The sequence below is a fragment of the Erinaceus europaeus genome, chromosome 17, assembly GCF_950295315.1.
Source record: "Erinaceus europaeus chromosome 17, mEriEur2.1, whole genome shotgun sequence".
In the NCBI taxonomy this organism is placed as follows: domain Eukaryota; kingdom Metazoa; phylum Chordata; class Mammalia; order Eulipotyphla; family Erinaceidae; genus Erinaceus; species Erinaceus europaeus.
Window position 1 is genome coordinate 6,771,042 of NC_080178.1, and position 72,089 is coordinate 6,843,130.

General features: G+C 38.7%; 2 protein-coding genes and 1 non-coding gene across 3 annotated transcripts; all 3 read left to right on the forward strand.

Annotated features, from left to right (window-relative positions):
• Positions 1 to 17,274: 17,274 nt before the first annotated feature.
• LOC103110391 (putative olfactory receptor 5AK3) lies at positions 17,275 to 18,204 on the forward strand. Its single transcript, XM_007519563.3, has one exon. The coding sequence runs from the start codon at positions 17,275 to 17,277 to the stop codon at positions 18,202 to 18,204; it is 930 nt and encodes a 309-aa protein (XP_007519625.3).
• Positions 18,205 to 22,050: 3,846 nt separating this feature from the next.
• On the forward strand, positions 22,051 to 22,157 carry LOC132534122 (U6 spliceosomal RNA). The gene has a single exon (XR_009545800.1). It is a non-coding gene; the product is annotated as a U6 spliceosomal RNA (small nuclear RNA).
• Positions 22,158 to 34,318: 12,161 nt separating this feature from the next.
• LOC103110288 (putative olfactory receptor 5AK3) lies at positions 34,319 to 35,248 on the forward strand. Its single transcript, XM_007519460.1, has one exon. The coding sequence runs from the start codon at positions 34,319 to 34,321 to the stop codon at positions 35,246 to 35,248; it is 930 nt and encodes a 309-aa protein (XP_007519522.1).
• Positions 35,249 to 72,089: the final 36,841 nt, after the last annotated feature.

A 72,089-nucleotide genomic window follows, 5' to 3' on the forward strand; every position in this document is an offset into this window, starting at 1 on the left:
GATAAAATCTATTACACTACCCACTGAACTTACCACCCAACACCCCTGTATATAGATGCTCCTTGTTTACAAATGTTCACCTATTTTTTATTTTTTATATTGATTTATTTATTCCCTTTTATTGTCCTTTGTTGTTTTTATTGTTCTAGTTATTATTGATGTAGTTGTTGTTGAATAGGACAGAGAGAAATGGAGAGAGGAGGGGAATACAGAGAGGGGGAGAGAAAGATAGACACCTGCAGACCTGCTTCACCGCCTGTGAAGCGACTACCCTGCAGGTGGGGAGCCAGGGGCTCTAACTGGAATCCTTACTCTGGTCCTTGCACTTTGTGCCACATGCATTTAACCTGATGTTCAACCGCTGAACTCCTGAATGTTCAGCTATTATCCTGGTTACTCCATGAGGACACTGACCCTGAAGATGGTGGTCATTTGATCATCAGCCCCAGTCCACTGTTTGGCACTGACCAGTAATAGAAACATGTTACTCAGTCATTCACAAATCTGTAAAGTTACATTGGTTTCCAACTACTGGAGGAAAAAAAAAATCTTGAGAAAGGAGGTGACACACCTGGTTAAGTGCACACATAACAGTGTACAAGGACCCAGGTTCAAATCCTTGTTACCCACCTGCAGGGGAAAAGTTTAATGAGTGGTGAAGCAGAGCTGCAGGTGTCTCTCTGTCTTTCTCCCTACCTCTCCTCTCAGCTTTTCTTTGACTCTATCCAATAATAAATAAAAAGTTTTTTTAAAAAAGAAAAAAATCTAAAGTATCAAACCAGGATGTTTATGCTTGGCTTATTATATTACATGGATCCACAAAGAGTCTTTGAAATGAAGAGCGGTGTCATTGGAATTGGATTCTAAAAAGACTCTTCTTAAAGCCACACAAAAGATCCTGGGAGGGAAAGAAGGACAAAAGATAGAAGTGTAAACATACTCTTCAGAAAGTTCACCAAGACAAGAAAAAAAAGTAGAGAGTTAGACTTGATTAATAGATAATCTATTTTTTCTAAATAAATGTGTATTTATTGAATTATTGGCTAGCATACCCACAACACTTTTCTGGCATATGTAGTACTGAGGGTCATCCTCAGGAGCTCACTGTATACAGGTCCTGTGCTCCACCAATGAGCCACCTCCCTACCCTCTGACAGCAATCTCAGAGATGCCTTTACTGCAAAGAATTGGGTATAGGGCCAGGCGGTGGGGCACCAGCTTATGTGCATACATGACACTGCAAAGACCAAGGTTCAAACCCCTGGTACCCTCCTATAGGAAGAAAGCTTCACAAATGGTGGAGCAAGACTGCAAATGTCTCTCTGTCTCTCTCCCTCTCTCCTTCCTCCTCTTTTTTAAAACAATTTTTTAATATTTATTTATTTATTTTTCCTTTTGTTCCCCTTGATTTTTTAGTTATTGTAGTTATTATTGTTATTGATGCCATCGTTGTTGGATAGGACAGAGAAAAATGGACAGAGGAGGGGAAGACAGAAATGGGAGAGAAAGACACCTGCATACTTGCTTCTCTACCTGTGAAGTGACTCCCCTGCAGATGGGGAGCCGGGGGTGGAACCAGGATCCTTACCCCAATTCTTGAAATTTGCTCCACATGTGCTTAACCTGCTGCACTACCGCTCAACCCCCAAAAATTTCTTTTTAATTGTTTTTCATTTATTATTGGACAAAGACAGCCAGAAATAGAGAAGGGAGTGGTAGGTATAGAGAGCAAGAGACAGAGACACTCCTGCTGCCCTGCTACACCACTCTCAAAGCTTCCTCCCTTGCAGGTGGCGACCAGAAGCTTGAACCATGTCCTTGCATATTGTAATGTGCGCACTTAACCAGGTGTGCCACTGCATGGCCAATACCTAGTTTTTTGTTATTTAAAGAGAGAGAGACAGAGAGAGAAGTAGAGCATTACTCTGGCACATGGGATGCTGGCATCTGAACTCAGGATCTGATATTTGAAAGTTCAATATATTATCCACTGCACTACTTTCCAGATCCCAGAACAAGGGAGTGGGGATCAGGGGCAGAAATTCTGTGCCTTAATTGGATCAAATAGAAGGTGATCAAAATAAACTATATGTGTCACACATATATCTGGAAGGTCGTAGGTAGCTAGAACATCATCTTTAACAATGCTGATGATGTTGAGCACTGAGAACAGTTATAGAGGCTGCAGTAGTAACCTAACAGCTGACCAGGGCCAGGCCTGATTCCAACACTTTAGTAGGCGTTGGTTTTTCTTTGTTTGTTTTTGCCTCCAGGGTTATTGCTGGGGCTTGCTGCTTGAAATACTACAAATGAACTGCTCCTAGAGGTAATTCCCCCCCCCCTTACTTTTTCCCTTGTTGTTATAGATGTTGTTGTTGTTGTTGGACATGACAGAGAGAAATCAATCAAGAGAGGAGGGGGGAGACAAAGATAGATACCTGCAGACCTGCTTCATCACTTATGAAGCGACCCCCTGAAGCATCATATTTAATTTTTTCCAATCAGAATTAAGGGTGGAGACTATTGTGTACATGATGACTACAAAGCTTTTTGGAATTTTTTTTTCCCCTTTTGGCAATCTTTTTTTTTTTCCCTTTCAGTCTGTTGAGAGTGAAACCGAAAGAAAGACAAACAGAGCGGAGAGACACTGGCAGTATGGCTCCACTACTCAAGAAGCTTCTGTGTCTGAAGAGAAGAACTTTAATCCTGAGCCTTGAGCATGGTTATGTGTGCATTCAATGTCCCCTTAATACATTAGTTTTGTTTGTTTATTTTACTTTTTGGGGATCAGGGGAGATAGTGAAGTATAGTATACTTGTTAAGACATAGACACAATTTCTTATTGTTTTCCATTATATTTATTTATTTATTGGCTAGAGACACAGTCAGAAATTGAGAGGGAAGGGGAAGATATACAGAGAGAGACAGAGAGACATCTTCAGCTCTGCTTTACCATGAGAGGGAACTTACAACATAATACATAAAATGGTTAAGACAACAAGAAGAAATACTGGAGAAATGAACCAGGACAACAGTCCAGCTAAAAGTCCCCCAGAGGGTGAAGCACAAAATAATGAGTTGAACATCCAAACACTAGCTAAGGAAATAATCACAGGAGTGAGTAAAGGATTTGAAAAAATTATAATCAGAAATACAGGAAGAACAAATGAGACTATGAAAGAAAATACTAATTATCTCATGGTTATTAGAGAGCTGAAAGCTGAAATCACTGAGCTAAGAATGCAACTAGCTGAAGAAGCTAAAACAGTATCATAACAGGGAAATAAAATAGATTAACTCCAGAAAACAGTAGAAGGCAGAGAGAAATAGAATCAATGAGGCTGAAGACAAAATTAGCAAGATCAAGGACAAACTAGAGAAAACTAAAAAAGAAGTAAGAGATCTCAAAAAGAGATTAATAGATGCTGAAAACAACAACAGAGTCCTATGGGATGACTTCAAAATAAACAACATACACATTATTGGAATACCAGAGGAAGAAATAGAAGAAGAGGAAGAAAGCATTCTCCAGGCCATAATAGCTGAAAACTTCTCTAGTCTAGACAACATCAAAGACATAAAGATTCAAGAAGCCCAGAGGGTCCCAAACAGAATTAACCCAGACCTAAAGACACCAAGACATATCAAACTTAGAATGGAAAGGAATAAGGATAAAGAAAGGATCCTGAAGGCTGCAAGAGAAAAATAAACAGTCACCTACAAAGGAAAACCCATAAGATTAGCAGCAGACTTCTCCACACAAACACTACAGGCCAGAAGAGAATGGCAAGATGTCTATCGAGTGCTCAATGAGAAAGGCTTTCAACCAAGAATACTATATCCTGCTAGACTTTCATTCAGACTAGATGGAGGCATCAAAACCTTCTCAGACAAGCAACAGTTGAAGGAATCAACTATCACCAAGCCTTCCCTTAAAGAAGTTCTGAAATGTCTTCTATAAACAGTCAGACAATCATAAATATGACATATATCAGAACACTCTAAAACTCTACAAGAATGGCGTTAAAATATCTTCAATCTTTGATATCAATAAATGTCAATGGCCTGAATTCACCTATTAAAAGACACAGAGTAGGAAGATGGATCAGAAAATACAACCCAACAATGTGTTGTCTACAGGAAACCCACCTAACTCAACAAGACAAACACAGACTTAAAGTGAAAGGATTGAAAACTATCATACAAGCCAATGGCTCACAAAAAAGGGCAGGAACAGCTATTCTCATATCTGACATGATAGACTTTAAAATAGATAAGATTAAAAAAGATAGGAATGGACACTACTTAATGCTCAGAGGATTAGTCAATCAAGAGGGCTTAACAATTATTAACATCTATGCACCCAATGAGAAGCCATCTAAATACATCAAACTTCTACTGAAGTAGCTACAGCAATATATTAACAGCAACACAATAATAGTAGGGGACTTCAACACCCCACTCTCTCAACTTGACAGATCATACAGGCAGAAAATCAGTAAAGACATAAGGGAGTTAAATGAAGAGATAGATAAACTAGAACTATTGGACATTGTCAGAGTCATTCATCCCAAGAAACTGGAATACACATTTTGCTCAAATCCACATGGGTCATTCTCAAGGACAGACCATATGTTAGGCCACAAACACAGCATCAGAAAATTCAAGAGCATTGAAATCATCCCAAGCATCTTCTCAGCCCACAGTGGAATTAAACTAACACTTAACAATCAACAAAAGATTAATAACAGTCCCAAAATGTGGAAGCTCAATAGTACACTTCTTAACAACTTATGGGTCAAAGAGGAAGTAAAGGAAGCAATCAAAATGTATGAAAATGAAGACACAAGCTATCAAAATATTTGGGACACAGCTAAGGCAGTACTAAGAGGGAAGTTCATAGCTATACAAGCACACATCAGGAAACAAGAAAAAGCACAAATAAACAGCCTGATTGCACATCTTAAAGACCTAGAAGAAGAAGAACAAAGGAACCCTAAAGCAACCATAAGGATGGAAATCACTAAAGTTAGGGCAGAAATAAATAACATTGAGAATAAGAAAACCATACAAAAGATCAATGAAAGTAAATGTTGGTTCTTCAAAAGAGTGAACAAAATCGACAAACCTTTAGCCAGACTCACATGACAAAAAAGGGAGAAGACCCAAATAAATTGGATACTAAATGAAACAGTAGTTATCACAACAGACACCACAGAAATTCAACATATTATGTGAGGCTTCTATGAACAACTATACACCACCAAGCTAAAGAACCTGGAAGAAATGGACGATTTCCTAGATACCTACCAACTTCCAAAACTAAGTAAAGAGGAAGTAGATAACATGAACAGGCCCATCACAGCTAATAAAATTGAAACAGTTATCAAAAATCTCCCCAAAAATAAAAGTCCTGGACCTAATGGTTTTACAAATGAATTCTACAAAACCTTCAAAGAAGAACTAATACCTCTACTTTTAAAAGTCTTCCAGAAGATTGAAGACACTGGAATACTCCCTGCCAGCTTCTATAAAGCCAACATCCCTCTGATACCAAAAGCAGACAGGGACACAACCAAAAAAGAAAACTACAGACCAATATCTCTGATGAACATAGATGCTAAAATATTGAACAAAATTCTAGCCAACCGGATATAACAGTATATCAAAAAGATTGTTCATCATGACCAAGTGGGGTTTATCCCAGGCATGCAAAGTTTATTTAATATACATAAATCAATCATTGTGGTCCACCACATCAATAAAATCAAGACCAAAAACCACATGGTCATATCAATAGATGCAGAGAAAGCCATTGACAAAATACAACATCCCTTTATGATCAAAACACTACAAAAAATGGAAATAGATGGAAAATTCCTGAAGATAGTGGAGTATATATTTAGCAAACCTACAGCCAACAACATACTCAATGGTGAAAAATTGGAAGCATTTCCACTCAGATCAGGTACTAGACAGGGCTGCCCACTATCACCATTACTATTCAACATAGTGTTGGAAGCTCTTGCCATAGCAATCAGGCAGGAACAAGGAATTAAAGGGATACAGATTAGAAGAGAAGGAATCAAACTCTCCTTATTTGTAGATGACATGATAGTATACATGGAAAAACCTAAGGAATCTAGCAAGAAGCTTTTGGAAATCATCAGGCAATACAGTAAGGTGCCAGGCTATAAAATTAACATTCAAAACTCAGTAGCATTCCTCTATGCAAACACTAAGTTAGAAGAAGCTGAAATCCAGAAATCAATTCCTTTTACTATAGCAACAAAAACAATAAAATATATAGGAGTAAAGCTAATCAAAGAAGTGAAAGACTTATATACTGAAAATTATGAGTCACTACTCAAAGAAATTGAAAAAGACACAAAGAAGTGGAAATATATTCCATGTTCATGGGTTGGAAGAATTAACATCATCAAAATGAATATACTACCCAGAGCCATCTACAGATTTAATGCTATCCCCATCAAGATCCCAAGCACATTTTTTAGGAGAATAGAAAAAATGCTACAAATGTTTATCTGGAACCAGAAAAGACCTAGAATTGCCAAATCAATCTAGAGAAAAAAGAACAGAACCGGAGGTATCACACTCCCAGATTTCAAACTGTATTATAGGGCCATTGTCATCAAAACTGCTTGGTACTGGAACATGAATAGACACACACTGACCAGTGGAATAGAATTGAGAGCCCAGAAGTGAGGCCCCACACCTATGGACATCCAATCTTTGACAAAGGTGCCCAGACTATTAAATGGGGAAAGCAGAGTCTCTTCAACAAATGGTGTTGGAAAAAAATTGGTTGAAACATGCAGAAGAATGAAATTGAACCACTGTATTTCACCAAATACAAAAGTAAATTCCAAGTGGATCAAGGACTTGGATGTTAGACCAGAAACTATCAGATACTTAGAGGAAAATATTGGCAGAACTTTTTTCCGCATAAATTTTAAAGACATTTTCAATGAAACAAATTCAATTACAAGGAAGACTAAGGCAAGTATAAACCTATGGGACTACATCAAATTAAAAAGCTTCTTCACAGCAAAAGAAACCACTACCCAAACCAAGAGACCCCTCACAGAATGGGAGAAGATATTTACATGCCATACATCAGATAAGAGTTTAATAACCAACATATATAAAGAGCTTGCCAAACTCAACAACAAGACAACAAATAACCCCATCCAAAATTGGGGGGAGGACTTGGACAGAATATTCACCACAGAAGAGATCCAAAAGGCCGAGAAACACATGAAAAAATGCTCCAAGTCTCTGACTGTCAGAGAAATGCAAATAAAGACAACAATGAGATACCACTTCACTCCTGTGAGAATGTCATACATCACAAAATGTAACAGCAGCAAATGCTGGGGAGGCTGTGGGGTCAAAGGAACCCTCCTGCACTGCTGGTGGGAATGTCCATTGGTCCAACCTCTGTGGAGAACAGTCTAGAGAATTCTCAGAAGGCTAGAAATGGACCTACTCTATGATCCTGCAATTTCTTTCCTGGGGATATATCCTAAGGAACCCAAAACATCCATCCAAAAAGATCTGTGTACACATATGTTCTTGGCAGCACAATTTGTAATAGCCAAAACCTGGAAGCAACCCAGGTGTCCAACAACAGATGAGTGGCTGAGCAAGTTGTGGTATATATACACAATGGAATACTACTCAGCTATTAAGAACAATGACTTCACCGTTTTCAGCCAATCTTGGATGGACCTTGAAAAATTCATGTTAAGTGAAATAAGTCAAAAACAGAAAGATGAATATGGGATGATCTCACTCTCAGGCAGAAGTTGAAAAACAAGATCAGAAAAGAAAACACAAGTAGAACTTGAACTGGAATTGGCGTGTTGCACCAAAGTAAAAGACTCTGGGGTGGGTGGGTGGGGAGAATACAGGTCCATGAAGGATGATAGAGGACCTAGTGGGGGTTGTATTGTTATATGGGAAACTGGGGAATGTTATGCATGCACAAACGATTGTATTTACTGTTGAATGTAAAATATTAATTCCCCAATAAGAAATTTAAAAAAACAAGGGCAACAAAAGGGAAAATAAATAAATAAATATTTTTTTAAAATAGAAGGAAAAAAAGAAAATGCATGTCAGAAAGTCTAAATAGACAAATTGAAAATAGGTATAAAATGGAAAATAACATATACACTGCTTTCATTTTGAGGATATTCAAAAGGAAATAAGCTCTTAAATAAATTTGAAAAGCAACTCAATCCCTGAAACTTGTACTATGGAGTAAAAAAAAAAAATTGTTCTGGACTCTGAACTGCAAAGAATTCTTAAAGGTTAACACTAAACAAGAAAAAAAACCTTTCTTTCTGAATTATATAAATTAATAGCAGTCTTATCTTCCATGGTCAGAGGATTACAAGTCCTTAGCTATATTTTAGGCTACTTAGATCCAGGGATAGCTGAAAAAGAAAAAAAAACCATAAACCCTAACTAATTTTTATTTAATCAGTGCATTTAGCTGGCATTTCTCTATATGCTTACAATTTCAACTATTTCTGAGACCTTGACAAATAATAACTAGGACCAGTGAGTGGACCAAATGCTACTTCTAACAAAAGTTTTGGTGAGAAATTGATACAAACAGACATACTGTTCCCCCAAGAAAAGAGAGCAAGAAAGATGTAGAACAGCTTAATGGAGGAATTAAAATGTAGGCCAGAATAGAATGGTTGACTTGGGAAGAGTATCTAGAGATTAAACCATATGAAGACTAAGTAAAAATGTCCATGAAGTGCAAGTCCAAAATTCAGCCATCAAGAGGAAATACCCTTAAAAATTAAAAGCACTCAAGAGCAAAATTACATTAATTTTTTAAAAGAATGAATTATTGATACACACAACTTAAGTGAATCTCAAGATTTATTTTTTCATCACGATGAGTTTAAAAAAAAAACCCAAAGGTTATATTCTCTATAATTTAATTCAATTTATAAAAAATATTTGAAGTGACCATACTATAGAGAAGACATGAACTAATAGAGACATGGAAGAAAGAAGGCTGGGAGTGATTATAGAAGAGCAACCCAAGATTTTCTTTTTGGACTGGAAACTGATTGTTGGGGAGAACAGAAAACAGCACTGGTCATAAAATTGTGTATAAGTCAACACCAATGTCCAAATAAGTAAAGGTAAAGTTGGGAAAGTGCTAATAAGATCAATGAGTTGAGGGGTTGGGAAGATAGCAATAATGGTTATGCACAAAGACAGAGACTTTCATGGCTAAGGAACCAAAGGTCACAGGTTCAACCCCAAGCACCATCACTAACCAAAACTGAGTAGTAATCTGGTAAAAAAAAAATTAAATTACAATTTAAAAACAATGAATAATAACAAACTAAAATATATATAAATAGGTTGTGTGCAAACTATAAAATTCAAACAGAGGTTGTGAAAGACATTGTTATTGAAGCAGGTTGTTTTCATTTGCTATAGAAAAAAATATGAATTTAGTGGCTTTTTAAAAACACTGATTTTATTTTTATTTTTTTAATTATTTATTTAAGAAAGGAGATATTAACAAAATCATAGGATAGGGGGTACAACTCCACACAATTCCCACCACCCAATCTCCATATCCCATCCCATCCCCAATAGTTTTCCCATTCTCTATCCCTCTGGGAGCATGGACCCAGGGTCGTTGTGGGTTGCAGAAGGTGGGAGGTCTGGCTTCTGTAATTGCTTCCCCGCTGAACATGGGCGTTGACTGGTCAATCCATACTCCCAGTCTGCCTCTCTCTTTCCCTAGAAGGGTGGTCTCTGGGGAAGCGGAGGTCCAGGATGCATTGGTGGGGTCTTCAGTCCAGGGAAGCCTGGCCAGCATCCTGATGGCATCTGGAACCTGGTGGCTGAAAAGAGAGTTAACATACAAATCCAACCAAATTGTTGAAGAATCATGGACCCAAAGGCTGGAATAGTGGAGAGGAAGTGTTGGGGGCATAAACTAGGGCAAATATATACCTGAAAGCGGTAGTACACTAGAGTTTGCAGTGAGTACTCCCCCCAAAAAACACTGATTTTAAAATCATGTTTGAAGTGGGTCTGGCTTGTGGACTGAAAACAGCACCTCAGTTCCCAGGAATCTTTGATGAACTATGTAGGATGCCCTCACTGTCCCTCTGGATAAGTTAAGATATATATTCAATTCACTTCCATCATGGTTTGAGGGTTATCCAACGTTACTCTTGAGATATTCCTGAGGCAGACAGTCATTAGCTAGCACAAGACTGTCTACCTCACATGCACTAGAGTCTAGTAGCTGGGTACATGTGCGTATCATAGGGATTTCTTCTACTTACATTCTAGAAGTAAAATGCTAAACAAAAGTTTGTTAAGTTGGGGGGATGGGTATTTGTTGTGGCCCCCAACAAGAGTTAGGGACAATTAGTATATGACTGATGTCTGCCTGAGGTGGAGCAGACTGACAAGGGGATGTATTCAAGGATGGACTTGGAGCAGCTTGCTCTCTTGATTAGATTACCTTCCCCATGGACTCATCATTTGCCATGGCTCTGGATTGATCCTGGTCTTTTCAGGTAGTGATTTTGGGTAGCTTAGTTTGCGGACTTTGGTCTCTTACCTATTTTTCTAGCTAGACTTCTCCCCTCACATTCTCAGTGACTTTACTGAATAAACCTCTCTTTTGCTTAACCTTACATGGAACTGCTTATTTTGCAGTACCTAGATATTTGCCTTTTACCCGTTTCACCCAAATAAAATCACTAATTGTTTAAACCCTTTCTCAGCGCCACAGCCCAAAGCCCCTTTTAAGTTTTAAGTTTTGAGTTAAAACAGGGATTAGATAAGAAAAGAAAATGTAGGTGAAGAGTATAGTATACATTTTGTTGTCAGCCTTCTCTCCTGAAACCAGCATGTGGGAAAGAGTTAGAAAATGATAGAAGTGCTCATCTTCATTTCCAAATTAGTCTATGAAGAAAACCCCCAATTTTTTTTTCAAATCATTTTACTGAGGATTAATGGTTCGGAGTATTTATTAACACATGAAGACTTTTTCTCACCTCCCAGTGATAGGTGTTGGCAAACACTCTGATTCCCAACATGGGTCTTTCTCCACCACTGTCCACCAGGATAGCAACATCCTCTCTACCTTCTCCTCCTACCCCAGAGTGTTTTGATTTGATGCAATATACTACACCCAACCCAAGTTTAGTTTTATGAGTCCTAATTTTTAAGTATTTATTTATTTATTATTGAGTAGAAACAGAGAGAAATTGAGAGGGGGAGGGAAATTGAAATTGATAGAGGGAGAGAGACAGAGAGACACTAGCAGCCCTGCTTCACCACTTATGAAGCTTCATTCCTGCAAGTGGGGACCAGGGGCTTGAGCCCAGATCTTTTTACACTGTAGTGTGTGCACTTAACCAGGTGTACCACCACCTGGCCTCCTAATTCCTTATTTTTTTTTTTTAGTGATTTAATAATGATTGACAGGATGTGGGATAAGAGTGGTACAATTCCATTTAATTCCCACCACCAGAGTTCCATATCCCATCCCCTCCATTGGAAAATTCCCTGTTCTTTATCCCTCTGGGAGTATGGACCAAAGATCTCTATGGCATGCTGAGGTGGGAGGTCTGGCTTCTGTAACTGACAGATTGATCCATATATCCTGCCTGTTTCTGTCTTTCCTTAGGTAGGGTTCTGGGGAGGTGGGTTTTTCGGGTAAAACTTTGTTAGGTACTTCCTAACAAAGTTACAGAACCTAGATATAGACCAGGGTCCATCAGATGGGTACATTACACATATATCCATAAGTTACGAGGAAAATATCTACATTAAAGTTAAAGTGTGCAATGGTCCGCAGTGACTCAGTAAGTATAGCAAGCAAGTAGAAAGATCTAAAAAAGACACCATAAAGTATTTAATCAGATATTGTCTACTTATACCTAGCTACCCTCCTCACCTACTTCCTATTTCACTTCCTTCAATCCCTCTATGTCTAACTCTGTCAGATAAAGTAAGGAATACAAAAGCTGGATAAGGGCAAGAGACTAATTTCCTAATTTTTTAAGACAAAGTAAAATGGGATTCATTTTCCTACAAGTCAAGCACATTCTTAAGTGAAAGACTGGTTATGAAGGAAGTTATGTTAAGTAGCAATTAACCAGTCTTTTGACAGTCACTCTCTTTGATGTTCATGCATGCTAATCAAAGGTTGAATCTAGTGTTCTCTCAGAACTCAAGATTCTGCCCTGACAACCTTATTATCAAACACTACTCTAGAATTCTTGTTCCAAAGATTGCTATCTGTACTACTAAGACAGCACAAAGTACAAAAATGGAGTGTTTTTAATATTTATTTATTCCCTTTTGTTGTCCTTGGTTTTTTATTGTTGTAGTTATTATTGTTGTTATTCGTGTCATTTTTATTGGATAGGAGAGAAATGGAAAGAGGAGGGGAAGACAGAGGGGGAGAGAAAATAAATTCCTGAAGACCTGCTTCACCGTTTGTGAAGTAACTCCCCTGCAGGTGGGGAGCTGGGGCCTTGAACTGGGATCCTTGCACCAATCGTTGCACTTTGTGCCACGTGTGCTTAACCTGCTACGTTACTGCCTGACGCCCAAAAAATAGAGTCTTATCTAGGGTTGGTATTTTTAAATATTTTATTTATTTTAATTATAGAGATAAACAGAGAAGGATACACACACAGAGAAAGAACTATTCAGCTCTGGGATTATGATTGAAACTGAGACTTTAGAGCCTCGGACATAAATGTCTTTTGCACAACCATTATGCTATCTCCCCAGCCTTGGAGCTGATTTTTAGAATACATCCATATTTAGAGAGAAGAGATTAGGAGTATTTTTTCTTTAAATCAATAAACAAGCATCAAAACAATTGAATATATTATAAAATATGCCATGTTAAAGGATCAGGCTTTGAGACTTCGGTCCCCACCTAAAAAGGAGAAACTTCACAAGCAGTGAAGCAGTGCTGAAGATGTCCCTATCTATCTATCTGTCTGTCTATCTATCTATCTATCTATCTATCTATCTATCTATCTATCTATCTCACCTATCTTAATTTCTATCTGTCCTATCAAAATAAAATATGTTCAACTAGTAGCCATTATATTTCTCACATTTGGACCATATCCAATTAAATTGGGTGAACCTTTAGATTTATTTCTTTTTTTTAAGATAACCATGTTTTTTTGTTTGTTTGTTTATGATCCTGATTGCAGCTCTATTATCTAGACCAACTCTCACTCTGGTCCCAGAAGTCATTCACAGGCACCAAGTGTGTCAACCTTTTGTCCCTGTCCCTATCCCCAAAGGCATGACTCCTCTTTGTCTCCTGCCCACTATAGGTCAAGGTCTCTCTCTGGTCCATCTGCCCCATCTTCAACATAGAGTTTCTTAGACATAAGAAAAAATACTGCCTTATTCATAACAGGAAAGAATTTTTAAAATATTTATACTATAGCAAGGTAACTCAAAAAAGTTTCTAATAAAAGTAACACAAAAATAAAGCTTATCCTCTCAGGAAAGCTTAACTGTTTTATTTTTAATTGGGCAATAACTACAGAACATCGTTATTTCTAATTTCATTTCAACCCTTGGAACCTAACATCTCAAGGGAGCAAGTACTAACCCCCTAGGTTGCAGCTATAAACTCTCTAATTAGGGGAAATCTCATAAAGACACCTTGGTGGGCAATCAGCCTGCACCAGTTGTAGAAAGAGAATCTAGAGAAAACTTGGGTGTAAGTCAAACAAAGCAGATTTCACCTCTTTCTTTCTTCCTTTATACCTCTCTTTCTTTCCTTCTTTCTCTCTCTCTTTCTTTCTTCTTTTTTCTTCAAAATCAGTCATTTAGTTTCCTAGTGTATGAGGAAAATGATGCAACAGAAGTGTCAAAGCCAAGGATCTAGTATGTTTCACCCCAAGACCAGGAGGTGTCTTCAAGGTGTTTTCAAGATCTGTCATTGCTGGTCACATAACAGAAGTGGAGTACAGAAACTCAACTGGGTTGATGCTGTACAGGAAGAAATGGAAGGACCCAACTGATTGAGAGATAGAGTGATTATATGATTGAGTGACTGAGTGTATTATCTGCATAGATTATCATGACCATTTCTGAGTAGTTACTCAATGCCTCCTCCTTACTAGAAATATTATACAAATCACTTCACTTTGATATCACATCCTTTTTTTTCTTCTTATTGGGAGGGTTATTGCTTTACAGTGCCAACATTGACAAATGGGTATCATTTCATTTCTCACCAGGACCCCAAAGTTCTCTTCTGCTCCTCCCTCCCCTACTTTCCCAGAGTCCTTTGCTATACAATACACCATGCCCAGTTCACATTTCACTTTGTGTTCTCTCTTCCTGTCCTTATTCATAAGTGAGATCACTCATTATTTGTTCTTCTGTTTTTGGCTTATCTCACTAAACAAGATGGCATCACATCTTTACAAAGCAAACCATACTTCTTTCACTTTCTCTTCCTTATTATAAAAAGCAGCATAGTCTATTTAAAAAGAAAAGGATGACGATTATAATTTTCAAGATCTGTCTTTCTTATAGTCCCTGCTTCCAGACATAATCACTTAATATTTGCATGAATCCTTCTTAAGTTTTTTTCATTCACACATAAAGAAAATGGAAAAAAGAGTGGAAGACTTAGTTTCCAAAGGGCCCACACTTTATGCCCTATGTGCAACTTGCTTTGATGTATTGTCATTTGGCAACATGACATGAATTGAACACTGTACCTTTTTTTGTATTATATTAAATATTTGTTGACTAGAGACAGCCAGAAATCCAGAGAGAAATGGGGTGATAGAGAAAGAGAAAAACAGAGAGAGACCTGCAACACTGCTTCACCATTTGCAAAGCTTTCCCCCTGCAAGCGGGAACAGGGGGCTTGAACCCTGATACTTGTGCATTGCAACATGTGCACTCAACCAGGTGCACCAGTACCTGGCCCAAACCTGTCCCTTAAGATCTATGGTATTTGATACTTTCTGGACTATGTGTTGTCTCATAACTATGAAACTACCCATGTTTATTCAGCCTTACATCTAAATTTTGGTTACTATATACAGTGTTACAGTGAGCATCGCCGTCTGCTAAGTAACTACTTGATCTCATTTTAGGGAATGGAACTGAAACCAGATGGAATGGCATTCCTTATTTGCACATTGTGATGGGGAGCAGTAACCATTCGTGCCCACGTCTGCCTGTTTGCTTTCCACTGCACAGTGCTGGAATTAAGGAAATTTCAAAATCACTGGGACTTCAAATAGGTTCAACATATCAAAATATTCAGGTATGTGCACATCCCTGACACTGATTTTCAATAACTATTTTTTTAAAAAGTCCCCATACTTTTATATATTTTGCTTGAACACAAAATGAATAGATTAATAAATTAATTGCCTTTCCCTATAGATACCAGTTTAAACAGACCCATAGCTAATTAATTATATCTTCCTCTCTGACAAGTTATTTTATCCACTAGATGGAAGACTCCTTGAAACAGATGCATTTTACTTGCTTTATAGCAAATTACCTTGAGGAGGCAACTTATAGAAATGTATAACCCTTAACTAACCCTTAACTCTTGCAAATATTAAGCTGAAGAGAATTGCTTCATATTGTGTCACTGCAGGATTCCCTAATTCTATTTCAAAATATTTGAAAGAACTAGATTCTCACATCAACCAAAGTCTTAGTCCACTATGTCAACCACTAGAAGCACATACTTTTTAAAAACAATTTATTTAGTTATTTAATAACTATTAATAAGATCATAAGATAACAGGGGTACAATTCCATACATTTTTCCATCACCAGTGTTCCGTGTCCCATCCCCTCCATTGAAAGCTCTCTTATCCCTTATTCCTCTCAAGGAGTATAGACCAACATGCATTTTGCAGAAGGTGGGAGTCCTGGCTTCTGTAATTGTTTCTCCACTTGACATGGATGGTGACAGGTTGATCCATAACCCCCAGCCTGTTTCTATCTTTTCCTATTAGATTAGGGCTCTGGAGAGGTAAGGTTCCAGGAAGCATTGGTGAGGTCGTCTATTAATGGGCTACTTTTATTGACTTATATGCTATAGCTTTTAATCAATCAAGCTTCCACAGACTTTTGGTCTATGTATGATCTCTTCATTGACCAATTGGTCTTTTTCTCTCCTATCACACTAGTACCACACTGTCTTTTTTTTTTTATTAATGCTTTCTAAGAATATCTGTTCAGGTCAAACAAGTCCCCACCTTGCTTTCCTTTAAAATTATTCACCGTAGCTATTTTCATCACTTTCTTTTCCTTTAAATTATAAATTTGTGAAGGTGTCCAGATAGTTCTCTCAAAAATTCTATCAAAATTCTATCAAAATTTTAAATCAACATAATGGTAAAATTTAATGTTTGTAATATTGAACTCTTTCCCATGATAATAGTGTAAACCAATTTTAAAAACTACTGAGCCATCTAAAATATAAAAACAATTTTAAAAAGCTATTGAACCACAAGTGACTGGAAATTTTGTAAACAAAAATATCATGTTACCATATGTATTCTGATAAAAAAAATTCATAGCTGGGGGCCAGTTAGTGGTGCACAATTACCTTGCACAAGGACCCAGGTTTGAGAGCCCTGCTCCCCACTTGTAGGTAGAAAGCTGGTGTCTTTCTCTCCTCCTTTCTATTTCCTCTTCCTCTCTCAATTTCTATCTGTCCTATTGTGAACCCATGATGGAAGAGAATAGTTACTAAGGAAGATGAAAGAATAAAATTTAAATATGGGAATAAGCTTGAACAATATCACATAGCATTTCAAGAATATGTCAAGATTTTACATAAGACAATTGATTAGTGTTTAGGCAAACTGGGCTACTAATTAAAATAAAAGGAACATCAGAGATAGTATGATCAAGTTAAAGTACATTTTCATTATAGGTGTTTAGTTCATGCCTTTAGTTGGTGTTTTCAGAACACAGATCTGAACCAAACTTTCAAAAATATTTTTTTCAAACTAAGTTGAATTATCTAAGTAAGAAAACAATTTTCAGCCTTTAAAACATGTTATTTATGCCATAGAAAATATCCCTTGGCCCAATATGATAGCAAACATATAGCACTTGGAATTCTAGAAGCATTTAAGGGGTCACAATGGTCTTATTTTTTTTTCCATTCTTCTTTCTTTGCAACTTTTCAGCTGCTATATCCAGTCTTTGCTAGCCATGGAATCACGCAATGGCACTCAAGTGACAGAATTCATTCTGCTTGGATTTGCTGGCCAACAAAAATGTTGGCATATCCTCTTCATAATATTTCTAGTCATCTATATGGTCACTCTCGTGGGTAACATTGGCATGATCCTACTCATTAACATTGATTCTTCCCTTAAAACACCTATGTACTTCCTCCTCCAAAATCTGGCATTTGTTGATCTCTGCTATTCCTCTGCTATCACTCCCAAGATGTTGCAAAACTTTGTAGACATAGAACACTCCATCTCATTTATATCATGTGTGGTACAAACACTAGTATATGCTACCTTCGCAACAAGTGACTGTTACATCCTGGCTGTTATGGCAGGAGACCGTTATGTGGCCATCTGTAACCCACTCCACTACCCAATGGTCATGACCCAAAGAGTCTGCATTCAACTCTTAGTTGGCTCCTATATCATGGGCTTGCTAAATGCCTCTGTAAACACAGGTTTTACTTTCTCACTGAACTTCTGCAAATCCAATAAAATAAACCACTTTTTCTGTGATGAACCCCCAATCCTTGCCCTGTCGTGCTCCAGCACTGATTTGAGCATCTTACTATTAACCGTGTTTGTGGGGTTTAACTTGACATTCACTGTGTTGGTGGTCATCTTTTCCTACATATGGATCCTGACTGCCATCCTGAAGATGTCTTCTGCTTCCGGGAGGAAGAAAGCCTTCTCCACCTGTGCCTCCCACCTGACAGCTGTCACCATTTTCTATGGAACCCTCTCCTACATGTATCTCCACCATGGGACCATAGAGTCTCAAGAGCAAGAAAAGATGGCTTCTGTATTTTATGGCATTATTATCCCCATGTTAAACCCACTTATCTATAGTCTGAGGAACCAGGATGTGAAAGTAGCACTAAAGGGGATTAGAAAGAAATATTTCTAGTTTGAACACTGGCTTCTTAATCCATGTAGTTTAAAAGGCATCAATAGTTCTCTCTCAATTCAGAAGAGCAAAGAATGTCACAAACACATACGAGATACAAAAGCATCCATTAATCATATGAATTGCTTCTGGAAGATATTGAAAAAGATACCAAATATTAAATAAGCCACTGATTCTCATGTCTCTTAAAAGAGAACAGCCTGAAAAGTTTATGATGCTGTTGTAAGTATATTTTCATGACTCTTTTTTTAATATTCATCATTAAAAATGAGAAATGAGGAAGACTGTATAGCCAGTATAATTAAGTGCTGCCACTCACCAACTAAAATTGAAAGATTCATCAGTACAAATTCTGGAGAAGTACTATCACTCTTGCTATGAGACTATAACTATTTCATTAATGTTCAGAAAACTTAAAGGGTTATTACTCTAAAGGAAATAAAGAATGAAAATACAGTTGAAAGAATCTCAAACATATTCAGATATTACTGGTAAATATTCTTCCTTCCTACTCAAAATGCCAGCAGGTACTGTATAGAAATTGTTTTGTAGCCAATTGGGCAGTAGCCAGTGGGTTATGAGTACATAGCACTAAGCACAGGGACCTGAGCAAAGATCTCAGCTGGAGTCCCCGGCTCCCCAACCTGCAGAGGGGTTGCTTCACAGGCAGTGAAGCAGGTCTGCAGGTGTCTGTCTTTCCTCCTCTCTTGATTTCTCTCTGTCCTATACAACAACAAGAGCTATAACAACAATAACAGCTACAAGGGCAACAAAATGGGAAAAAAGGCCTCCAGGAGCAGTGGATTGGTAGTGCAGACACTGAGCCCCAGCGATAACCCTGGAAGCAAAAAAAAAAAAAAAAGAAAGAAAGAAAGAAAGAAAGAAAGAAAGAAAGAAAGAAAAAAGAAATTGGTTTGAAACCTATCACTAGGGAAACAAAAACATATGCCACATACCAAAAGATATTTTTTATTTACTTAAATCAAAAAAATCCTATATTCAAAATATGTAAATATCTTAAGACACAACAGTAACATAGCCAAATGTACAAATTTTAATATCATACACTGAAGATATTTTAATGCCATTATTGTTCTCATTTTTCTGTTGCCACCAGGATTATCACTGCTGCTCTGTGACTGTATGACAACTATCCCTGAATTGGAGCACAGTGGCTATTAAAATCTCTTTTGTTCTTTTTCTTCCCTATAGGCTATGGGAGCCTGAGGGCTTTTTAACTATAAGTAGGCTTCTTAGCTTAATCACTCACTCCTGACCAAGAGATAAAGCAGGGTGGGGCAGAGATAATACAGTGGTTATATGGGAGTCTTTTTCTCCCACAACCCAAGGATCCGAAGCTCAGGGTTCAATTCATCTTCTCTGCCAAGCTGGTCAGCACTGCAGGACCCTGTGAGTTTCTAAACAAGCCCCATTTATAATCTGTGGGTTCTGAGGCAATTGTTCACCATGTTCTCATCAGGAGAACAATGTGGAGAGGCTCCCCAAAGGAAGGAAGAAAAGAAGGAAGGAGGGAGTCGGGCGGTAGTGTAGCGGGTTAAGCACAGGTGGCACAAAGTGCAAGGGCCAGCATAAGAATCCCGGTTCAAGCCTCTGGCTCTCCACCTACAGAGGAGAGTGAAGCAGGTCTGCAGGTGTCTTTCTCTCCTCCTCTCTGTCTTCCCCTCCTCTTTCCATTTCTCTCTGTCCTATATAACAACGACAACAACAACAACAATAATAACTACAACAATAAAAAATATTAATCCCTCAATAAAGGAAAAACATTAATACATTAACTGTAGACTGAAATTTTTAGAAATCTGGACTTTATGTACAAAGACTTGCAGTAATTTAGGGAACATTTCTTTAATGGAGAAAAAGGGTTTAATTTATAAACAACTATGGGCTTTATGTTGTTTTAATAGATCCTACTCTCATTCTTCCCTTCTGTATTTTATATATCACTTGCTACTGGAAGTCTGATTGAAGAGCAGATTCAACTGACTGTCAGCAGAGACAGGTATAAGAGCCGTTTCCAGACCAATTCACTGAGAATGGTTAGTCTTTGATGCATGCAGTGATTCCCTGAAAGACACCGTTTGCAAGACTGTCATTATTGGGCCTGACCTGAGGCTCACCCAGTACAAAAAGTCATTTTCCTAAGGACATTTGTTAGAAATGAAATGATTGACCTTCTATAAAAAAAAAAAAATACAGCCACCTAAGGCAGTAGATAGGAGTTGAGGAAAATGGAGAAGCCTAAAAAGGGATACAATTTCTACAGGGAAACTGTATCCTTTATATTCCTAAGAATTAGAAGACTATGATCTTGCTGAAGCTGAATAATGGTGTACTCAGTGGGTCACAAACTTACCCAAGCATTAAGACCAAGGTTCAAGCCCTGGTTCCCCACATGCATGGGGTGGGGGGGCTTCATGAGTGGTAGAGCAGTGATATTCCGTCTTCTCCTTATCTCTCTCTTTATCTCTCACCCTCTCCCCTTTCTTCAACACATACACACAGAAGAGAGAGAAAGAGATTTTGTCACCAGAAGCAGTGGAATTGTGCAGTCACCAAGTTCAGAGTTAACCCTGGCCCTGGTGGTGAAGAAAAAAAAAAAAGACTAGAACTTGCTAAAGGCAGTGTTAACATTCAGCAATAGACCTAAATAAAGTTAACTTTGAGGCTATATTAAAGCAGGAAATGAAGAACAAGACAGAGTTACAAGTTCTCTTTATGGATAACTGAAGGAATACTCTTATAACCAGAGTTCCTCTGCAGAGTTCAGCTCCATGGAGTCTGAAAAGGGGGGATAAATGAGACATTTAGGCAGAGAACCTTCGAACAATTCAGGGAATGAAACCCCCAGCACATTTATTGGAGGATTTTTATATCGCAATTTTTGGCCCGCTTCCCCATATACATGGATCCATCACCCAATTATGTGATCATTTGTCTTTTTGGTATTCATCAGTCTCTTCCTCTAATCTAGTCTGGGAGAAAGTCAGGAGCAGCTAAGGGTGATCTTACAGCACTGAAGTTTCTTTCAGAAAGCTGTTTCACAGCACATAGGACCGTGGAGATTTGCCTCAGAATGCTGTTTTAACATCTAACCTTTTCTCTTCCTAGGTCAGCATGAACTGCTCTCATACATTCCTTGGCAAAAATTAGAAAACTCTTGGGCATTATTATTATTATTGTCATTAATATTATTATTATTAGGCTTGTAAGATTTTAGAGGGTCACAAGTTGGGCTGTAGCACAGAGGATTAAGTGCACATGGCATGAAGTGCAAGAACCTGGGTAAGGATCCCGGTTTGAGCCCCCAGCGTCCCCCCTGCAGGGGAGTCGCTTCACAGGCAGTGAAGCAAGTCTGCTGGTGTCTGTCTCTTCCCCTCTCTGTCTTTCCCCCCTCTGTCTTCCCCTCCTCTCTCCATTTCTCTCTGTCCCATCTAACAACGATGACAATAATAATAACTACAACAACAATAAAAAACAAGGGCAACAAAAGGGAAAATAAATAAATAAAATTTAAAAAAATATTTTGGGGTACAGTTTCATACCTACATAGGTGAGCATAACTCCCACACTCACTAGCAAAGTTTTTGTGCCCCACTTCCTCTTTATTTTAATCACAGAGAGTAAGGAAGTGGGGCACATGAACTTTGCTGGTGAGTGTGGAAGTTATGCTCACCTATGTAGGTATGAAATAATTATGCTTCTAGTGAAATAAGTCAAGATGAAAGACAACTACTGATGGTTTTACTGATGTGTGGAATCTAGAGACCTGATAGACATGAACTTAAAAAAGAAGCACAAAAGCTGTTTCTAAGACTTGTAGGAACTGTGCTCGGTTTGGCAACACATATACTAAAATTGGAACGATACAGAGAAGATTAGCATGGCCCTAGCATAAGGATGACACACAAATTCATGAAGTTTTCCATATTTAAAAATAAATAAATAAATAAATAAATAAATAAATAAATAAATAAATAAATAAATAAATAAATAAAAGGACTTGTGGGAACTATGGTAATTATCATTGGGAGGTGAAAAATAAGATCAGAAGGGAAAACACTAAGCAGAACTTGGACTGGAGTTGGTGTATTGCACTGAAGTAAAAGACTCTGGGGTGTAGGGGAGGGTTCATGTCCTGGAATAGGATGGCAGAAGAGGATCAGGTGAGGATTGTATTGTGCAAAACATGTTATTCATGTACAAACTATTATATTTTACTGTTGACTGTAAACCATTAATCCCCCAATAAAGAAATTATTTTTTAAAGTACTAAGAAACAAAAATATAGACAAATTAGTGAATATATGCCTGCTAAAAATTGCAGGGCTAGCTTCACAGGTGGGAGAGATAGATCCAGGAACCAAGCTCATGGCGATAGCAACACAAATCTTTATTTATGAGGGAGCTCCAGAGTTGGGTGTGAGCACAGCGGGTAAAGCCACGTGGTACCAAACCAAAATGGCCGCCTCCCACTCTGCATGCCAGCCCTTTTTCAGGTCGGGAAGTGGGAGAAAAAAAGAGTGAAACCAGGAACAGAAGTGAGTTTTATGGGATAAAACCAGAAGTGGCAAGTCATGAACGGGAATGGCTAGGAAAGGGGGTGGAGAAAAAGAAAGAGCAGGAAGGTAGAAAGCTTCCATAGCAACTGTTGCAAAGGTTTTAACCAGTGGGATTAATTAATACCCTGCAGGCAGGGCAGGTCTCAGGCAAAACAATGATTATGTAAATAGACCATAGTATCAGCAATGGAGGATGGAGCAGAGTGGGGGGGGCTGGCTTAAGGCTGGACAAAAAATTTCATGAACATACTAAAATTTCTAGCTATCAGAAAAGTACAAATTAAAGGGACTATAGATACCATATATACCAATTAAGATTCCTGGAAACTGAAAAATCTGACAATATCAGATCTGTCTGTCAGGACACAAAGCAACTAGAAGTAGATATTGCAGGTAGGGGTGAGAAATGGTACAACCACTTTGGAAAACAGTAAAACAAAATATTAAAATTGCACTTGCACTGTCATAGGGCCTATTAAATCTATCATACCTGACCCAGAAGAATTGCTCTACAAAAATTGAAAACAAAACTTTCCAAATGATTCATAAAACTTTCATTTGTAGTAGCTAGATGTGGATATGGCAAAAAAAAAATCTATTAGCTGGTAAATAGATTAAAAATGGAAGGATTTAAATTTAATGTAATATAACACCACAATAAAGATAATGAGCAGTGTTCATTCAGATAGAAAGTCATAAATAGACATAGGATGAGAGACTACAGCATCAAATTCCATTGTCATGGCCACCACACATGTGATACCAGGACTTGAATCTGGGCTGCATGCTTGCTAAATACATGCTCTGTCTGGTGAGATATCTCTACAGTCCTTTACATTATTTATCTGCTGATTAAGAAGGAAATTCAGTAATGTAGCTAGACTCAATTACAGCACAGAAATCACTGATTATATCAACTCAACAAATTGACAAAAAAATGTAGTCAAATTCACATTGGAAATACTCCAAAAGGAGGAGGAAGAAGAGGAAAGGAAGGGAAGGAGGAAGTGAAGAAAAGAAGAAATGAGCTTAGCAAAAAAAAAAAAAAAAAAAAGTATGTCAAATACTATAAAGAAATATAGAAAAATCCTATTTTGGCCAATCAAAGCATTTTTATATTCTTTTTGACCATTTGTCATATGTTAAGTCAATAAATGAGTATGTAGAACATTCTATTGAGTGATAATAAGTTGCAGGCTGGTTCTAGACTTCATATGAATAAATGCCAAGTAATGGCAGGCAGAAAACATTAAAAGGAGAAAAGAAATGATGCAGTATAAAATAACTGTGACAGATACAAAGCTTTTGGTATAAAAATCACATTACTATAACATAAAGACAATGGAACATCAAATTAGCAGTTATGAATGTTCAATATGAAACCCAAATATGTAACAGAAAATATTATGTGAGAATGTTTATATTGTACTTATGGACCATAGAGGAATTATTCAATAAACAGTACTGAAATAACGACTGCATGGCAAGGGAGGGAGGTAAAATTGGAAACTTAACTTATGTTCTTCTTACACACAAATTCACTATGACTCAGTAATTGAAATTAGGCATGAAATATTAAGAACCAAAAAAAGGTGAATTTCTAAAACTTTGGAGAGAAGATCCTTGTTAATATGATACAAAGCACAAAATAAAATTGCTGTGTAGTCATAAGTTTCCTGTATAACAAATGTGCAATAAGCAAAGTAAAAAAAAAAACATTATGGAGGGGCCGGGTGGCAGCGTACCTGGTTGAGCACACATATTACAGTGCACAAGGATCCAGGTTTGAGTCCCTGGTCCCCACCTGCAGGAGAAAAGTTTCATGAGTGGTGAAAGAGGGCTACAAGTATCTCTCTGTCTGTCTCTCTCTTTCTCTCTATCTCTCATTCCCTCTCAATTCCTGGCTATCTCTATCCAACAAATAAAGATAGTAGAAAAAATAAAATCACTATGAAAAAACAAATATGTGTAACTTTGATACAGAAAAATTCTTGACATATGTCAATTTTGAGGCAAATTAAAAATATCAACTCTGTCTTGTGGTGGTGCTGGGGATTGAACCTGGGACCTCTTTTATCTCAAGCATGAAAATCTTTCTGCATAATCATCATATTATTTCACAGGCCCAACCAAAATATTTTAAGGACAGTATGTAAAGAGATAAATGATGAAAAATAAAGATTAATGATTCTTAAACATATAAAATGCTGTTCATAGGGGAAATAGGTTAGTAAAATATACTGGGTTTTTTAAAAGATTTTATTTATTCATTCATGAGAAATGATAGGAGAGAGAAAGAACCAGACATCACTCTCATACATGCGCTGCCAGGGACTCAATTGAGGACCTCATGCTTGAGAGTCCAATGCCCTATCCAGTGCGCCACCTCCCAGGCCACAAAATATTCTGTTTTTCATCTATATAACTGTAACACATTTTTAAAAATTATTTGGCTATAGACTTAAGATTTCTCTTTTTACTAAATGTAAGAATTAATTCAACAATAAAAACAGATAATTGGGGGAGTCAGGAGGTAGTGCAACGGGCTAAGTGCACGTGGCATGAAGCTCAAGGACCAGTGGAAAGATCCAGGTTAGAGCCCGCAGCTCCCCACCTGTAGGGGAGTCGCTTCACTAGCGGTGAAGCAGGTCTGCAGGTGTCTATCTTTCTCTCCCCCTCTGTCTTCCCCTCCTCTCTCCATTTCTTTCTGTCCCATCCAACTACAATGCCATCAATAACAACAACAATAACTACAATAAACTAACAAAAGCAACAAAAGGGAATAAATAAATAAAAGAAAAAGAAAAGAGATAATTGGTTGAATATATACTTTTAAAATAGCAAATGATTCCATATAAGTGCTAACATTACTAGCATTTTTCTTTATACGTTCTGAGCACAATAATGACAATATTTAATAGACATTTCTTAGCACTTTGTTTAAGAGAATCTAGAAATATGCTCATTCTAGACTTCCTACATGTGATTAAACCTGACAGAATCTTACACTGAGTGGGCAGTTGTATATCAATCAAAATTTATATATTCATACCCTTTGGCTAGAAAAATGTTCACACTTCAGAAACTAATACAATCATTTGTATTAGTAAAAAATTAGAAACCATCAAACTGCCTAATAATAGGACAGAGCTTTTTAAATATATATTTTTTATTTTATTCTTTTAGTGAGACAAAGATATGTAGATACAGATTATTAGATATAGATATATATTAGATATAGATGCCAGCTTTGCCTTCTAGGGGTAAGAGGGATTGAACCTGGGAATTATGAGCCTCAGACATGATAGTCTTTCATATAACCATCATGCTGTTTCCCTGGTCAGGACAGAGCTTTACTTTTTTCTCTTGGATAATCCTTTTTTTAAAATTTCTTTCTTGGGGGATTAATGGTTTATAGTCAATAGTAAAATACAATAGTTTCTACATGTGTAACATTCCTCAGTTTTCCACATTTCATATTTCCATTCAGTCCCCACTAGGTCATCCTCTGCAGTCATCTTCCAGGACCTAAACCCTACTCCCTACCCCAGAGTCTTTTGCTTTGGTGCAATACACCAAGAACAGAGTTTTATATTAAGTATACTAATCAATGCAATTACTGAATAAGATATAATACATTCTCTTAAAAATCAGTGCCTTCTTTTTCTGTACTGATAGAGATGCAGTGAAGCTTAAACTGCATAAAATATAAAAAATGTATATTAATTTCTATGAGGAGGAAGAAAGAATATACATGGTGTGTTTGCAGATGCAATGAAGATCTGCATTGTTTGTGTGTTTTTTTAATTTATTTTTTTATTAGTTGACTTAGTTAATTGGGTTTTTTTGTTTTTTTTCCTTTTTATTTAAGAAAGGATTAACAAAACCATAGGGTAGGAGGGGTACAATTCCAACACTTCCCATCACCCAATCTCCATATCCCACCCCCTCCCCTGATAGCTTTCCCATTCTCTATCCCTCTGGGAGCATGGACCCAGGGTCATTGTGGGTTGCAGAAGGTAGAAGGTCTGGCTTCTGTAATTGCTTCCCTGCTGAACATGGGCGTTGACTGGTCAGTCCATACTCCCAGTCTGCCTCTCTCTTTCCCTAGTAGGGTGGGTCTCTGGGGAAACGGAGCTCCAGGACACATTGGTGGGGTCTTCAGTCCAGGAAAACCTGGCCGGCATACTGATGACATCTGGAACCTGGTGACTGAAAAGAGAGTTAACATATGATGCCAAACAAATTGTTGAGCAATCATGTACCCAAAGCTTGGAATAGTGGAGAGGAAGTGTTAGGGGGGTACTCACTGCAAACTCTAGTGTACTTCTGCTTTCAGGTATATATTTTGCAGTAGTTTATGGATACATGTGAACATATGCTCTCTCTCACAGAAACTGGTGTATATCTAGGTTTTGGGACTTTGTTAGAAAGTGAACCACCTGAGATGGGATTAGAGTATACTATGAAAGGAAAGGTCTCACCCAAGTAATGAAGCTGAAGGGTTGTCATTCCACACGTGATGTCTCTGGACACAGTCTGAAGTGAAACATGTTGAGGTGGCAATTGTTGTGTTGGTTAGGTTGTGATCAGCAGATGCAATATTATTTGATATGGATTGGGAGAGGCATACGGGAAAGTGGGTCCTATCCAATGGTTCCAGGACTGAGGGAAGTAGAGGCTCTATAGTGGAGATGTGAGGTTCCTGCTGTCTTAGGGTTCAAAAAGACAATTGATAGTTAATGTTATCATCACATTATTTGGTAATTGGGTTAACTTTGAAAAGTCCTTTTGTTAGGGTTTGCTGTATAGTACCCAGTAACTTGTATATATCTGTGCTATTGGTTGCTTCTGATCTACTTGGTCTAGGCTTTTGAGAGAGTCTGCATATCAATTACACAGCCTATATATTGAAAAGATTCAGTTTGTGTTTTGAAAAACTTCAAGACATACAATTAATTTTCCCCCTCTCATATTAATTAATTAGTGATTTATATGACTACATTTTACTAGGAGTGTACATAAACACCATTCCCACCACCAAAAGACTGTGACCCATCCCTCCCACCCACTCCCACCCCCCACTGGCCCAGGAAGCTGCATGTCTACCCCTCACCACAGGGTTTTTACTTTGGTGCCCTACTTATAGTTTGGTCAGGTCCTGCTTTTAGTTTCCCTTTCAGATCTTCTTAGTCAACTTCTGTTGATGAGTGGGATCATGCAATACTCATCTTTATCTTTCTGACTTAGCTCACTTAACATAATTCCTTCTAGCTCTGTCCAAGATGGGTCAGAGAAGGTGGGTTCATTGTTCTTGATAGCTGCATAGTATTCCATTGTGTATATATACCACAGCTTTCTCAGCCACTCATCTGTTGTTGGGCACCTGGGTTGCTTCCAGGTTTTAGCTATTATGAATTGTGCTGCTATGAACATAGGAGTACACTCCTCTTTTTGGTTGGGTGTTATGGAGTCCTTGGGGTATAAGCCCAGGAGAGGAATTACTGGATCATACGGAAGGTCCATGTCTAGCCTTCTGAGAGTTTTCCAGACTGCTCTCCACAGAGGCTGTACCAATTTACATTCCCACCAGCAATGTAAAAGGGTTCCTCTGTCCCCACAACCTCTCCAGCATTTGTTGCTTCTGTTTTTTTAATTTATTATTTTTAATTTTTTTCCCTTTTTGTTGCCCATGTTATTATTGTTTCCATCGTTGTTGGATAGGACCCAGAGAAATGGAGAGAGGAGGGGAAGACAGAGAGGGGGAGAGAAAGACAGACACCTGCAGACCTGCTTTACCACCTGTGAAGTGATTCCCCTGCAGGTGGGGAGCCAGGGGCTTGAACCAGGATCCTGATGCCTGTGTGATCCTTGTGTTTTGTGTCATGTGCACTTAGCCCGCTGTGCCACCATCTGGCTCCTGAAGATCCGTATTCTTTTCCACCAAGGTTATCACTGAGATTTCGTGCCTGCACTACAAATTCACAGCTCACAGCTGCAATTTTTATTTTCCTTTTTTATTTCTTTTTTGGATACAGACAGATACTGAGAATGAAGGGAAAGGGAGAGAGGGAGAGACAGAGAGATGCCAGGCTAGCGTAGAAGAGAGGAGCAGAAACACAAATCTTTATTCATTTGGATGCTCCAGAGTTGGGTGTGATCACAGAGGGTTTAGGCCACGTGGAGCTAGCAAAGTGGCAACTGTTGTGCCCAGAAGTTCGAGTCCTGATCTCACACAAGGAAGACCAGAATCACATGCAATAGCAAGAGCCTTTATTAGCAAGCTTAAGCTTGGGCCACCGATACCCTTCTACACAAAGGGAGAGTCTGCTGCCGATGACCCCACAACATTTTTGCTATCGGCTTTTTATAGTACACAGAACAAGAGCAGTTGGTTTCAGTTTAACAGCTTTAACGGCTGTAACAAGGAACTGTTGGCTTCAATGTAAAAGTCTCTAACAAGTAACAGTTGGTTTCAGTGTAACAGTCTCTAAGAAGTAACCATTTCTAATCTCCACATTCTAATCTCCACAGCTGCCTCCTGCTATGCACAACAGTCCTTCTCCAGGTCGGGATGCGGAAGAGAAAGAGAGAGAGAGTGGAAACAGAAGTGACTTTTATAGGAGAATTCCGGAGTGGCAAGTCGGAACAGAATTGGCTAGGAAAGGGGGTGGAGAAAACAAGGCACTCTGGGAAGGTATAGACAGCTTCCATAGCAATGGTTGTTAGGATTTTAGCTGATGGGAACGGGCGATACCCTGAGGGTGTAATGTGGTGGCAGAGGAGTCATTTTTAAAACAAGGCAAAGGAATGATAAGTAAATAATAATACTCACATGGAAATATGGTGGTTTGTGGGTCCTGCCTAACTCAACCACATCTGTACAATATCCCAACAGAGATAAGTACCTGAAGGACTGCTTCACCACTCTTAAAGTGTCCTCCACAAGTAGGGACCAGGGAGTTGAACTCATGTCCTCACAGTTGGTGATGTGTGTACTTTAAAGTCTGCTCTACTGCTTGGCCCTTAATACACATCTGATTTTTATAGGAATACAGAACTTTTGACCATGATGGTCTTCAGGTAGAGAACTACACATTAAATACCAAATAATAGGAGGAAACTTGTTTACTCTTTGTACTTTTATTTATGAAACACTGACAAAACCATAAGATAAGGGGGGGTACAATTCCACACAATTCCCACCACCAGAACTCCATATCCCACCCCCTCCCCTGATAGCTTTCCTATTCTTTAACCCTCTGGGAGTATGGACTCAGGGTCATTGTGGGTTGCAGAAGGTGGAAGGTCTGGCTTCTATAATTGCTTCCCCACTGCACATGGGTGTTGACAGGTCACTCCATACTCCCAGCCTGTCTCTCTCTTTCCCTAGTGGGGCAGGGTTCTGGGGAAACAGGGTCCCAGGACATATTGGTGGGGTTGTCTGTCCAGGGAAGTCTAGTTGACATCATGTTATCATCTGGAACTTGGTGGCCTAACCAGAGAATCCCAGGTTGTAAACTGCTTCTGTTTGGAGCCCACACCAGCTGTTGTTACTAAGCCGCCATCTTGGCTCTGCCCTCACTTTTGTATTTTTTAATGTTAGCCTTGAAAATGAATTGTTGATTTTTTACAGCGGGAGGGATAGAGAGAGAGAAGGCAGGGAAGGCAAGAAGGGAGGAAGAAACTAGTTGGTAAAAGGTTAGCTCTCCAAAGTAAAAGCAAATCCCCAATGGTAATAACTCCAAAATAAATAAATGTCATTTCCCCCTGGAAATCTGAACATTTCTTCAGCAAAGGATAATTAGTGTTGTTTTTATTACAGTTTCATCTCAGCTCCCGGAACCTCAGGTTGTCAAGGGAACAAGTATCAATCCCTTTGGTCACAGGTGTAAACTCTCCAAGTACAAGAAAGCACAAAAAGACAAAAAAAGACACCTTGAGCAAATCAGCCTGCTCTAGTTACAGAGAGAGGACCCGGAGGCAACTTTGATGTAAGTAAAAAGAAAAAAAAAAGAAAGGAAATCCCATTTTTCCGTGTCAGCTGTGTGTCATCTAGGAGATGTGCAGTCTGTAGCAAAGCAAAATGGCTAGAGAGTTCCACCATCCTTCTCCCTCGAATCAGAATGAATCACTTCCTTCCTAAGGGTGTAATGGAAATGAACAAGGAAACTCAGTTTGGCTTTCTTTTTTTTCTTATTTCTTCCTTCCTTTCTCTCTTTTTTCTTTTCTTCTCTCACCTCTAGAGCTTCACCACCCCAACAAAGTCTTTCCAGTTAGAAAGACAGAGGTAGAAAAACAGAAAGACAGGGGCCAGGCTGTGGCATACCCAGTAGAGTGCACATAGAACTAAGCACAAGGACCCGGGTTCAGTGCCCTGCTCTTTCCCCAGCTCCCCGCCTGCAGGGGGGATGCTTCACAAGTGGTCAGCAGGTGTCTTTCTTTATCTCCCTATTTCCCCCTGCTCTCTCAATTTTTCTCTGTCCTAGCCAATAAAATGGGAAAAAATGTCCACCAGGATCAGGGGATTCATGGAGTCCCAGTGGTAACTGTGGAGGCAGAGAGGAGAAAGAGAGAGAGAAGAAAAGCAACAGAAAGACACCGCAGTACTCATGCTTCCATCAGTGTGTTGGGGGGCAGGCTCAAACCTGGGTCATGCCCAAGACAAAGTAAGTATAGTATTGTGCTTTCTTGCCAGTCCTTGCCTGAGTGTTCTTGAGGAAGAATATGAACCACCAAATAACTGCAAATAACACCAAATGCTTTTCTGGTGATCCAGTCAATACTGAATGGCCCATAAGGCATTACTTGCTTGTATTACTACGGTCACTTAATGAACAAGAATTCAATACCTGGACTTCCACTGGCAAGTTGTTCTGAATGAGTTGACTCCAAGGGCAGGAGGTAGATAACATATGGTAATTCAAAGAGACTGTCATGCCTGAGGATCAGAAGTCCCAGGTTCAATCCCCTGCACCACCATAAGTCAGAACTGATCAGTGCTCTGGCTAGAAAAAAAAAAAAGTAAAATAAAATAAAAACTGAATGAATTGACTCCCTGTGACTTCCTCTGCTAAGTGCTTGTATGTCTTGAATGTCTCCTTGAAGGGGTGGCATTTCAGCCAATTGATAGAGGAGTGATTCTGGGAATGGAGGGGCATTGATTTACTTCTCACTAAATGTGGAAGAGAAGTCTTCTTTTCTGTTACTAGATAATGACTTGACCTGACTCCTTTCTCAAAACATTTTTTTATCAGGGAAATCAGTAGTTTACAGTACATACAGTTGCTAATACATGTGCCACATTTATCAGTTTTCTTCAAAACACTCTCACCCCAGCCTAGGTCTTCCTTCACCAGCATATACCAGGAACTGAAAATCCCTCATGCCCCCCCACCCCGAGTCCATTACTTTGGTGCAATACACCCAAACCCAGTCCAAGTTCTGCTTAGTGTTTCCCCTTCTGTTCTTATTTCTCAACTTTTGTCTATGAGTGAGATCATCCCATATTCATCCTTCTCTCTCTGGCTTATCTCACTGAACATGATTTCTTCAAGCTCAGAAAATAGAGAAACCCATTTTATCAGCAGGTTTAATCTGCTTTATTCCTATCATTAAGGCACCTTCTCTCTGACCATGTTCTTTCTCTATGGAGGTACACAAGTTTACTCAGAGCAGCTGATGTTAGAGTAAAGGAACCAAAGCAAAAGACTCCAGAGAAGAGGAATGGAGGGGAGAGGGGAACATTGGATCCTGGTGGAAAAGGACTTAAATTGGGGGTGAGAGTGTTTTGAAGAGAGATTACCTATTACAGAGAGATGGAAAAGTGTATCTATGTGTCAACAACTTTACCACAATCCATCAACACCCTGATATAGATTTTTTAACTGAATACCATATTAGGAGTCAGTCCTCATTTTGAAAATTGAAATATAACTCACTTATCAATTTCATGTTATAGTTTCTTACCAAGAAAATTTTTTTTAAAAAGTGACTTAGACCTCTAATAGATCCCTCTATTATTACGGGTTATCTCTATCAGGAAGAACACAACAGACCCCTTTGTGGGCCCCCATAGGACCTTGCCCTCAACATGGAGAATGTTCCATGCTCCAAAGGGAGCTTGAATAACATACTCTGTGCTACACCTAAGGAAGATGGGTCCTGAAATTGGGGCAGCTTGGAACGTCCCTACTCATGAACACAGAATGTGAGCTCAGATCTACAGGGATGCAGAGGTCACATAGGCTCCTAAGCCCCAGATCAGAACAAATCAATGGGATTTACAGTCAACAATGTTTATACACCTTTCCCATATTTGGGAGTTACTCTCTTCCCTGATCCAGACTTCTGGTCATTTTCCCAGCAGTAACATCATCTCTCCAGTCAATAACGTGGATCCACCTGCATATCAGATGTCAGGCTCAGGAAAAAAAAAAACTATTATAGCCATGGGCTCTTTGGAATATAACTAAAATAGGCCTACTAAATATCTGCAAAATGGAGACTACTCCCAACTCTTCATCTGAACTATTGAGCCTTTAGGTTCATGATTAGTCAACAATTTGTTTGGCTCTATATGTTGACTCTTTTTTCAGCCACTGGTTTCCAGATGCTAACATGATGTCAAACAGAATTCCCTTGGCCCCCACCAATGTGTCTGGGAACCCTGCTTCCCCAGAGCTCCACACCACTAGGGAAAGAGAGAGACAGGCTGGGAGTATGGATCGACCTGCCAATGCCCATGTTCAATGGAGAAGCAATTACAGAAGCCAGACCTTCCACCTTCTGCACTCCATAATGATCCTGAGTCCATACTCCAAGAGGGATAAAAAATAGGAAATCTATAAAGAGAGGGGATGGGATACGGAGTTCTGGTGGTGGGAATTGTGTGGACTTATACCCCTCTTACCCTATGGTTTTTGTCAGTGTTTCCTTTTCATTAAAAAATTAATTTTTTAAAAGACATATCTTAGGAAGAAGGAAACAGCATAAGTAGTTTTGCAAACAGACTCATGCCTGAGGCACCAAGAGCTCCATGTTCAATCTCCAGCACAGCCAGAAGCCAAAGCTGAGCAGTACTCTGGCAGAGGAAAAAAAAAAAATCTTCCTCTGGGTGTTTCCCATAAAAACCCAATTCCAAAATAGTAACATGAGAATGTTAGCATCACTAATACTTTAAGATAGTGCAAAATTTCTCTTTCTTGGGAGTCGGGCAGTAGTGCAGCGTGTTAAACGCACATGGCACAAAGCGCAAGGACTGGTGTAAGGATTCTGGTTCAAGCCCCCAGCTCCCCACCTGCTGGGGAGTTGCTTCACAGGCAGTGAAGCAGGTCAGCAGATGTCTATCTTTCTCTCCCCCTATCTGTCTCCCCCTCCTCTCTCCACTTCTCTCTGTCCTATCCAACAACAACAACATCAATAATAATAACTACAACAATAAAACAAAAGGAATAAATAAACAAATACTTTTAAAAACTTCTCCTTTTTTTTCTTGGTCTCTCATCTTGGTTCTTTCTAGAATTTTTGTAGCCATGACACAAGGAAATAACACTGAAGTGACAGAATTCTTTCTTCTGGGATTTGCTGGTCAGCACAAGTTTCGATACATTCTCTTCATCTTATTCCTAGTCATCTATGTCACCACTATGGTGGGGAACATTGGTATAATTCTGCTCATCAAGACAGATTCCAGACTTCAAACACCCATGTACTTCTTTCTACAACACCTGGCTTTTGTGGACATCTGTTACACCTCTGCCATCACTCCCAAGATGTTACAGAACTTCATAGTAAAAGACAAATTGATATCATTCAGAGGTTGTCTCATGCAGTTATTGGTCTATGCAACATTCGCCACCAGTGACTGTTACCTGCTGGCTGCCATGGCTGTGGACCGCTATGTGGCCATCTGCCACCCACTTCGCTATTCCATAGTCATGTCTCGAAGAGCCTGTATCCAATTGTTAGTTGGTGTTTACATTGTGGGCTCCATAAATGCTTCTGTTCACACAGGTTTAACATTCTCACTGTCCTTCTGCAGGTCAAATGCCATCAATCACTTCTTCTGTGACGTTCCTCCGATTCTCACCCTTTCTTGTTCCACTATTGACATCAACATCAAGTTACTTATAGTCTTTGTGGGATTTAACTTGCTGTTCACAGTATCAGTCGTCACCATCTCCTACCTATTTATCCTGACTGCCATCCTGAAGATGTCTTCTGTTTCCGGGAGGAAGAAAGCCTTCTCCACCTGTGCCTCCCACCTGACAGCTGTCACCATTTTCTATGGAACCCTCTCCTACATCTACCTACAGCCCTCCTCAGGTAATTATGAGGAGAAGATGAAAGTGGCCTCTGTGTTTTATGGTATAGTGATCCCTATGTTAAATCCCTTAGTCTATAGTTTGCGAAATAAGGAGGTAAAAGAAGCTTTGAAATGGATGCTGAAAAAATTCTCCTAGATGGGACACAGATTGTTAAAATTCATCATAGCAAAGCATCCGGTGGAGACATCATACACCATCTCAATGTTTCTCAAATAGTAGGGCATGTTTACATCGTAAATCAATACTACTAATTCCAATAGGTCAGGTCTCAATATATTGGAAATGTAGTAAGAAAAACATCTCCTGAGGCTAAAAGAAGAAATGAGTTTCTGAAGAGTTTCTGATGCTGAGCTACTCTGTAAAGTCACAGCATTCACCACATAAAGCATGAAGGGATTAGAGGAGAATGCACCCCTCTTTCAAGGTAGTTGGAAAGAAGCCTAACAATACAGGAAATGATGTAACCTGCTTGTTTCTGGCTGAGGTATATTTTCCTTCTTTGTTCCCTAATGTTGGTTTGATTCATCCTGATAGCAAGAGGAATGAGTGTTCTCACCAAGACAGAAACTAAAGGTGAGGAAAATCAACTCCACCATGTTAACAGCCACTATATAATATATATATATATTTATAAAAAGGAAACCTTGACCAAACCATAGGATAAGAGAGGTACAACTCCACACAGTTCCCATCACCAGAACCCTGATAGATTTCCTAAACAGACATGATGGGCCTAGACCTCAAATCAATCTCTCTCCATTTTTATCAGTCATCTCTATCAGGAACAACAAAACAGACCCCTTTGTGGGCCCCCATAGGACCTTGCCCTCAACTTGGATCAACAACAGTAAAGAATGTTCCATATTCCCAAGGGAGGCTGGACAACATACTCTATGCTACACCTGAGGAAGATGGGTTCTGATAGTGGGGCAGCTTGGAATGTTCCTACTCACAGCCACTATATTCTTAATCCATGGTAGCTGTTCAATACTTGTTGACTAATAAATGAACAAGGGAAAGCATTAGAAATAAGTGTTTTAATTTTAATGGGGAAAAATGATAGGGATCCAGATAATTTCAAAATAAAATAGTAAAAATTAGATGTAGGCATAGGCAAGTGCTTATTGGACTAATGTATAAATATGGCTAGCAGGGATGATTTGTAAACCCCAGCAATAATAAGATGGAAAAGACATCCCATTCAGAGTGAGAGACTAGAATGGTGCCACTCTCTGAAATCTAGGTTAATGCCAAGCAGGTGGTACATCGTGTTCCCATTTAGTTCACCACACCAGGTACTGCAAATACCAGGTTAGCACAGAGGATGGACTAACACAAATTTTGCCAAATGGTAGCGCTCATCTTAACTACTGTGTCAAATGTACTGTTGTCACACAGACAGGCAAATATAGCCTTTACCATTTACACGGATTCAGGGATGAATTCTCTGTAATGCTTACCAGAAAGCCAGATAGGAGGGGCTGGATGGCATTGCACCAGGTTGAGTGCACATATTACCATGCACAAGGACCCAAGTTCAAGCTCCAGGACCCCACCTGCAGGGCGAAGCTTCACGAGTGGTAACACAAGGCTGTAAGTGGCTCACTGTTTATCTCTCTCTAGCTCTCTCTCTCTCACTCACTCACTCACTCTCTACCTGCCCCAGCTAAATTTGTCTCTGTTCTATCAAGTAAAATAAACTTAAAAATAAAGCAAAATGAAATAAGATGCATTGTCTCTTAGCAAACACTCTTATTAACTCTACCCTTGAGGCTTGCTGACTTCCCTCAGTGACAGAATAGCCTCTGTGAGCTTAACCATCTGGAAAGCTATTAGAATAATCATTCTGGTCAACTACAGAGATGACTTCATTGGACCTAAAGAACAGGAAGTGACAAGCTTTCTGTGATAATTTACCACAGCAACAAGAGGAATAAGAAATGGATGCAACAGCCACTGCCAAGATGCGCCAAGTGGACTGCACAAGAAAGTTTATGGCAACATTGTAGAAGGAAGAGTGGAGAGGACTCACATGTCAACCGAAGTTCTCTAAAAGCAGACACCGTGCTGAAATACAAGTGAAAAAAGTATAAATGGGGGAATGCGTGAGAACGGCTGCAAGGGATGTCATTCCAAAATGCAAGTGTGACCCCAACTGAAAGGAGGAAGGTCCTGTAGACATAAGATTGTAGTTTATTACTGAGAAGTGCTTGAACCAAGATGACCGTCAGTGGAGTCCTGTGCCTTCTAGAAATGTGTCTGCCTTAGTGTCCATGCCAGATGTAGCCAGGGGTAGAGACTCTTCAGTGAAATGACTGCAGTGGATTTTAAAATTAGCAGCAGAGGCAACTGCTCATTTAAACTCCCTGTAACAGGAGCTCTGCAATTTTATTCACCTGGCTGAATAAGAGAGTGGATGCATCACACACACACACACACACACACACACACACACACACAGGATTGTGGAATTTTTATTTTTGATAAGTGTTCTTTTTTCTTTAATGATTTATTTTCTTAACTTTATTTTATTTGACAGAGATAAATTGAGAGGGGAGGGGTAGATAGGGGAGGAGAGAGACAGAGAGATACCTGCAGACCTGCTTCACCACTTGTGAAGCTTTGCCCCTGTGCAAGTGAGTGAGTGGGTTCTTGAACCCATGTCCTTGTGCTCTGTGATGTGTGCACTTATCCAGGTGTGTGGGCAGTGAGCCCCTGATAAGTTTTCACAGTGATACAATTGAAAACAAAATTGTCAAAATTTAAGTGACTGATTTGATATATTTCAGTACTTAGGTCTCTTGAAACAATCAGCATCAACAAAATCATAAACATATTCATTAATCCCAAATTTTCTGATTTATTTATTTTTATTTCTATCAGTGACTTAATATTTATTTACAAAACTACAGGACAGTGGGGCTAAATTCCACACCATCACCAAGTCCTCCTTCCCTCCAATGGAAACTGCAATAGTTCTCCCAAGGTTACAGATGTGGGTTGACTATTATATCTTTAATTACCTGTCTATATTTATCTATATTATCTCATTTCTTCCATGGTCCTGCCCTCTGCTCCCCTCCAAGTCAAACCTACATGCACTGCCACTTCTGAAATGTCCTCCTTTTTACCTCTTCTCTCTTTGGATTCTGATGGAATTGGAGTTCAGAGCACTTTAGTCATCATCCTCTAATATTTTTCCCCTTCTGGGAGTATGAGCCAAAATTCTTTATGAGGGGTAGGAGGTGGGAGTTCTGGCTTCTACAATTGCTTCTGTGCTGGGCATGGACATAAGCAGCTAGATCCATAACCCCAGCATCAGTTGAGTTTTAAGTATATAATGGAATATTGGGATACATGGAATGAGATGCAGCTACCATAAGGGATAGAACTGAATAATGATGAGACAAAATAAGATTCACATTGGGAAAGGTAATAGATTTTGTAAGTATGTTCAGTAACAGACTATATATATATATATATATATATATATATATATATATATATATATATATTGTTTTTGCTCACCTATACTTTTATACATTTGTATGCTTGAAACTACAAGTAAAAAAATAAAAAGAATGATAATGCATGGTGTTTAAAATTTACCAGCTAGGGTGAAACTAGTCTTTTGCATAGGAAGAAGTAATAGTACACCAGTAACTGCCAGTTATAAGTAATATTTGAGTCCTTGAACCAGTTGATACATTTCATAAATTATTCTGTAACTGATACTAAACAAGACCAGGCACAAAGCAATGGTGACAGTAGTTCATAAGTTATATGAATAATCCAATTCTGTGTGTCTGAATTGTTGGACTAGGACTTTAATATCAGTTAAATTTACAGGCAGTGAAGGAAGATGGGTGGTTCCTAAGAACCTGATTTTCCATGAGGAAAGCAAGTTATGACTTTGTTTTTCACTTCCTCAGAAAGATAATGGACTCATTCAATCTGAGTTGTAACTGTCAGGATCAAGTCACTCCAAGATCAATGTAGAGAAGGGTGACCTGTTCATACTTTGGTAAACCACTGGAAAAATCAATGATTTTTTTTTTCAAAGTAAGCTATACTTTTCAGCTCTTTAAAGCCCACTAGCCCATTCTTGTCTCATATAATCCTGATTTCTTCCCCAAATCCCACCTCCCAGTACCATCACATGTGGGGGAACTAGGAATCCAACATGGAAGTCTGGAGAGACACAAGCATTGGATGCATAGCTGAGTCTCTGGAGAACCGTAACACTGCTTATCACATGAACAAACTGAGAAACATGCACTAGGAATCTCTTTGTATCACTTCTTCAGGAGAAGTTGGACAACATACTCTACCTACTACCCGAGGAAGATGGGTCCTGAAATTAGTACAGCCTGGAATGTTCCTAGCTGTGACCACAGAATGTAAGCCCAGACCTATAGGGATACAGAGGTTACACAGGGTCCTGTGCTGAATATGGGCCCCAGATCAAACTGGTAGGGTTTACTGTTAACAATATTTCCTATCAACTGCATAAGCAAAAAAATAACTTATTGTCTCTTATTCCACAGATGGTCTAACCTAAGGTACAACTAGAAAAATGTCTTTTATCTAGAGATGACTTTTTAAATTCCTAGAACTTTTCAAAGAAAAAAGAAAGCAAGACTATTTTACTTCAAAAAATAAACAATGGTCAGTGTGCTCAAAAAAAATATCTTTAAAAGTGGCAAATCCTTGGGGGGTTTCCGGAAGATGGCAGACTGAGAAGCTGCTTAGTGGCTTGAGCTCTGACCACATCTTCTGGAAACGGTAGGCTTTTCTGCCTTTAGTAGGCCAGTCAATAAGGGGTCCTAGTGGTGACACCAAGGAGGTGACTATAACTTAATTTGGGTTAAAAAAAAGAGTAGAAAAAAAGGAAAAAAATTTTTTTCTTTCCTTTAAAATATTAAGCACACCTGCTCCCCCTTACCCCCCTACATAACCAGTCCCTGGGGACCAGCTCCTAGCAGGCTCCCCTGCTGAGCCTCTTTCTTTCCTGTCCCACCAGGGAGTATCATTCATTCTAAGTCTATACCCTTCTGAAACCTCTGGCCTTTTTTCTTTCTAAGTAGCCAACCCCCCCCCACCTCACCCCGCATAGCTAATTAAATAATTAAAAATAAATAAATAAAACTCTTTCCTTTCACTGCTCTTTTATGACTGTTCTTTTTCTTATCTTTTTCTTTTTTCTCTCTTTCTTTTTTTTTCTTTTTCTTATTCTTGTCATCCTTTCTTCCTTAATCCTACAGCTTCCATAGCCACAGGCCCCATCCCCCACACCACCAAACAGTGTGCTTTTTTGAATTCACTGATACACATTTGGGAATTATTTTGGGGAAGAATTCTGACTCAGAATTGGACTCTCACTGCGAGTATCTCTGCTCAAATTCCCTTCCTCCTTTAGCTACCCCTAGAATATACAGTGGATAGTAGATTTGCATAACTGTCTATTTCAGCTATCCTTGTCTAGTCCTGAGGTTTTTGGTTTTTTTTTTCTCTTTCTTAACAATCAGCTGCCTCTGATCACAAGGTTTGAGGTAATCTGGCACAGGGGTTTTTTTTTACCCTGCTCTATTTTATTATTAATATTATATAAAGGCATATATCTTCCCCCCCTTTAGGTTGATCAGAATTAACTCTTAGGGTATCTTTCATTACTAGGGTAGTGGGCATCTTATCTATTGTGGGAGGAACTTGTCTCATTACTCCTACCTCCTCTACAGACTCTCCCCTCCCTCCTCCTCCTAGCTAATTAAAAAAATTAAATTAAATTAAATTAAAAATAAAGTAATCAAAAATAAAACTTTCCTTTCACTGCTCTTTAATTACAGCTCTTTTTCTTATCTTTTCTCTTTTCTCTTTCTTGTCTCTTTTTTCTTTTTTTTTTTATCTTGAAATACACTTCTTTCTTCCTTCTCCTTTGCCTTTCTGAATTTGTGAATTATTTTGGGGAAGAAATCTGACTCAGAGTGGACTCTCTATGTGTGTATCTCTGCTCTACTTCCCTTTCCCCTCTTGTTACCCCTAGAATATACAGTGGATAGTAGATTCGCATAACTGTCTATTCTTGATATCCCTTCTTCCTTTTCTCTTTCTTCTTCACTGGGGTTTGGTTACTATTTTTTCACAGACTAGAGAAATTGTTTGGCTAACTGGTAGTGATTAAACTGCTTCAATACTTGCTTCAGTTGCTACTGTAATTCCTGAGGTTGGTGAGTGCAATTGTCATAAAGGTATTTAGTACAGTGTTGCTTGTGCTCAAGACACAACAACTGAGGAACAACAGAGGATAAAAAAGGAAACACATAAATCAAAAAAATGGGTATATCAAAAACAAATAAAACTACTACTCCAATGAATGAAGACAAGAGCCCAGAAGAAACTACAAATCAGCCAGAAGTAACCATAGATAAGAAAAGTATGCAAGCAATAATAAAATTATTAATCACAGAAATTAAAACAACATTGGAGGAAAGGAATGGAAGTATTAGGGAAACGACAGTTAAGACCCCCAAGGAAAATACTGATTATCTTGAGGCAATTAGAGAAATGAAAGCTGAAATAGATATAATGAAGAAAGAAGCTGAGGCAAGGGAAAGCAGATTTACAGAAGCAGAAAACTGAATCAGTCAGAGGATGAGTTAGAGAAAATGAAGAAAGAGGTGAAAGAGCTTAAAAAGAGATTGAGAGACACTGAAAACAACAACAGAGACATATAGGATGGTCTCTAAAGAAGTAATATTCGTGGAATTGGCCTGCCAGAGGAAGAAAGAGAGGAAGGGGAAGCAAACATTCTAGAGGAAATAATAGAAGAAAACTTCCCAGACCTGAATAACAGAAAGGACATCAAGACTCAAGAGGCCCAGAGAATACCAAACAGAATCAACCCAGACCTGAAGACACCAAGACACATCATAGTCACAATGAGAAGAAGTAAGGATAAAGAAAGGATCCTAAAGGCTGCAAGAAAGAAACAAAAAGTCACATACAAGGGAAAACCCATAAGATTATTTTCAGACTTTTCCACTCAAACTCTAAAAGCCAGAAGACAGTGGCAAGATATCTACTGAGCCCTGAATGAAAAAGGGTTTCAACCAAGGATAATATATCCTGCTAGACTTTCATTCAAACTAGATGGAGGGATCAAAAGCTTCTTAGACAAACAACAGTTAAAGGAAGCAACCATCACCAAACTGGCCCTGAAAGAGGTTCTGAAAGACCTCTTATAAACAAGAACATCACTGTAATACTGGCAATATATCAGAGCAAACAAAAAATTTTTTTTTGAACAATGGCACTACAATACATTAAATCCATAATATCAATAAATGTCAATGGCTTAAACTCACCCATCAAAAGGCACAGAGTTGGGGGATGGATCAGAAAACATAATCTAACCATATGCTGCTTGCAAGAATCCCATCTGTCACAACAAGATAAACACAGACTTAAAGTGAAAGGATGGAAAACTATCATACAGGCTAATGGACCACAAAAAAAGGCAGGAACACCCATTCTCATCTCAGACACAATAAATTTTAAATTAAATAAAGTAACAAAAGATAGGCAAGGACATTACATAATGATTAGAGGATCAATCAGCCAAGAAGACTTAACAATTATTAACATCTATGCACTCAATGAGGGATCATCTAAATACTTCAAGAACTTACTGAAAGAATTTCAAAAATACATCAATAGTAATACAATAATAGTGGGAGACTTCAATACCCCACTCTCACACTTAGACAGATCAACAAAGCAGAGAACCAACAAAGATACAAGAGAACTGAATGAAGAGATTGACAGACTAGACCTCTTGGACATTTTCAGAGTCCTTCACCCCAAAAAACTGGAATACACCTTCTTTTCAAATCCACATAACACATACTCAAGGATAGACCACATGTTAGGCCACAAAGACAACATCAATAAATTCAAAAACATTGAAATCATCCCAAGTATCTTCTCAGACCACAGTGGAGTAAAACTAACATTTAACAACAAACAGAAAATTATTAAAAGTCACAGAATTTGGAAACTAAACAACATGCTCCTTAAGAACCACTGGGTCAGAGATTCACTCAAGCAGGAAATTCAAATGTTCCTGGAAACAAATGAAAATGAAGACACAACCTATCAAAATATTTGGGACACAGCTAAAGCAGTACTTAGAGGGAAACTTATAGCCATACAATCACATATTAAACAACAAGAAAAAGCTCAAATGAACGACCTTACTGCACACCTCAAGGACTTAGAGGAAGAGGAACAAAGGAACCGTAAAGCAACCAGAAGGACAGAAATCACTAAAGTTAGAGCAGAAATAGACAACATCAAAAATAAAAGAACCATACAAAAGATCAATGAAGCCAAATGTCAGTTCTTTGAAAGATTAAACAAAATTGACAAACCCTAGCCAGACTCACCAAACAAAAAAGAGAGAAGACTCAAATTAATAGAACTTAAACGATGCAGGAGATATCACAACTGACACCACAGAAATCCAGAGAATCCTGTGAAACTTCTATAAAGAACTATATGCCACCAAGCTAGAGAATCTGGAAGAAATGGAACAATTTCTAGAAACATATGCCCTTCCAAAACTGAACCAAGAAGAACTACAAAATCTAAATGCACCAATCACAGACAAAGAAATTGAAACCGTTATTAAGAACCTCCCCAACAACAAAAGTCCTGGACAAGATGGCTTCACAAATGAATTCTACAAAACTTTCAGGAAACAGTTAGTACCCATACTTCTTAAGCTTTTCCATAAGATTGAAGAAACAGGAATACTCCCTTCCACCTTCTATGAAGCTGACATCACTCTGATACCAAAAGCTGATAGGGATAGAACAAAAAAGGAAAACTACAGACCAATATCCTGAAGAACATAGATGCCAAATATTAAACAAGATCTTGGCCAACTGGATACAGCAACATATCAAAAAGATTGTTCATCACGACCAAGTAGGATTCATCCCAGGAATGCAAGGCTGGTTCAACATCCATAAGTCAATCAATGTCATTCACCACATCAATAAAAGCAAAGCCAAAAACCACATGATTATCTCAATAGATGCAGAGAAAGCCTTTGACAAAATCCAACACCCATTCATGCTCAAAACTCTACAAAAAATGGGAATAGATGGGAAATTCTTAAAAATAGTGGACTCTATATATAGCAAACCTACAGCCAACATCATACTCAATGGACAGAAGCTGAAAGCATTCCCCCTCAGATCGGGGACTAGACAGGGCTGTCCACTGTCACCATTACTCTTCAACATAGTATTGGAAGTTCTTGCCATAGCAATCAGGCAAGAGAAAGAAATCAAAGGAATACAGATTGGAAGGGAGGAACTCAAGTTCTCACTATTTGCAGGTGATATGATCATATGCATAGAAAAACCTAAAGAATCCGGTAGAAAACTACTGGAAGTTATTAGGCAATATAGCAAGGTATCAGGCTACAAAATCAGTGTACAAAACTCAGTGGCATTTGTTTATGCAAACACTAAATCTGAAGAAGAAGACATCCAGAAATCACTCCCATTTACAGTTTCAGCAAAATCAATCAAATACCTAGGAATAAAGTTGACCAAAGAAGTGAAAGACTTATATACTGAAAACTATGAGTCGCTACTCAGGAAATAGAAACTGATGCCAAGAAATGGAAAGATATCCCATGCTCATGGATTGGAAGAATAAATATCATCAAAATGAATATTCTCCCCAGAGCCATATACAAATTTAATACAATACCCATCAAAGTTACACCAAGTTTCTTTAAGAGAATAGAACAAACACTACAATCATTTATCTGGAACCTGAAAACACCTAGAAATGCCAAAAGCATCTTGAGGAAAAGAAACAGAAATGGAGGCATCACACTCCCAGACCTTAAACTATATTATAAAGCCATCATCATCAAAACAGCATCGTACTGGAACAAAAATAGGCACACAGACCAGTGGAACAGAATTGAAAGCCCAGAAATAAATACCCACACCTATGGACATCTAATCTTTGATAAGGGGGCCCAAGGATTAAATGGAAAAAGGAGGCTCTCTTCAATAAATGGTGCTGGGAAAACTGGGTTGAAACATGCAGAAGGATGAAATTGAACCACTTTATCTCACTAGAAACAAAAATCAACTCCAAATGGATCAAAGACCTAGATGTCAGACCAGAAACAATCAAATACTTAGAGGAAAACATTGGTAAAACACTTTCCCACCTACACCTCAAGGACATCTTTGATGAATCAAACCCAATGGCAAGGAAGACTAAAGCAGAAACAAACCAATGGGACTACATCAAATTGAAAAGCTTCTGCACATCCAAAGAATCTATTAAACAAACATGGGAGAAGATCTTCACATGCCATGCATTAGACAAGAAACTAATCACCAAAATATATAAAGAGCTCAGCAAACTTAGCACCAAAAAAGCAAATGACCCCATCCAAAAATGGGCAGAGGATATGAACAAAACATTCACTACAGAGGAGATCCAAAAGGCTAACAAACATATGAAAAACTGCTCTAGGTCACTGATTGTCAGAGAAATGCAAATTAAGACAACACTAAGGTACCACCTCACTCCTGTATGAATGGCATACATGAAAAAGGACATCAGCAACAAATGCTGGAGAGGTTGTGGGGACAGAGGAACCCTTTTACATTGCTGGTGGGAATGTAAATTGGTACAGCCTCTGTGGAGAGCAGTCTGGAGAACTCTCACAAGGCTAGACATGGACCTTCCATATGATCCAGTAATTCCTCTCCTGGGGTTATACCCCAAGGACTCCGTAACACCCAACCAAAAAGAGGTGTGTATTCCTATGTTCATAGCAGCACACTTCATAATAGCTAAAACCTGGAAGCAACCCAGGTGCCCAACAACAGATGAGTGGCTGAGAAAGCTGTGGTATATATATAAAATGGAATACTATACAGCTATCAAGAACAATGAACCCTCCTTCTCTGACCCATCTTGGACAGAGCTAGAAGGAATTATGTTAAGTGAGCTAAGTCAGAAAGATAAAGATGAGTATGGGATGATCCCACTCATCAACAGAAGTTGACTAAGAAGATCTGAAAAGGAAACTAAAAGCAGGACCTGACCAAATTGTAAGTAGGGCACCAAAGTAAAAACCCTGTGGTGAGGGGTAGACACGTAGCTTCCTGGGACAGTGGGGGGTGGGAGTGGGTGGGAGGGATGGGTCACAGTCTTTTGGTGGTGGGTATGGTGTTTATCTACACTCCTAGTAAAATGTAATTATATATCACTAGTTAATTAATGCAAGAGGGGGAAAATTAATTGTATGTCTCGAAGTTTTTCAAAACACAGACTGAATATTTTTAATATATAGGCTGTGTAATTGATATGCAGACTTTCTCAAAAGCCTAGACCAAGTAGATCAGAAGCAACCAATAACACAGCTATATACAAGATACTAGGTACTGTACAGCAAACCCTAACAAAAGGACTTTTCAAAGTTAACCCAATTAACAAATAATGTGATGATAACATTAACTATCTATTGTCTTTTTGAGCCCTAAGACAGCAGGAACCTCACATCTCCACTATAGAGCCTCTAATTTCCCCAGTCCTGGAACCATTGGATAGGGCCCACTTTCTCGTATGCCTCTCCCAAACCATATAAAATAATATTACATCTGCCGATCACAACCTAACCAACACAACGATTGCCACCTCAACATGCTTCACTTCAGACTGTGTCCAGAGACATCACATGTGGAATGACAACCCTTCAGCTTCATTACTCAGGTGAGACCTTTCCTTTCATAGTATACTCTAATTCCATCTCAGGTGGTTCACTTTCTAAGAAATCCCAAAACCTAGATATACACCAGTTTCTGTGGGAGAGAGCATATGTTTACACGTATCCGTAAACTACTGCAAAATATATACCTGAAAGCAGAAGTACACTAGAGTTTGCAGTGAGTAACCCCCTAACACTTCCTCTCCACTATTCCAAGTTTTGGGTACATGATTGCTCAACAATTTGTTTGGCTTCGTATGTTAACTCTCTTTTCAGTCACCAGGTTCCAAATGTCATCAGGATGCCGGCCAGGCTTTCCTGGACTGAAGACCCCACCAATGTGTCCTGGAGCGCAGCTTCCCCAGAGACCCACCCTACTAGGGAAAGAGAGAGGCAGACTGGGAGTATGGACTGACCAGTCAACGCCCATGTTCAACTGGGAAGCAATTACAGAAGCCAGACCTTCTACCTTCTGCAACCCACAGTGACCCTGGGTCCATGCTCCCAGAGGGATAGAGAATGGGAAAGCTATGGGGGGTGGGGGGGTGGGATATGGAGATTGGGTGGTGGGAATTGTGTGGAATTGTACCCCTCCTATCCTATGGTTTTGTTAATTAATCCTTTCTTAAATATAATTTTTTTAAAGTAACAAATCCTTGACACTAGAGATTACATAACCCTACATTGAAATTAAGTTTTAATTTCTATTTTCTGAGTCATAATTTTTGCTAGTTTGGGCAGACTCTCAGGCAAATGAATAGATGCTCTACCAGATACATAGCAAGGAAAAAAAAAAAAGAGCAATTATTCTGTGACAAGACAACCTTGAAAGAAAAACCCTAGTGACTAGAGCCTGGAAATAAAACCCATCCCTTCTAGAAAGCTTAAATGTTCTTCAGCAGAAAATAAACAGCAGATTTTTTTTTTCCAATTCCGTCTCAGTTCTTAGAAACTCATATTCTCAAGGGAGCAAAGGTCCCAGCTATATACACCCCAATTAGAAGAACTCTCACAGAGACAAGATGGTGGGCAATCAACCTGCACCAATCACAGAGAATCTGGTGGAAACTTGGGTATGAGTAAAACAAAGAGAGAAAAAGTTATGTATCTTCCCAGTGTGTGTGTGGGGGGGGGGTGGGGAGGAGTAAAGCAAATGGAACAATTATTTCATGTCCTGGTGACATAGCAGAAATGGAGTGAGGGAACTGAATTAGGCTCAGTGTCACCTTGGAAAAATATGAATAAATATGATTACACTACTGAATAAGTGTAGTATTATCTTTTAAACATATTATAGCCAGGTGTTACTACGATTTTGAGTGAATACCCACTGAATGCCTGATCCAGTGTCAAAAAATTACTTAAGTCCGCTTGCTGGAACTTCAAATCACACTGAACTACCATGTTGGCTTTTCTTCCGTCCCACTTCCTTAGTAAAATAATCAAATCTATCTTTGAAAGAAGAAAAAACTGAATCTTATAAGTTTAAAGATTCCTCTCTACCACCATTCCCACGGGTAACCGAGAGTATTTAGATGTGAATCTTCCCTGTGTTTCCCATGTATAAACAAAGAAAATGAGGAAGAGAGAGCAGAAATGAAGCTTTATTTTTAGAAGGGTTCATCCCATCTTATTTGCAACTCACTTTGCTCGTTTGTTAAAATATCTTCAAAAGAATAAAACTCTTTATCCCACTGATTCATAATAGATATCCATGATGATTTCTAATTTTTTTTACTGTAATAAACAGAATTATGTTTAAAAAAAAAAAGCAAGATCTTATAAATAATTCTGCGAGTCCATTTCATAAGAGGAAGATGTTGATGGAGCCATATTCTCTGTCTCTACAAAGTGTTAGGGACAGAATTCAAACCTGCTTCTGCCGTTTTTCATTCCACTGCACACTAATGTCTACAAAAGAAGCTTCAGAAGTGTCAAAGCCACAGTGCAGGTTACTCCCGGTATTTTTCAAGCATTCATTTGATAAACAAATGCTTTCATCATAGATGTCACCAAGAGATTAATATGGAGTCTGCCAGATATTTATATAATTTCTCCCTGTGTGTATGCTTTATGCATTTTCCAGGGCTCTCAAAAAGTGTCCCCTGCGCATAATATAAATTGTATCTGAATATAATATTCTTCAATCAATATGATCGGTGTCATGACTTTATCAAGAGATCAGTTCAAGTAAACTTATGATCAGTTCTAGCTCCACTGACAAGACCTTTTTCTCTCTGGATAAAAGTCTTGTTAAAAGGACTCTATTTCATCTATCTGACAGCAGAGTTACCTGAAAAGGCAATTTACACAACATACTTATTGCCCTTAACCAATAATATTGACCACACCGAGGGCCTGTTCATCATCCAGGGTGTTGTCTTGGTCTTCTGCAAGTCTTTAAACACAACCTATTTCAGATTTAGGTATAATGAAGACAATATCCAGTGCATAATTTATTGCTAGAAAGCAGATCACATATCAGAAAGGTAGTATGTACCTCTGAATTTTTGAGAATAAAGAAAGACACATGACTGTAGATTTATATCTAGAAGTCCAATATAGACTTAGATGTTAATGTTCTTACTATTTTCTTTAAGACATGAAGCATCAAATCTATACCTTTCCATTGGACAGGTAGTAAGGAAAAAACAGGCTGTCAAGTTGTGAAAAGAATTTAAATAAATATATTTAAGATAAAATATTTAGAACATTCCTTTCAAAATAAGGAAAATGTTGTGTATTTGTTATAAGAAACATGAGCTACTATGAGAAGAAACATATTGCCTAATTAAAAAAATAAAATAAAAGGAGTAAAACAATCAATCAACATATAACAAGAAATTGACTTTCAACAAAGATAACAAGTGAATCACATAACGAAATAATTGAATTTAAAAAGTGGTACTGGACTAAATATCCACAAAGAAGAAAAAATTCAATCCCAAATTTGATCTTGAACTACACACATATGTTCATTTGGAAAATTATAACACATCCCTAATATATATTACACACAAATCACACAAATGTAAACGCTAAAACTAAAACTTCCTAGAAGAAAATTCACAACATTTTGAGATACCAAATATTTCTTAGAGAAAAAAAAATCACAAACCATAACATTTGAATTTGATATGAATGTGTTTATCAAAATTTAAAACTCCTTCACTTGAGACACAGAAGAATGAAAAGGCATGCCACAGGCTAGTATATATATATATACATATATATATATATATTACTTTGTCTCTGATGCATGTATATATATGATAAATATTTATGTTTAAAATATATAAAAGAAAGTTACAATCCAGTAATAAAATACCCATTTAAAAATGGTAATGTGTGGTAATGGAAATGCCAGAGTAAATTCCTCTGAAAATTAACTCCTCTTGCAACAGTAGAACACTGCTCAAAAATAATTAGGCTTGCGAAATTGCTCACTTGAAAAATGTGCTGCTTTGCCATGTGCACAACCCAGGTTTGAGCCCTGTCCCCAATACACTGAATGAAACATCGGTGCTGTGGGATTTTTCTTCCTCTCTTCTGCTCTTTCTATCTAAAAAAAAAAAAAAATCCATCCAGGTTTACCACAAAATAAACAAATAGTCACAATGAACTAGTTCAGATCTGTGAACATCTAAAAAGACTTGCACAATGGAATGAATATCCAAGAAAAACTGTTGAGTCTCAGTAGCAATAGCAAGCTTTGAGATGACTTAATGAACCCAAGTTCCTTCCTTTTTTTATTAGTGATTTAATAATGATTGACAATATTGTGGGATAAGACAAATACAATTCCACATCATTCCCACCACCAGAATTCCATATCCTGTTCCTTCCATTGGAAGGTTCCCTATTCTTTATCCTTTTGGGAATATGGACCAAAGATCTTTATGGGGTGCAGAAGGTGGGAAGGTCTGGCTTCTGTGATTGCTTCTCCATTGGACTTGGGTGTTGACAGGTTGATCTATACTCCCAACCATGTTTCTATCCTTCCCCCACTAGAGTAAGGCTCTGGGGAGGTGAGGTTCCAGGACACATTGGTAAGGTTGTCTGCCCAGGGAAGTCAGGTTAGCATCATGGTAGCATCTGCAACTTAGGGGGGGGGGGGGGGGCGCAGTGGCTGAAAAGCATTAAGATGTAAAGCAGAATAAATTGTTTGATAATCAGGAATCTAAAGTAAGACTATAGCAGATAAAATTTGGGTCTTCATGTTGGAAGAAGCTAGGAAGTCTATTCCAAATGACTTCTAATTTTTTCCTGAGCCCAACAGCTAACATGCAGATGGGCTAAAGGTGTTGTCTGGGAAGATGGTGTCAGAGTTGAGAATAGGACTAGAAAGCTGGATCAGAGCAGAGAGTAGCTCCCAAATATGGGAAAAGTATGTACATACCCTTAAGTGTAAGCCCCATCAGTCTGACCTAGGGCTAAGCCCCTGTCAGTCTAAGCTCACATTCCATGGTCACAGCTAGGAACATTCTAGGCTGCACTCATTTCAGGACCAGTCTTCCTCAAATGGCAGAAATATGTTGACCCGGCCTCCCTCCTGAAGTGTGGGGCAGTTTCTACCATTGTTGTTCTACATTGAAGGGAAAATCCTATACAGGCCCACAAGAGGGTTTATGATGTTGTTCCTGATGGAGATTTACCAGTGATGGTGGAGAGAGGGACCTGTTAGAGGTGTAGGCCCATCATATCTGTGTGGGAATACAAGGACTCTCTGACTAGAGCCCCAAATAATGGGGTGGTGCGGTAGCGACCAAAAAGGCCATCATTTAAGTATGCCTGTCTCTTGCCCTTATCCAGATTTTGTAGTCCTTACTTTATCTGACAAGGTTAGAGTGATTGAGGGAAGTGAATTAGGAAGTAGGTAAGAAGAGTATCTAGTCCTAAGTAGAAAATATTTGATTACGTACTTTGTGGTGTCTTTTTTAGGTCTTTCTACTTGCTTGCTGTACTTATTAAGTCTAAGTCTACTCACTGCAGACTATTGTACACTTTCACTTTAAGGTACATATGTTCCCCTAACTTATTACATGTGCACATGTGCCCTATGAGGGGAAAAACAGATTGAATGTCTCGAACTTTAAAATGCATATATTTCAGTTCTGAGTATATATTCCTTTAGTCTAAGAATTTAAGGTTTCAAATTAGTAAACTGACTGAATTCTATCACTGTGTTTAAATTGTTAATGCATTTATAATAATAACTTTTTTACTATTAAATTGTCAATATAATGTAAACTTCTACTATCATAATGCAATTTTCTTTTCTATAACCTATAACTATTCCCCTGTCTACACTGAAATTGAGAAAAAGCATGATACCTGTTTGATTTTTTTCCCCTCTGGGTTGAATCTTTAACACCAATTCTAAAATAGCAAAGTTCCTTCCTTTTCTCCATCCCAGTGGTTGTATTTCACTGAACTTGAAAAATGAAATGTATTTCTCTACATAACCAAGAATTTCAATAAGCTACAAATAGAGTTAAGAAAAAAAAAACATGGGGAGTCGGTGGCACAGCGGGTTAAGAGCATGTGGTGTGAAGCTCAGGGACCAGAGTAAGGATCCTGGTTCGAGCCCCGCACTCCCCATCTGCAGGGCGGTTGCTTCAAGGGTGGTGAAGCAGGTCTGCAAGTGTCTTTCTTTCCTCCATCTCTGTCTTCCCCTCCTCTCTCCATTTCTCTCTGTCCTGTCCAACAACAATGACATCAATAACAACAAAAATACCTACAACAACAAAAGGGATTAATTAAATTAATTAATTAATCAATGAATTTAAAAAGGGAGTCGGGTGGTGGCACAGCAGGTTAAGCACACGTGGTGCAAAGCACAAGGACCAGAGTAAGGATCCCAGTTGTAGCCCCCGGCTCCCCACCTGTAGGGAAGTCACTTCACAAGCAGTGAAGCAGGGCTGTAGGTGTCTGTCTTTCTCTCCCCCTCTGTGTTTCCCTGCTCTCTCCATTTCTCTCTGTCCTATCCAACAACAATGACATCAATCACCACAACAATGTTAAACAACAAGGGCAACAAAAGGAAAAATTTTTAAAAAAATTAAAAAATATATGTATTGGCTTCCTCCAAAACAACACATAACCTAGATACAGAGCTAGATACGGAGCTGTGGTGGTGGGAACTGTACCCCTCTTATCCTATGGTCTTGTCAGTATTTCCATTTTATAAATAAATAATTTTTTTAAGTTAAAGACTAGGAGAAAATCTTGAAAGAAGCAAGAAATAAAAGGGATTCCTTATATAAAAAGAACTTTCAAAATTATTAACAGGCATCTTCTCTTTAGTAGTCAAGAAGAATAATATGAGCCAGAGGCATGACACATTATTAAGTACTGAAATATAAAAAAATATATATCAACCCAACATTCCATATCAAGAAAAAAGTTCTTTTTTAAATGGAAGAAGAAATGAGTTATTCCCCCAAAACACTAAAACTGATAGAGTTTGTGGTGAAGAAACCAGCCGTACAGGGAATCCTACAAAGACTAACTCAGGGTGAAGCCAAAGAACAACAGATGACAGGAAACATACAGACACCAGAAATAGAGGTCACCAGTAGGATTCTTCTTCTTCTAGCATTTGCCCTTCTTCCGTAGCCAGTCAACAGCATCAGGTTGAGCCTGATGTAAAGTTTCAAGACCTCCTTTGAATCTGGAGAGGTGGCAGTCGCTGACTATGTGGATCATAGTCTGTCTGGAGCCGCAGGGGCAGTTCGGGTCATCTCTGGCTCCCCAGCGATGGAACATAGCAGTGCACCGGCCATGGCTTGTTCGATAGCGATTGAGGAGAGCCCAATCATAACGTGCTAGGTCAAAGCCAGGTTGACGCTTGCAGGGGTCTGTGATGAGGTGTTTGTTCTTTACCTCAGCTGACTGCCAACTCTGTTTCCAAGAGACTGGAACAGAGAAGTTCAGTGTAGGCGTAGGGGACCAGATTGGGTGACGAGACGTCAAGCGTTGGACAGGGTGGGCGAAGATATCCGCGTATATTGGCAGGTCCGGTCGAGCGAAGACGTGGGAAATGAACTTAGATGATGCCGCATCCCGACGAATATCTGGCGGGGTGATGTTGCTAAGAACTGGCAGCCATGGAACCGGGGTGGAACGGATGGTTCCAGAAATTATCCTCATGGAGGAATATAATTTGGAATCGACCAAGTGGACATGGGGGCTACGGAACCATACTGGGGCACAGTATTCTGCAGTGGAATAGCATAATGCCAGAGATGATGATCGTTATTATCCTAGGTTATTATCCTACACCAGTAGGATAATAACCTAGGTCAATAGAAAAGCCAGTACTGGTATATTTTGGTTTGAAATTCCTCTGTTTACTGAGTTTAAAATTCATAAAATTGTTTTTATACATATCTCTTCGTGAATACATAAAGCATAAAGACAATAATGTAAGGAGGTGTAAAGACAGACAGTGTAAAGACAGCCTTGTAAAGACAGACAGAAAGACATAGAAGCAGACATTTGGTAGACCACTGAGGAGAATTTAGAATTGATTCAAGTTAGATTGTTAAATATTTTAGATGTGAACTGCAATTCCCAGGGCAACCACTAAGAAAATAAAGTAATAAAAAGGAAACCACAGAGGCTCAAAGGAAAGAAGTGAAAAGGAGACAAGAGGAAGGAAGAAGACAGAGAGCAAGAGGGAGGGGTACAGTGAAATAGGAAGAGTGAAGCAGGATAAGCAACTTGTCAAGAAACAGGACAGCTCTCAAAACAAAAGCAAGAAGTTCCTAGTAGTAATCACACACACACACACACACACGATAATAACAATAATAAATGTGTCCCCTCTGGAAATAGGTGTTTTCTTCATCCGAAAATAACTACTGAAAGCTGTTTATTTCTAATTCCAGGCCAGCACCTGGTACCTTAGCTTCCCAGGGAAGTTAATATTGATCTCCTAGTCTCCAGGTATAAAACCCTTAACTAAAAGGAACCACATAGAGAGAAGTTGGTGGATATTCAATTTACATATCTGCAGACAAAGATACTGTATGTATCTCTCACGTAAGTAAAGCAAGTGCTTCTGAGTTTTTCAATATATATTCAATTCGATATATATATCATCATGGCAGGAGCAAGAATTAACCACAAAGTCTCAAGAGCAGGAAAAAGTGGCTTCTGTATTTCATGGCATTATGATCCCCATGTTAAATCTACTTATCTACCACTTGAGAAACCAAGATGTGAAGGAAGCCTTAAAAGGAATAGGAAAAGAAGTGCTTCTAGATAGAACTTGGGTTTCTGATTCTCTCAACTTGTGAGAAACAAACAAGCCAGGACAGTTTTTAGGAAATCAAGACTATAGAGCCAAACAAAATAGGAAAAGTTACTCAATTTGACTAACACTGAGCTGAATAAGTACTTTACAGTAACACTGGCAAACGATGAAAAATGATGACAATTTCTATTATCTTCTATAATGTAAAGAAAATGATGCTTGCAAATCCTTAATGGAAAACTGAAGAGTGACTTCCCCTAAAAGGAATCTAGTACTAGAAATTTTTAGAAGAGAAAAACTTCAGAATTCCAGCCTTACAAATGATCCTTGAAAATAAAGCTTCTAGTTTATAAATCCATAAGGAGTGCTTATTGTATGTAGCATTTTGCTTAGGAAGATAAGGCCAAAAAAGTGAATATTACTCCACAGTAAATCAATGAATGTGCCAAGTTTTAACTCCTAAATCTGTATCTATTTTACTGCAACTAGTTTTCATAAGGTAGAGACTTAAAAATAAGTAAAAATAAAAATGCAACTCTTATCTTATCATTGTATGGGCCAGGAATGTAGACATTGCTTCTTGGCATCCTCTGAAATTCTATAATCACAGACTGGGATCTCATCCAGATGTCCTTGCAGATGGATCTGCTTCCAGACCCCTTTGTATTCTTCATGAACACATCTCTTTGCAGCTGAAACTGAGACCTGTTTTCCTGTTGGCTGTCAGTCTGACCTGAGATCTCTTAAAAGCTATCCATGCTTCTTTCCCAAATGACTTTCTACATAATCTCTCATAATATGGCATCTGGCTTCTTCAAAGTCAATCAGTTATGCATGGTTAATCACACCACTGAGGCTCCAGTCTTAACAACTACTTCAAAAGTTAGTCCGTTCCTGAAGATTCCCCAGCTCAGCATTTGTTTCCTGTGGACTTTCTATCTCTAGAAGTAATTTTTGCTTCCACTGAGTAGCTGTTGCCCTTCATTTGTGTTCATAAACATTATTAATTATTTATTACTTCCTATTAAATTATTTATTGACATATGGGGCCTTTCTACCACCTATAAAGCAATTTAGATATATTTACTTTCTCTGACCTTTCAACATCTGGTATTGAGCCTTAGACACAGCAGGTATTATATAAATATTGAATGAATTAATGATGATTAAAAGCAGTAAGATGCACAGCTTTCTAACCTGATGTTACAGAAGTTTGTATCCTAGACAAGCAGTCTCTAAGTACTAAACTGTGAAGAGCAGCATTTTAAGAACCAAGGAAAGGTTTTCAATTTGCAAATAACTAATGTTAGCTCAGTCCTGAAGATGTTAATTCAGCCATATTTGATGCCCTATATCTAGACTCATCTATAAATGAGGAAAACTTTAATGGCCTGATTCACTAGAAATTTGTACACAGAGCATATTTATGACTTAGACATTTTTTAGTGTGATTTATGTTTCAATCCTGTCATTCATCTTCATTTTCAAATTTAATTGGGTTTTCAAAGGTCATTAGGAAAGGGAGAGTTGTCATCCAGTCACAGAGCTACAGTGATAATCCTGGTGGCAACAGAAAAATGAGAACTAGTTTGCTCATTAGGTACTCCTTAGCAATTTACAGGCTAAAACATAGAAATCCTAGTAATTGGCACTAATGAACTCTCTACAAAGTGTTAATAGCAGTGAGTTTTAACATGGTTATTTCAACAAGCCTCTGAGATAAATGGCAAGAACTACTTCTCAAACGCACACGCACAAGATGGGAGGGGAGGGGTAAGAAGTCCCCTAAGATTTGCAATATTTAAACTTTTCCCTTATATATGCCTTAATGTAAAAGGGCACAATAGTTTGCTGTGACTCGATAAGTGTGGCAAGCAAGTAGAAAGACCTTAAAAAAAAAAAAAAAACCAACCACATAAAGTACTTTATCAAATAGTTTCTAGATACCCTCTTCACCTACTTCTTGTTTTACTTCCCTCAGTCACTCCAAGGCTAACATTGTCAGACGAAGTAAGGACTACAAAAACTGGATAAGGGAAAAGACTGACATACTTTAATGATGGCTCTTTTGGCCACTACCAGGACACCCCATCATCCAGATCCCTAGTCATGGAATCCTGGGATTCCCACACAAACAATGATGGACCTAAACCATAATTGACCACGGTTGCTGGTCATCTCCACCAGGAACAGCATAGTGGACCCTCTTGTAGGCCTCTATAGGACCTTGCCCTCAACATGGATCAACATGGGCAGGGACTGCCCCATCCTCTGCAGGGACATTGGGTCAACATACTCTGCCACTCGAGAAAGATGGGTCCTGCAATGAGTGCAGCCTAGAATGTTCCTAATTGTGATCACAGAATGTGAGCTCAGACCTACAGGGATGCAGAGCTTGCATAGGCTCCTGTGCTGAATATGGGCCTCAGATCAAATCAATGGGGCTTACAGTTAACAATATTTACATAGTTCCCCCATATTTGGGAGCCACTCTCTGCCCAAATCCATCTTTCCAGTCCAATTTCCAACTCTGACACAATCTCCCCAGATAATACCTTTGGTCCACCTGCATGATAGCTGTCAGGCTCAGGCAAAAATCAGTGAAGTCATGGGCCCCTTAGGAATATACCTAAAATAGACCGATTAGCTTTTTTCCAAAATGGAGACCCCAAATCTCATCTGATATAGTCTTACCTTTAGATTCCTGCTTAATTAATACCTGATTATTAAATGATCTGTCCTTCTTTATATCTTAATGCTTTTTCAGCCCCCAAATTGAAGATGCTGTCATGATGACAACCTGACTTCCCTGGACAAATGACTTCCTCAATGTGTCCTGGAACTCCAATTCTCCAGACCCCTACTCCACTAGAGAAAGATGAAGACAGGCTGGGAGTATGAATCAACTTGCCAACACCCACGTTCAGCAGAGAAGCAATTACAGAGAAGCCAGACCTGCTGCACCCCATAAAGATCCTGGGTCCATACTCCCAGAGGGATAAAGAATAGGAGAGCTTCGGGGACCAGGCGGTGGCGCACCTGGTTAAGCACACACACTACAGTGCGCAAGGACCCGGGTTCAAGCCCCTGGTCCCCACCTGCAGAGGGAAAGCTTCACGAGCGGTGAAGCAGGGCTGCAGGTGTCTCTCTCCATCTCTATCTTCCTTTCCCCTCAATTTCTCTCTGTCTCTATCCAGTAAAAAAAAATAAAGTTTAAAAAAAATAAAAAAAAAAAGAATAGGAGAGCTTCTAGTGGAGGGGATGGGATACCAAACTCTGGTGGTGGGAAATGTACCCCTCTTAACCTACGGTCTTGGCAATCATTATTAAATCAATAAAAAATAATAAGTAAATAAAATTTAAGAAAAAAAGACTTCTCTGTGAATATGACCGAGCTAAGAGGGAGATAAGGACTCTTGACAATCAGAAATATGGCCAAAATGTTCCCTCTTCCAATTAAAATATGTAAATACTACTTTACTTGGTTTAGTTCTCTGCCTAATTCTGCTAAAAGCCGAATTCTTGAGTGGGAATAGATTAACATTTGGTTATGCAAAAGATTTTTATACTTAAGGCTCTGTTGTCCCAGATTCAATCCCAAGCACCACCATAAAGCAGAGCTGAGCAGTGGCCTGACATATAGATAAATTAATAAATAGATAGGTGATAAATAGATGATAAATAAAAGAATATTATAGAATAGAATAAATAATAAATAATAGAATAAATAATAAATAATAGAATAAACAATAGAATAAATAAATAGAATCCCTTTGTCCCTAGTGCCCCCTTCCCTCTTAATTTTTGTCTCTATTCTAAGTAAATAAAATGAAAACTAAGAAGACAAACAAAAATTAAATAGACAAATTTTTAAGTAGAAGTAACAGATCTCACCTCTACTTCACAAATCTCTCTTAGACTCACCCCAGTCAAGCTTAGCTCTATAAGACACCATCCCAATACCCTCTTGTATGATACTCTGGTCCTACTTACGTCTGTTCTCACATTCTGGTGTGTGAGCTACCAGGCTTTTACTGTGTGATTGTATTAGCCACATTACTTGTCTCTCTGGAACCTTGTTTCTTTTTTTTTTAATATTTATTTATTTATTTCCTTTTGTTGCCCTTGTTTTTTATTGTTGTTGTTATTGATGTCGTCATTGTTGGATAGGACAGAGAGAAATGGAGAGAGGAGGGGAAGACAGAGAGGGGGAGAGAAAAACAGACACCTGCAGACCTACTTCACTGCCTGTGAAGCGACTCCCCTGCAGGTGGGGAGCGGAGGGGCTCGAACCGGGATCATTACGACGCTGGACCTTGAGCTTTGCGCCACGTGCGCTTAACTCGCTGCACTACTGCCCGGCTCCCTACCTTGTTTCTTTTTATGTTATTCTTTATTGCAGTAGGAAATAAGCTGTCCATTACTTTAATTACAGATGATTTTAAAGTTTTTTTTAATGTGTATTGCTCTTTGTCCTACTTACTCAACTTACTGAAGTTTATCAAGGAGGGATGGTGTCTCCTTCCCATAAAACCACTGACATCACTTTTAAGCAAAAAAAAAAAAAAAAAAAAAGTTTATATATGACATGCATTTGTGCAAAATGCTTTCATAATTTAACAACATGTTCTTAATATTTCCCAACAATACATATGTGACCCAAATATATTATATTTTTTTAGGTTCTATGGAAGTACAAACTAGATTGACTCCAATTTATCAGTGTCACCCTACTTCTAACATTTTGGAACAATGTTACATAGAATTCTGTGTCTAAGGTCATTTATTGTGCTATTTTATAAAGATTAAATTGAGGAAGAGGGAAGTTATGTCTCTTGCCTGAGATCTCATATTTATTAGATGTTAGTTCCAAGGTTCAACTCTGGATCTTTCTAACTTCAAAGCCTACACACTTTTCACTGAGATAACAGAAAGTAAAACCTCAAAGTTTTGTGGGGTTTTTTTTATGTTATATAATATGGAAAACTTAAAACACTCATATTTTTAATCATCCAATTAAAAATCTTTTTCATAGTCTCCCCATCTGGCCAAGATGGAATGACAGAAATTGGGTTTTTCCATCCTTCCTGAAGCAAGGAAAACCGGATAAAATATACAGGATATTAGTATAAAAATTACTATATATTGATGCTTGACCAGAGAGAGAATGCAAAGGAGAAAATGTGTTTTTATGTGAAGACCTAGGCTCAATTACAGTACATTATACAAAGAAACAGCCACTTCCACCACCAAAAGTTGACAGTTTCTATAACAGCACAGAGAAATTCAAATCATCCACCTACAAGTTAGCTGTTAGGCACAGGAAAAAATTAGTAAAGTCATGCCCCACCCAGATGTTACAAAGATAGGCTTCCAAGATCCTTCCAACATGAATACCTCAATTCTCATCTGCTGTATTCTTACCTACAGGTTCCTGATTATTAAACAATTTGTTCTCCCTTATATCTTTTTTTTTATTTTTATTTATTTTTTTATTTAAGAAAGGATTAATTAACAAAACCATAGGGTAGGAAGGGTACAACTCCACACAATTCCCACCGCCCAGTCTCCATATCCCACCCCCTCCCCCGATAGCTTTCCCATTCTCTATCCCTCTGGGAGCATGGACCCAGGGTCATTGAGGGTTGCAGAAGGTAGAAGGTCTGGCTTCTGTAATTGCTTCCTCGCTGAACATGGGCGTTGACTGGTCGGTCCATACTCCCAGTCTGCCTCTCTCTTTCCCTAGTAGGATGGGTCTCTGGGGAAGCTGAGCTCCAGGACACATTGGTGGTGTCTTCAATCCAGGGAAGTCTGGCCGGCATCCTGATGACACCTGGAACCTGGTGACTGAAAAGAGAGTTAACATACAAAGCCAAACAAATTGTTGAGCAATCATGGACCCAAAGCTTGGAAAAGTGGAGAGGAAGTATTAGGGAGATACTCACTGCAAACTCTAGTATACTTCTGCTTTCTTACTTTGGTGCCATATTCCAAACTCAGTCAAGTTCTGCTTTGCGTTTCTACTTCTTTTTTTTTTTTTTTACATGCATAACATTCCCCAGATTCCCATTTAGCAATACAACCCCCACTATTTCATTCATCATTTTTCATGGACCTGTATTCTCCCCACCCACCCACCCACCCCAGAGTCTTTTACTTTGGTGTAGTACTCCAATTCCATTTCAGGTTCGACTTGTGTTTTCTTTTCTAATCTTGTTTTTCAACTTCGGCCTGAGAGTGAGATCATCCCATATTCATCCTTCTGTTTCTGACTTATTTCACTCAACATGATTTTTTCAAGGTCCATCCAAGATCGGCTGAAAACGGTGAAGTCACCATTTTTTACAGCTGAGTAGTTCTCCCTTATATCTTAATGCTTTTCAGCCACCAAGTTGGAGAGATGACCCCACCAATGTGTGCTTAAACCCCATCTCTCCAGAGCCCTACACCACTAGGGAAAAATAGAAACAGGCTGGGGGTGTGGATTCACCTGCCAATGCCTATGTCCAGCAGAGAAGCAATTACAGAAGCCAGACCTTCCACCTTCTGTGGCACTTAATGATCCTGGGTCCATAATCCCAGAGGGATAAAGAATAGGAAAGCTGGGCCCATGAGATAGGGCTAATGTACACTTCTATCTAAAAGTTAGGGGGAAATATATACTTTAAAGCAAAAGTGCACAATAGTTTGCAGTGAGTCAATAAATGCAGCAAGCAAGTAGAAAGACCTAAAATACACACCATAAAGTACCTAATCAAATAGTTTCTATTTAAACCTAGATAATCTCCTCACCTACTTTCTATTACATTTCCCTCAATCACACCAAGGCTACCCTTGTCAGACAAAGTTAAGAACTACAGAAGCTGGAAAACGGCAAGAGACCAGCATAATGTAATGGCAGCTCTTTTGGCTACTATAAGGCCACCCCATCACTTAGGGCCCTAGTCAGGGAATCCTGGGATTCCGACATAAGCATGATGGGCCTAGACCTCTAACAGATCCCTCTCACTACTGTCACTGTTCATCTCCATCAAGAACAACATAATGGACCCCTTTGTGGGCCCCTATAGGACCTTGCCTCCTATGAGAATCAACATTGGTAAGGACAGCCACATTCTCTGAAGGGAGGTTGGGCCAACATACTCTATTACTTGAGGAAGATGGGTCCTGAAATTTGTGCAGCTTAGAATGTTCCTAGCCATGACCACAGAATGCGAGCTCAGATCTATAGGAATGCAGAACTTACACAAGCTCCTGTGCTGAATATGGGCTCCAGATCAATTCAATATCTATCTATTTTTCCCATATATGGGAGCCACTCTCTGCCCAAATCCAGATTTCTAGTCCTATTTCCAACTCTGACACCATCTCCCCAGACAATACCTTTGGATGACCTGCATGTTAACTGTTGGGCTTGGGCAAAAATTAGTAAAGTCAGGAGCCCATTGGAATTTACCTAAAAGAGACCTACTAGCTTTTTCCAAAATGAAGACCCCCAAATCTCATTTGCTATAGTCTTGTCTTTAGGTTCTTGATTATTTAACACTTTGTTCTGCTTTATATTGTAATGCCTTTCAGCCATAAATCTGCAGATGTTACCGTGACACCAACCTGACTTCCCAGGACAGAAAACCTCACCAGTGTGTCCTGCAACCCCACCTCTCCAGAGCCCTGCCCCACTAGGGAAAGACAGAGACAGGCTGGGAGTATAGATCAACCTGCCCATGCCCCTATTCAGAGGAGAAGCAATTACAGAAGCCAGACCTTCCGTCTTCTGCACTCCATAATGACTCCATACCCCCAGAAGGATAAAAAATAGAAAGCTTCAAGGCAGGGGTTGGGATACGGAACTCTTGTGGTGGGAATTGTGTGGAATTGTACCCCTCTAATCCTACAGTCTTGTCAATATTTCTATTTTATAATTAAAAAATATAAAAAATAATTGGAAATCTTCCAATAGGGGGGATAAGATGCAGAACTCTAGCAGTGGGAATTTTATCCTATGGCCTTGTCAATCATTATTAAATCAATTAAAAATAGTATCTATTTCCATATAGCCTAAACTTTGAACATCAATAGCATCAAAGACTAAAAATTCTATTGATTGACAAAGAACACCTTCCTTAGAATTTTCTCATTTTACTATTATTATCTACCTCTCGCAGAGTTAACAAGGTAGCCAGAAAAATGGAGAGTCAAACACTGGTTGGAAAGCCTCTAGAAGAATTCTTGAATCATAACAGCATAATTCCTGAATAAGTGTCTTAAATAATCTTCCTTCATGCAAAAAAAAAAAATGCTCTGGAAAATCAGAATTTGTAGTGGCCACCACTAGCGCTGGTTTTGTGCATGTTCCCAAATTGAAAGCACATGATTTCCTTGAACTCTGACAAACTAATCCACAGCTGGTGAAGAACACACATTATAGTACACAGGAACCAGGTTCAAGACCCTGCAGGAGGAAATTTTTGTGGGTGGTGAAGCAAGTCTGTAGGCCTCTCTCTATCTCTCCCCCTTCCTCTTGTCTGTATCCAATAAAAAATAAAGATAATTTTAAAAAGTAAAAATAAAAATGCATTTAACTGGAATACTGTTTCAAAAGTGAATGTCATTCTCCCCACTCCCTCCCTCTAGCACATCCTCAGCACTGCTCAGCTCTGGCTCATGATGGTGTGGGGAATTGAACCTCAGGTCTACTCAGTGGGGGAGCTTCTAAGCCCTGACCCCTTCCCAATCCATTTCAGATGCTTCTATGGACTCTTGCCTGCTTTCCACAGTGCACAGAAAGTTCCCTTTTTCCACCTTTAACTCTTTTTGAAAGCTGATGTTCTTAGAGATTAATACTGCATTAACTGGATTTTAAATCCTCTTTGAATGATGTTTCTGTAGCTTATTGATTGCTGATTTTTTTCCATGCTTTTTATAGAGCAGTCATTAGCAAGAGAGGTTTGTTTATCAGGTAGACAGGCTATGTTCTTTCTCCAGATAAATCCATCTCAGTGAAAATTTGATAACCTTTCATGTAATTTATGGGTTTTTTTGTAAAGCTCAACATGTTTTTCAAGCTGTTGGGGAAAAGTGCTCTGGGCAAAGAGCATCTTGCAAAAAAAAAAAAATTGCCTGGATGTCCCCTCACTCCACCATTCCCATCCACATCTTCCCCTCACCACCTCCTTGCTATATATTAGGAGTTGAGGTACAGTTCACAAACTAGATCTAGATGAGGCCTTTTGCTGTCAAAACTGATGTAAGTAACAGATTAGAAGGAAAATGTCCTGAAGCTTATCTCATCAAGAATTTCACTTAACATCTCTAAAATAGGAAGTGTCTTATAATTGATGTGATAAAGCCTGGTGCCAAAGCTTAATTGGAAATACATTTTTCTTTCCTAGTGGTATATCAAATAATAATGCATCTCAGACTCATTAGCATGTGAAATTCAATAAAAAGTAGCCTGGTTCTAAGTAAATTTAATTACCGCCAAAGAAAGCAAAGTAGGCTCCTGGAAGCTCATGTGTTACCTAACCCAAAGCTACCCCTGGGACTACTAGATGGGACTACCAAAGACAAAGATTAGGGAGAATCTCCAAGAGCATTAGGTAATTGAAGACAAAACAGAAAACGAAGCATTTCCTCTCAGAGAACAGAAACAGAAGCTTGAGATGGGCCGATGTATTACTGAATAATAACGCTATGTAACAATCTGAGTTACAATTTTTATTTTTATTTTATTAGTGAAAATATTGATTTATGAAATTATGAGATAACAAGGGTATAATTCTGCACCATTCCCACCACCAGATTTCTGTATCCCCTAGTCCCTTCATTGGAAGCTACATTAATTCTCCCAAGGTCACAGATATGGGCTGACTATTATTTCTATAACTGTCTGTCTATATTTATATATATTTAACCATTTTTTCTATGGTCCCATTTTCTCTTCCTTTTTTATTTATTTATTTTATTTTATTTATTTTCCCTTTATGTTCCCTTCTGTATTAATGTCATCACTGTTAGATAGGACAGAGACATGGAGAGAGGAGGGGAAGACAGAGGAGGGACAGAAACATAGACACCTGCAGACCTGCTTCACCGCCTGTGAAGCGACTCCCCCTGCAGGTGGGGAGCCGGGGGCTCGAACCGGGATCCTTAAGCCGGTGCTTGTGCTTTGCGCCACGTGTGCTTAACCCGCTGTGCTACCACCCAACTCCCTTTCTCTTCCTTTCTAAGTCACACCTACACCTGTTGCTATTTATTTTTGAGTGCCCTTTCTTTTTAACTCTACTTTCTCTGGGTCCTGATGGAATTGGAGTTCAGAGCCCTCTGGTGATCTTCCTTCTATAATTCCCCTCCCATTGAGAGTATAGACCAAAATTCTTTTTAGGGTGCAGAAAGTGGGAGTTCTGGCTTCTATAACTGCTTCTCCACTGGACATGGGCATTGTTGGGTCAATCCATATCCCCAACCTGTTTATGCCTTTCCTTAGTGGGGTAGAACTCTGGGGAAGGGAAGTTTCAAGACACACTGGTGAGATTGTCTGCCCAGGGAAGTTAGGAAGGAATCATGATAATAGTATCTGCTAATTGGTGGCTGAAAGGCAGCAAGATATAAAGCGGGGGGTAGAGGGGATGATTAATGTACAGGAACCAAAAAGTAGGAATAGAGCAAATGAGAATGGAGATCTTAGTGTAGAAAGAAGTGTAGTATTTTAGGTATATTCCATGGGACCTTAAACTGAGGTATAATTGCACATGTTTAGTAACTGGCAATTCCTGTGGGCCAGGGCTATAGGACTACCAAAGGAGGTCTTCTGCTCCATAGCTCTCACAAGTCTGCAATCAAGTTGTTAGCTAGAGATGAGGTCTCTTCTGATGGCTCAACTGAGGATGGATCTACTTCCACACACATGATTCTTAACAGAGCAAATCTCCTATAAGGACTATAAGGACTGAGGATCTTGGTTTTTATCTGCTTATTTTCCCATAAGTCTCCTCAAAATAGTCACTTGATTAATTATCTAAAGAATATGAGAATACTAATCCAAAAGAGTATTTGTACTTCTATGTTTATAGCAGCTTTATTCACAATAACCAAAACATAGGATCAGCCTAAATTCCCATAGGAAGATGACTGGCTAAGGAACTCACTGTATGTATATTCAGTTACACAACTACTACAAATATAAATTCATGTTTTATGCAGCAGTAGGGATAGAGTTAGAGGTGATTATGCCAAGTGAAATTAACCCAGAAGAAAAAAAAAATCATTGGATGGTTTTACTCATACATGGAATATAAATAACAAAAACAAACTAACAAAATATAACAAAAATAGCTCCTGGACAATGTGAAAACTATGATTGTTACCAGAGGCAAAGTGGAAAGAGGGTGAGAGAAATAAGTTGAGGGGATTATTAGGATAGAGTGATAGTAACAAAACTTTGATGGTGAGTAAGGTGAGTTTTATACACATACACGGATATAAATATGTAGTCCATGAAATTTATAGTGTTATGAATCAATGATAAATCACATCAATACAACTAATTTTTTTCATCCAAGGTTATTTCTGGGGCTCAGTGCTGGCACTACGAACCCACCACTCCTGGTGGACATTTTTCCCTTTTTATTGCATAGGACAGAGAAAAATTGAAAGATGAGGGAGAGATAGAGAAGGAGAGAGAGAGAAAAAGGTAAACACCTACATACCTGATTCACCACTTATAAAGTGTCCCCCCTACACATGGGGAGCCAGCAAGGGGGCTCAAACACGAATCCTTGCAGGTCCTTGTACTTCATACTAAGGGTGCTTAACTGAGTGCACCACTGCCTGACCACAATATTGATTTTTTTTAAGTCAATAATGAAGAGAGCAAGAACTTCACAATCCTGTGTAATACAATCATGAAAATAACTTATCATTACTCCTACTTCATCCTATTGGTTTATAACAAGTCACAGGAACCGGGCACATGCAGAGAAAGTAATCACACATTGGTCTGAATACCAGGATGAAGGGATTACAGAGGCGACTTTAGTGTTCATGTAGCATGTGGACCAAACAAGGGATTGACTACTGCCCAGACACAAGCTTTTCAAGTCCCCACCAGCAGAAGTCTATCATCACTATAACCCTATGTGTTTTTCTTTTATTATTATTTCTTGGGGGATTAATGTTTTACAGTAGACAGCAAACACAATAGTTTGTGCATGCATAACATTTCCCAGTTATCCACATAACAATACAACCTCCACTAGGTTCTCTGCCATCCTGTTCCAGGACCTGAACTCTTCTCCTCAAGTACCCAAGAGTCTTTTACTTTGGTGCAATAAAAAACACTAAGCAGAACTTGAACTGGAGTTGGTGTAACCCATGTGTTTTTCATTCTTCCCTTTACCAAATGAGAGTTGTTTCTACAAGTAGTTCTTATAGCTAACTGTCGTTGGATACTGTCTTGTATAATGAGGATGAAACATTCCTGTCATACAATTATACCTTCCAAAGACATCTCCCCAACATTCTAGAATACAAATCATTGCAATGAAAGAGTCTTTGGGTGTATTGTTTAGGGATAGTGAGTGTTCTGTGCAAGAATTTTTCTGTGTTCTTCTGAAGAGAATGGAAAAATCCCCCTGTCAAACACCAATAAAAGCAGGAAATAAACACATTGGACTGGTTAGACATGGGAAATGAAGAGCAGTTGCACAAATCACTTCTAGAGCAGAACTTTCTCTCATGCTTTGCCCATGTGAAAACATGGGAGCCCAGTCCTGGGTCATGCTCCTGCATTTCCTACCACAAATTCTCAGCTGGTTGATAAATGTACTGGTTACATTTCAGGAAGACTGAATTCTATTTATGTTGTGTTTCTGTAGACAAAGTCCTTGATAAATATGTTGCATGCCTTAAAAAAGCAAGAAGCACTCTACCCCTTTCCCATTATTAATAGAGCTCAATATTAACTGAAAAGATGAACATCCGGAAAAAAATAAATAAACACTCTTGTTCTCCTCCTAGGTCATGGTGTAAGAAGGATTCTATCTTCTTTTTGTTTCCCGTCCCCTTAGTCAAAAGCCATCTCAGTCAAAAGCTATCTGCGAGATAGAAGTCGTGCATGGAGTGTCGGGAGATGGTACAGTGGGTTAAGCGCAGGTGGTGCAAAGCTCAAGGACCGGCATAAGGATCCCATAGTCAAGCCCCCACCTAGGGTTCTTTTGTTGTTGTTATGCCAGGGCACTGCCCAGCTCTGATTTTAAATGGTGTTGGGGATTGCATTTGAGACTTGTGGTGCTTTGGGCATGGAAATCATTTTTTATAACCATTCTGCTGTTTCCCCAGTGCTTGGGGTCTTTTTTTGAAAAACCTGAAAGAAAACATAATTAGTTTCTGCCCTGCCCCTGTCTAAGGAAAGCTTCAGTTCCTGTCTCTCTCAGTGTTTGTGGGATTTTCCATTCCCTCCAGTAGAAACCTTATCTGTCAGACGAGAGTGTCGCCGATCCCTGAGCCTCCATGAAAATAATTAGAGTGACCCAAATGGTCCATTTCTCAAATTCTCTGCTAAAATTGATATGTACACCTCTAAACTCCCATGGCACCCAACTTCTTTCTCTACCCATAGTGTCAAGAATGGGAAGGGACTCCACTGAAGATCTTTGCTTCTACCCTACACATTTGGATAAAAACTTGGCTGCTCTATTTTACTTCATTTTTGACCTATTTGAGAACTAGTTCTGATAAGTGCCCAAAAAGCACACCATTTTGCTAATGGCCAGTCTCAACAGATAATTCTCCATCCCTTTCTGTATCTGTGATAGGTAGCCTCACAGAAAGTACCCAAAGATCCCTACCTTCTGCCATGCATGTCCTGTTTAGCTTTCTTCCATGATGCCTTCACATAAGTAGACATAATGATTCCATTAAAAATGCTGAAAAAATAATGAGATGGCACTTCTAAGACTTAGATGTCTCTCTCTCTCTCTCTCTCTCTCTCTTTCACACACACACACACACACACACGCACGCACGCACGCACACACACACACACATACATACACACACTTTTGCTTCCTCATTCTCTCTCTTGTTCTCCCTCTGAAGAAAACCAGCTGCTATGTTCTTCCATGTAAAGATCCAGGGGACAAAAAAACTGATTGTTCTAGTCAACAACCCAAATGGAACTCTACCAACAGCCATGCCAGCAAATTTAGAAGAAGAATCTCTCCCAGTAGAGCTTTAAGAAAGGGCCACAGACCTGGATAGCGCCTAGATAACAGCCTATATGTGACTTACAGCCAGAAGCACTCAACTAAACTATCTGGGAGGTGGCACAAGATGGAAGCCATATTTGGATGATGGCTGAATAACAGAGAAAAGCCATCTTTCACTAGCTTTATCAACCCTGGAATGTCTACCTGTGCTTAGAGAGAAAAAGTAACTGCCTGTCACTTAATTTTTTTGGTGTTTGTTGGTTTTTGTGGTAATGGTTTTATGCTAATCGTATATGCAGTGGTGTTACAGTAATAATCATGCTTACAATGATTTTCACAATGTAGGACTCAGAAGTGAATAGTGGTCAAACTTTGGACTTTAAGGCAAAAGGTTTCAAGTTCACTCCTTGGCTCCTCTCTCTCTCTCTCTCCCTCTCTCTTACCTCTATCTGTAATTCATAAAATAAATAAAGTAAATCTGAAAAAAATAAACCACATTTGGGTCTTAACCCACAGAAACAGATAATAAGTGTTTCTTATTTTAAGTCATGTGTTCAGGGACCCTATTATACATTAGCAATCTCACACAGTAACTGAATAAAAATACCTTTCAGAATTCTATATCTTTCCAAAAAATATTCTCCTTCCTGTATCTGCTCCCTCATTTTTAAATAACTTTTGGGCTTTCTTAATCTTCATAATTGCTATTTTGGACTGTATGCTGCCCTAGAGAATTAAGCTCTGAATTAATGGTTCCCCTGAAATGGACACATGCAAGAAACTAGACAAGTGTTCAATCTTGAATAAGTGTTTCGCCACTAAAGATGCAGTGCCTTGAGAGATATAATCAAATATTTTTATTTATATATAATATAGTAATTTATATTGTTTCATATAGACATATAATATAGTAATTTATATTGTTTCATATAGACAGATACACCTATACATACATTACATAGAATATTTGTTGATTCATCAATCCAGTAACTATGTATTTTGTGCTAATAAGACTAGACTATGAGAAGAGGAATTAAGTTTATTCAAAGGCTCCACCTAGGTTGCTGTTGTTTTGTTATGAAGTCTAATCAAAGATCCTAAAACAGCTAGGGAGCTAAAGCTTCTTATGAGCCCAGCAAACTTCTAAGAAATGGCTTGAGGTCATTAGTTGACTTTTTCAATGTACTTTTCACCTTTTCATCATGTTCCCCCATAAGGCCCAGCACGACTATCACAGTAAGCGGCTTCAGTCGCTGAATAGCAGGGAGTCAGCCCTGTAGGACAGGACCCTGTGGCATCTCTTAACTCTCAAAAGGTCACAGCTGCTGCGAGATTAAAACACTACTGTCACAAATGGGGGCTTCACTAATTTTCATCAGAGTCCTATAAGGTTTCCTTTTAGACCTGAGTCTATCATTGATGGGGTTCCACATGATTAGATTGCTTCATTTCAGGCTTCACATTCCTAAAAATTAACCAAGGTACTTTTTGTCAAAGCAAAACAATTATGAATAACATAGTTATATGTATAATTATAATGAATAAATATTGTCTACCTATCTCTTCAGTGCAGTGGAAGTCAGAGAAAAAGAAAAGACACAAAGATATAGGATATTTCAACAATTTCAGAGTCTATTCAGGACTGAAAAGAGAGACACACAGAGAGAAAGAGACTGAGGAAAAGGTCAGCAATGGATTTGTAGTCAGTGACCTTGAAGAACAGTAGAGTAAGATGCTGAAGACCTAGAGTCTTAATTCCATCTGGGCCGTAGGATACTGTTTGTGTGTGTGTGAAAGAACTTCCCGTCCCTGAACTTTCTAAACTGTACAACAAAGAATGTGACCTAACTTGAGACTGTTGTGGTAGGCAGGATTCTAGGATGACCTTCCAAGATTCTCATCTCCTAGAATACATATTCTACATAAGACTCACCTCGTGAGTATAGATGGGAATTCAATGTATGTGAACATGACCTGTGAGTTAGTCATGGCCTAAGTAAAAAGTAAAGAGATTTTTAAGCATGTAAAGTCTAAAAGCAAGTCATTTTCAGCTACCCAAAAGGGAAGCTGTCCTATTTAATTAATTGAAAGCCCTTAAAAGGGTGGGGGGGGGTGGAGGAATCATCAGCATCCAACACAGCAAATGAATGAGTAGTAGTGTACATACTGAATCTCAAGGTAAAAGATGATCCTTTTAAAGGTTTTTAAAATTGCTAATTTTCATTAAACTGTGTCGACTTTAAAGGTCAAGTGAAATGTTTAGTATAATAAAAGAAAATGCAAGTCCCTGAAAGCAAGATGATGGATAAAGTCACAGATCATGAAAAACCATTCCTAGGGTCATATTCAAGCTAGAAGAATTCCTTTCCAACACACCTCCACAAGCTCACCAAGAATCTGAGGACTCAGAGCTATAGGGATTTCACACTTATGTGCCCTCTCTGTCAGTCAGGTGTTAGAATGGAAAGAGCATGAAGGGGAAGAGAAGATTGAATCAGGAAGAAAAAAGGAGCAACTGTGTATAAATGTAGACAGATAGTTGTAGAGATCATGGTTGGCCCATGTCTACAACCTTAGGGGAATTGTGGCAGGAATGGAGTGGATTTATACCCCTGTTAACATGTAACTTTGTAAATCAATATTAGATGACTAATAATATTTTAAAGATAAATAAATAGTCACCGAACCCCTCCCCCAAAA

Excerpts from the sequence above, each read along its gene's own strand:
- LOC103110288 (XM_007519460.1), top strand. The coding sequence starts at position 34,319 with ATGACACAAGGAAATAACACTGAAGTGACAGAATTCTTTCTTCTGGGA.
- LOC103110391 (XM_007519563.3), top strand. The coding sequence starts at position 17,275 with ATGGAATCACGCAATGGCACTCAAGTGACAGAATTCATTCTGCTTGGA.